Genomic DNA, 72,089 nt, shown 5'->3' on the forward strand with positions numbered 1-72,089 from the left:
AAGAGTTTTCCCGTGACTATAGAATTTTCCTATTTTAATACCTTTTATTAAAATTCTTCTTAGAAACACCACTTCCATTAAGCATGTGTAAGTAACACATCACCAAATACTATGAAAGTATTAGCTCACAAAGCAAGGAAAAAACAAATACTTCTATCTATAGGTAGGTGTACTTTAAGTGGTTTTTATTCATATTTGGCCAATATTTATTCTGTTAATATCTCTAAGTAGACCACTTCAACACTTATTGGTCTACCAATTAAAAAGAAAGTTCTTAATGTATACATTTAAAAACAATTAATAAAATTCATATTATGTGTTGGTTGGAATGCTGCATAAATTCTCGCAAATTCCTTTCTCAAAATAAAGTTTCATTTTTTTCAAATATGAAAGTCACTAATTCACCTAAAATACATTCTGTAATCAATCAGCTCTCCCATGTGTGTTAATATTGGGGATGGGGTTAACACACAATTTTAAACATAGATCCAGATGTTAAGATTACTTTTAATTTTTTTCCTATATTCCAATGGCTGTCAAAGGATGTGTATGTGAAAGGGAAAGAGATGGGGTGAAGTCAGCATTTGAGACTTATTTTAATAGACTTGCTCCAAACATTCCTTTTATGAAAGTAATAAACTTCATTTTCCATATGTAAATGTGACCGTTCCAGAATCTCAGATGGGGGTAGATCAGAATGTTTTGAGATATCCGCTCCATCTTACTGTCCTTTACCCACAGCAAATCAGTGCCCCACTTGGTAAAATGCATTTTGTACAGAGTTTTACCCAAATTGCAACCGGCCGTGTACATGCAGGGTCCTGAGTTGCTTTGTAAATAAGGCAGAGATGTGTAGTATGAAGCTATCTAGTCTGGAATGGAGGGTGAGTATTGGCCTTAATCATACATTTGGAAGGGATAATGTTTGCATAATGTTTTGCATAATTTTATTTTTATAATTTGTATTCTTCAAATAGCTATAACTTCTTGAAAATGGGGCAGTACTGTGAAATTCAGAGTGTGTCATTTAAGCTGGCCTTAGAACATTAGAACCAATAGAAACTTCGAGGTCATTCATTCTATGCCTTTATTCTGTTTAAGTGATATGGTATTTTTTGTCTTCTAAATCACTAGCAGATATTTTGTTTTTTAAAACTTGACCTAAATCCATATTTTATTAAGTCTTAAAATGGCTGAGCCACTTAGCAATTTTCTAAAAGTAACATGTTTTCTTTAAAAATAAAAGATTTGACAATAGATGTTTTATGTTTGAATTCTGGCTCTTGTCAATTACCGATCCTGGGAACAAACCAAAACAATTTAGACATCTCAATTTCATTTCCCTTGCATGTATAATGACAATAATGCAGCCTGTGTCAGTGACCCTTATTTGGCATGCCACACACCTGTGAGTGGCTGAAGCATTATCTTCTCACTGGTATTATAAAGTCATGGCTGTCTTTGGGCTCCACGCATCCACATCAGTTACTGTGTTGGTTTATATCAACTACGTCCTCAATGTTAATTGTCTAAATGTCTGGCCTATAAGGTGATGGCTCCATGCCATGAGTTGGAAAATGGGAAGATCTAAGGCAACTGCCCCCCCCCCCCCCCACCTAGCTCCCAGTTCCTACAATGTGGTTGTTACTCAGAGGGAAGCAGTCTACCCTTAGCTCCTGAGCTGTAGCTTAGAGAGTTTGCCTGGGGAGAGAAATAGGCCATAGAACAGAAGCTTAATTTTTCCCAAAGGAAGTAGCTTCATTTATAACACCTTGTGAAGCAGTTCAAACCCAAGGGTTGTCTCCAAAATAGAGGAGGTTGTGGTGAAAAGCAATTGAGAGGAACCTAATAGATGTATTGATGATATAGACTAGGCTGTAGACCAGCTAGTTTGCAGGACAAAACCAGGGAAAGAGAGGCTGGGAGGAAGACTGAGAACAAATCTCAAATGCTAACCTTAGGGACTATTTCTTCAAAGGAGCCTGAGTTTGACTGGACTTGTTTGTAAAGTAATGTTTGACCCCAAAGCACTGTGGAAAGCAATAAAGCAATCAGCTCCCATGTGCGGAGTTTAACAAATGGTTTTGGTCAGGAAAAGGATCAGTCATGGTCAAACTTGCCAAAGCCGCTGTCTTCCCAGGGTGACTGAGGGCAGATCCTAGGCTGCGACCCCCAAGGGACAGCATCTGAGGAGCAGTGCTCCAGGGGTGGTGGGAGAGATAGATGCCTCTACTGATTCTGACATGAACTAAAACGGAAGCAAGCAAATAAGAAATCAAGCCCCTGAGGGTGACAGTTCCAGCAGCTGGAACAATATATTATCTAATATGTCCAACAAAAAAATCCCGAGACATTTAACAAATAAGAAGGGATAAAAGCAGGCAACAGGGCATCAACATACAGCCAACAAAACTCACAGATCAAGGGAGAAATGCACGACTCAACAGGAGTAGCTGGAGCATTCAGTACTTCCACTTTCAAACATGGATGGGATTACTAGGCAGAAATTCGACAGGAAAATAGAAGATTTCAGCAAAATCATAATCCACTAGAACCTAATAGACTTCTACAAAACACACTACCCAACAACAGCAGAAAAGACATTCTCAACTGAACAGAGAACATTTACCAGAAAGGCGAAATGGTATGCTATAAGTGAACCTCAACGAGTTTTAAAAGATAGAAATAAAACAAAATATGTTCTCTGACTACAGGGAACAGAATTAGAAATCAACAACAGAAAGACATTTAGAAAACTCAAAACATGTTAAAATTAAACAAAACATGTCTAAGTAACAAGAGATCAAAGAAGAAATCAAGATTGAAAAAAAAAAAGCTTTAAGAGTAATGAAAATGATGAAACAATGCACCCAATATCAAGGGACACAGCTAAAGTAGAGCTCACAGTGAAATTTATAGCTCTGTGTGCTTATATTTTAAAAAAAATGACATATTAAATTGATAATCTAATCTACCTTGAGAAACTAGAAGAAAAGAGCAATCTAAACCTCAAATAAATGGAAAAGGAGGTGTTAAAATTCAGTTGGAAATTACTGAAATAGAGAATAGAATAGAATAACAATAGAGAAAATCAATTAAACTAGAAGGTAACTATTTGAAACAATAAACAAATAACAAACTTTTAGTTCAATTTACTAAGGAAAAAAATAGAGAAGGCTCAAATTACTAGCATAAGAAATAAAAGCAGACATTACTATTGACCTAACAAAACTAAATAAGGTTAAAAATATGATGAACAATTGCATTAATAAGCTATATCACCAAAATGTAATAAAAAAAAGCCAAATGATACCCATTATTAAACTGACTCAGGAGAAGATACTCCCTCCAAATAGATCTATAACAAGTAAAGGAACTGGAAACTTTAAAAACAACATAGGAACACCGAAACCCATACGGTTTCACTGCTGGACTATACATAAAACATCTTAAAAATCAATACTAATGATTTCCTGTTTGAAAAATAAGAAGAAAACTTCCCAACTTATTCTTGAGGCCAATAAGACTTGGCATTGCAAAATAATATTAGAACAAATTAAGAAAGTCATTGCTGAGAAAAATGTTTTGAGTTCCCTTTACTATTTTGGAAACTTCACCAAGCATATGAATTTTTTTCCCTGCCAGTGGTATTCAATGTCGTTTCTGTCATAAAAGCCTTGATATAAGTGTCCTTGGTCCTAGAAAAAAACTGGATAGCTCTCCTGCCTCAGAAGGTACCTGCGGTCTTTCTCTAAGAAGCACCGATCTCAGGAGTTTGTACCCGATCACACTGGGCCTCTGTGCTCACCCAGACGTAAAAGACCAGATTCAAAAAATATGTGCAAGTATAAAACACATGTATAAGACATGATGCAAAAGGAAGGGATCACTGTCTTCAAATTGTAATCTCTTCCTGCTGTATATTTTTAATAGTATATTATCTGCAGAGTAGCATATACATCATCCTAGTTTACGTAAGTTGATTGTTAAGATTTGTAATTTCTCCCTTCTGCCCTATTTGCAGCCATCATTTTATCTTATACAGTGTATATGACATTTCAATTCTAGCTATTTTATAAAATTGCCTAAAAAAAAAAAAAAGAAATGCAAACATTTAGGTTTTTTTTAAATCTAACCAGTGTTTTCATCTTATAAACATGCTTTTATTTTGTAGTTATTCTAATACCATCTGGGTTATTCTGCCACACAATATTTTTTTAATGTACTTTCTTCTTTTATAAAAATTTAGGTATACTGAAGACAAGAAAAATTTGCCAGATGGAAAATAACACTGTATTCCAGAGGAAATTGCCTGATAGGATAGCAAGTCCTGAATATATATTTAATTAATGAAATTGTAAAAACCAACCTCTCAGGAATACATAACTTTATCATTATTTTTTCTGTGATCACATTTTCACAGCTAAAATTGGATGCCACTTAGACTTTTTGCTCTTTGAGTTAAATTATTAGTAAAACCCTTATGCAGGTGGACATCAGTCTAATTTAGAAATAAACTGACATGCCAGGATCCCTAGCTCAGTGCTAGCTGAAAATGAGTCCCAGCTTTTAATTAGTTGAGTTTATTTTATCAGTCTGGAAAATTGGTGAGTCTTTTTAATCCAAGGCTCATTTTGTCGTTTTTAAATTATTTTAATTATTGCAAAGTATCCAGGTGCAATATGGTAGTCATTTATAAATAAATAAATAAAACTAAATAAAACACAAGATCATTATCATTATGGGTAATGTACTAATTACACAGAGCTCTATTCAGGCCAAATTTGATTACTGCAATTTTTCATTGCTATTTCCCTAGATTTAAAAACCAAGCATTATTATAACCAATTTCTTTTAATTTTATGATGGGTTCCTTTCATTTTACTCTTTCTCTCTGTTGCATGGGAAGAAACAAAACTGTACTGTGAATAAAACTACCTTTTTCTTCCACTTTGAAATAATTAAGAGGTGTCCTTATTTGTCTTTGACTTTAAAATGGGAATAATTCAGAGTGTATATGTGAAAGATATTGCATGCTAAAAGGCAGCTGCGTGGAGAAAGTATTATTTTGTGTATGTAGTGCTATTATCTGTAAAGTATGGACGATGAGAACATTCAACATTTTAAAGGAGAAAAAAAAGCTAGAGGTTAAAGACGGAGGTTAACTAGGTGGATGGTTGCAGACCAGAGTAAACAAGGCACATTGATTTAAAATGGTGTTGCCTTCTCTGTTTTGAAAGTCTCAACATGGATTAAGGGTGGAAACTTAGTTTAGTTCTCAGAGTGCATTGTATAAACTTTATATGATAGTGTGAATAATGTTTTCACTTATAAAGTACATTAATATCAATCGTTATTTACTGTGAGAGTTTTTGCACTATTTAATTTATATGTGCAATCATGCGAAGCTCACAACAGCCCTCTGGGTAGATAGACATCAGTATCCCAGCTAGAGATAGGAAGCAGAAATATATACAGTTGAAAGCGGTTTTCAAAGGTACCATGGAATATACCAGAGCTTGGATTTGAACCACAGGTACCAGACTACAAAGCCAAATGGCTTTCTAGGGAGCACATAGATAAGGGAAAAGAAATATCGTGGGTGGAAAGGTAGAAGACAGGGTGAGTTCTGTTTAAGGATGTCTGTCTGGACTCAGTGAGAAAAGAAACAAAGGATGGGTCGTAGATTTTAGGGTGTAAGGTCACTGAGCCACTCTCCTTCTTAAAGCACATCTCTACTTAGTCCTGTAACATAAAAACTATAATACGATATCAAAGACAAAATATGCCTCACCCTTCAATAAGAAGAAAAGATTAACACAATGGCCCATATATATTCAGAACATTCAAGGACACACAGTAATAGGTTAGACAATGAGAGAGTTTTCATTCACAGTACAAAATTACTTAATTCAGTGCCATTATTGTAAAGCACAGAAATTTTTAAAAGGCAAATATTCTAATATTTTTATTGTTTTCAATAATTTCATTCAGGTGTTTAGCCAACAGCTCAATTATCCCTACTATGTGCTGTATGTATGATACAGTGTTAACGTGCTTTAAGAGATAATGTCCTTTTATTTATTTTTTAAATTTCTTTAATTTTTAGTTTTGTACATAGGTCTGATTTGCATTTAAAATAATGAACTCTTGAAAAATCTTTCCTTCTAAGCACCTTAGCATTGATCTTACCCTGGTAAATGAAAATGTGAGCAGCAAATTAACCACTATTCTTAAGTGAAGATGTTACTCTTTAGTAAAAGACAAGGAAAAGCAGTGTTTGCAAATGTACTGAACCTTATGTGGCTGTAGATTCTTCAGGGAAAGGGGGTCAAAAATAGATGCATCAAGGAGAAATAAACTTCAGCTCGACATCAGACATTAAACTCGTTATATGAACTAGTTCTGAGACATCTCACTCCAAAAATTTCTACTGGATTAAGCCTGCACCAGGAACCCAGGGAAGTCAGGCTACAGTCCACAGTAAGACCTTCCAGACCACCCACGGCCGCCAATTGTAGGTGTTTAGAATGATTATTGAATGTGCTTTCTTGGGAATTGGCTTCAAGAGGGGTGAGAATGAAATAGGAAACTCTTTAATATCACCTTGACCTTGCTGGAACTATTGACTAATGGGTTTCAATAAGTGGATTTACTTTATTTACCCAAAGCTTTAGAGAACTTTCGTTGTGCTAAAACTGTGCTGGTCAAAGAAATTAAGAATATATTACCCAGTGAGTTCATTTGCTGGTATTTATGAGCACCTGTAGGTTTCTGGGAATATATCATCAAAAAAAAAAAAAAAAAAGCCTCTGCCCTCGCCCCGCTTACAGTGTAGTTGTGGGGACCTATCAGCAACTTGAGCGCACATTCTGAAGTGGATTTGCAGGAAATGTGTGAAGGAGACGGACGGCGTTCTTTGAGGAAGGCCAGCAGGAGCTAGTTTTAAACAGACATCTAATAAGATCAGAGGTTCATTTCTGAGCGACCGTTCTGGCTGCTGCAGGAAGAGGACTGCCGAAGGGCAGGAGTGACAGTGGGAGACCGATACTAAAGCTGATGGGGAAGCCTAGGCAGCAGGTGAGCAGCACACGAATTAGCACCCTAACGGGGAAGTGAAAATAGAAGTGGATGGATAGATTACGGCCAACATGGGACCGACGAGGCCAGCCTATGCGTTTAAGCACAGGACTGATTTTAATCTATGGGAAGAAGTAAAATCTAACACAGGAGACAGTTTAGGACGGACAACGAGTGGTCATTAATGATCTTGTGCACCTAGAGTTACTGCCAGTCGTATGAATGGTCTGTATCATCACAAGCTCTATTCCATCTTGACTCCTTATTGGAATATTTTGTTTGATTTAAAGCTGGGTCTCCAGAGTTCGATACGAACTCTTAATAATGTATTGCTGATTTATAACTCAGAAGTCTCCAAAACAGTTATCTTTCAAAATTTCTACTTTCCATCTAACAACACTCAGCGAATATTTATTAAACACCCACGATTTATCAGGCACAGTGTTAAATGCTGGAGATCAATGATGATAAACTGAAAGAACACATTATCTTCATATATCTCTCAAGGCCATGGTGAAACCAGACAAAGAAGCAATCCCAATACAATGTGATGTGCATTGTTATTACTTAATCTGTAATGATACCTCGTGGAGTAAAATTTGTTGAGATGATACAGGAGAGATGAAAAGAGAGTAGCCTTGCAGAAGGCATGGTAATTATGTTAAGTTGAGGCAAAGCTTGAAAACCAAAAGGAGTGATAATCTTCCAGGGAAAGAGAACACAACTTGAAAAGATGCTAAGTGGACAGTTAATATGAAGTGTAGTTGGAGGAAATGAAAGAAGAGATTCGGTAATGTCTGCAGCAAAGTAGGCTTTGGATGGTTTGTGGTTGGGAGTGAGATGAAGATTTTAAGAAGCAAAAGGCATTATTTAGGGGGAATTCAGTTCATTAATGCCACATAAGCTATGCTACAACAATTGGGCTTGATCTGAAGTGGAAAAGATTGCTACTGAAGTATTTTTGGAGAAATAACCATACTTGTATTTAAGAAATATAAGTGAGGTTTTCATGATGATAATGGACATTAGAAGATCGAAGCTGGAATTAGTGAAACCAATTAAGAGGCTGTTAAAAATACACACACACACACACACACACACACACACGCACATACACACACAAAAGGCAACGAGTATTATCCATTAGGATGTAAAAAGTTGGAAGATGTTTAGAAACATTTAGAGTAAAATTAAAATGCTTTGGTGACAATTCGACTGCCTGGTTGGTTGAGCTGCTGGGAGAGAAGACAGTAACTTCCAGCACGTGTACTCCACAATTTCCACCATCTACCTTACAAGAAAGATGTGGGTATGATAGTGGGTTGACGTAGTAGGAGAAATACCAGGACGCAAATCAATGTACATGCAGATTGAACAGCTGCCATGTAACTGCTTTATACCCACCATATGAAGGGCCATGGTTCAGGCAGAATCAGACCTAATGGAGTACAAAGCAGTACCCTTTTCAGCATTCCAAACCCAGGCTCTACCAAATACTACCCGGCTGTTTTTCAATGTACATGTCAGCAAAGGGTTTTCTTCCATATGGAAGGAATTCATTAGCATAAAATACATTTATAGAAAGTTAACACAAAGAAGGAAAAATATCAAGGCCTTAAAAGAAAAAATGATGACTGATAAATATAGAAGAGGAATGCTAAAATGTAGTTTTGAGTACTAGGACATTATGCAAATCATAAGCAGTTCACAAAAGCCGATTATATTTAACTGCAAAATAAATTAAAGAATGCTAAATAGGTCAGCATTATTAATCTATCATCCTTTCAAGTTCACGAAGTGACAAAGGTGAAAAGTCCAGGCTAAATTATCAAATGTAAACCTTAAAAGAGGAATTAATTATCAATATTAAGATTACTGTTGCTTTACTGAATATAATTAAAGAACTGAGAGGCAAGTTTTTTCTCCATGTACCCATTAATTCATTGAAACATACTTTAAAATTGAGCACATAAAATCTTTAAAATACAGAATAAGAACCAAGACTAAGAAAATTTAGTTTATAAATTCTCCTGGGCATTTGTGTGCTTTGGCCTCTGACTTAAGCCCAAGGGATGTGGACATTGGAGCTTGGAAAGCAAGTGTTGGCAGAAAAAAAAATCAATGTAAGGAAACAATCTAGAAAGCATAGAGAAGTTGCCAATGATCTTCAGAGAAACCAGAAGAAATGGCCTAAAATTTATACTGTATGGTGGAGTCAAAAAATCAAATCATCCTGGAGGGAACTCCAGAGACATGACTTACTTAAACTTCAAGACACAGCAGACTTATGCTTTGCCTAAAACTTTCCTGTTCTCATTGTAAAGAAGACCACTGGATTCAGTCAGCAGCTGGCCCAGGGTTCTGCTTCTTACACATTGCTGAGACATTTGCTAAGTGATAGCGACCGAGCTGAAGTCAAGGTTAGGATCTAAAGTGACATTCTGTTTTATCTACTAGTGATACTAATGTATGGATTCAGATACTATTTTGTGAGTTTTTAGAATCATCATGCATTTGAAAACAATTAGAATGTAACAACATAACTGTAACATATGCAACCATGGGGCAAGATTTAGTTAATATTTTTCGCCTCTAGATTCATATTCATATGTGTTGAAGTGAATTATCTACCATGTCCTCAATTAGTTTAGCAAGGTCAATTACTTCAGACTTTCCTCATCAGAACTTACCCTTGATCAATTTATTCACTTCCTTTTTTCAGTGTATCTGAGACCTCTGTGTATGACCACAGTAAATTCTGTGCAAATAGTTTGCCAAATTCCAAATTTTTCATATAATTTATGACATGGAGTAAGCTGAAAACAGGCTATCAAAACTCCCATTTTTCCTTCTTTGGGGAGAAAAGAAAATATATAACTAATGAAACTGAATATACAGCTTTGCCTACATTGTGAATTATCAGTAACTAATTTTATTATAATACATGACCTAATTTCCTCCCTGACTAATTAGTTACATACAAAATTTAGAGTTATTGCCTTGTGACACTTTACTGTACTCTTAACAATGAACATTTAATTTGAATAGAAAATTCTCACAATTCATAGTATATTATTATTTTATTGAGTTGCAAACTACAAAGATAATATTTTTCACTTAAAAATTATTAAATGTCAGAACTTCATATATTTTTGAAAATTAATGTGATGATTTGGAATGGGAGTTTTAATCTGTTTGAGAAAACTAATCAATTATATAGTTAATTATAAAATAACAATAAAGTTTGATCAACTGCTATTTAAAACTTTTTGTCATTTTAGACTCTTAATCCAATTATCTATTAATATGGTGTCCTGTGTATCAAATTATAACCTATTTCATCTGCCAACCCCAAATGCAATGTGTAAAAATAATAATATAATAACAAATAATAATAAAATGGCTTAAAATAAGAAAAATCATTATTATGTTTCTGTGTGTTCATTGCTCTCAGGTTAAACATCTACATCCATTAAATGGTCAAGTTGACATAGCTAAATATGCAGTTAGGTATTCCAGAATTTAGGGAAATAGTTCAGGCCGGAGATACAATTTTGCAATTCAACAATATAGATTTTTTTAAACCATGAGATTGGATGAAATTATGTGAGGCGTACATACACATAGGAAATGAAAGAGGTCAGAGAGCAGCGTGCCCTGCTGTTTGGTCTTGCCTTGCCATGTGAAGCTGAAAGCGAAAATAAAAATTAGTAATAGTGATTCTGTTTTTATTTATGGTTAGATATTTAGTTTATCAAGGATTTTTGGATAATTTTTTTGAACACTGAAATAAGTTTATGTTTGTTAGTAAGATTTTTGGGAGCCCCTTAAATTTTGTCCCCAAGATGAGTTGGCCATTTGTATCACAATGGTTTCCACCTTGCCAGGGGAACCCCAGCAACTAAAGTTGGGGGCGGATTTTAATGACCCAGCAAAAGAAACTGAGAGAGAGTGGCCAGAGAAGTGGGAAAACCAGATGACAGCGGTGTCTAGAAACCAAGAAAAGAAAGTGTTTCAAAGTGGAAAGAGGTATTAACTGGGTTAAATGCCACCATAAAGTTAAATGAAGAAGAGAAATGGCCAGGGGATTTAGGAACAGTTATTAGAGACTTCGGGAATTGAAGTGTTAGTGGAGTGGTGGGTATGAAAATTTAATTAGAACAGATTCAAATGAGACAGGGAGAAAAGTGAAGAGAGTGATTATAGATAATTTTTTCTCTAAGATAATTTCTACAGAGAAGAGGAAAATCAAATGACTTATGAATAACTGAGGTTTATACATTTTAAGATGGGAGAAAACGAAGACCATTTATTTATTAGAGAAATGATATTTATATTCTAAAAGAAATGACACAGCAAAAGGGACAGATGATGATGCGAGGGAGGAGGAATGCGACTTTGTGAACGACTGTTGGGATTGGCCTTAGCTAGAAACAGGGACTGCTGATCCATTTTGGTAACAGGACTGGAGGTGGATGATATGGGAGCTGAAGTGGGCGGGCATTAGACAGCAGTCCAAGTTAATCTGTTACGCCCTGATTGCTTCTATTTTCCCTGTGAGGTTGAAAGTGAACTTGGGGGTTGGGAGCGTGTTGAGGAGGAAGGGTCAAAGGGAGAGGAGAAGTGATAGAGGACAAAACTATGAAATAATTATCTGAGCCTCTAGGGAAACAGAAGAGATCATGGGTCAAGGGAGTCTAATGTGGCAGGTTAAGCTGCATGGGTGTATCCACAGACAAAGCGTCCAGGGAATGTCCCATAAAACTCTTTTTTTTTAACACCAAACTTCTGTATTTCAGAGATGTGTTCCTCCATGACATCACTGTCAAATAGATTATGTCTTTATTTCTACTTTGAAAGGTCCTCTTTTTCCATATAGGTGCCAACATCTGCCCAGATGCAGCTACAATGTTTGTGAAACTTACTGCAGTTTGCAGGTAGAACTAAGTCCCCTTCCGAAGCAGTCTCAATTCACTGTGTGGAGATCCCCAAGTTGGCATTTATCACATTAAATAGAAAAACACTGAAAACATGACTAATCAACTCTACCATGCTCTCTGACTTATTGGACAAAAGGAATTTAGAGGAGAAATGAGTTTTACCCACTGATGCTGTTGAATAAACTAATGAAGTATAGGACGTGTTCATTCTTGTTCCAAAAATGTGAAAGCTGGAATGTTAGGCGACCTTTGGCAGTTCCTGGCAGTCAAACGGCACTGCATTTACATTTGGTAGAAAAGCTTGCAGAGTATATTTCCCACTGTTTCTGAAATGGATTGATGGCTCATTTTGCGGATTGTTTTGAACACTGCCCCAGAGGGCAAAATACATTAGCATCCATCCCCGAAAGGATGTGGCAGCATTACTGTTTCTGTTATTTCAGCTCAGGTAGTCGGGTCATTGGGGAGCACAACACGCGGAGGCTTGAAACAGCCTTGACTGGAACTGCCTACCTACCTCATGCGAAGTCGAAAAATTCCCTAACAACGGTTTGTCGGTTCCTGCTTAGAGGTTTGGCTCTGAAAAATAAATGTTTTGCTAATTCTCGAGGTGAGTGCTGTTGAGGAGCCCATCACAAGGCCAAATTCAGAGATGGATCTACTTAATAAAGAAAGAAAAGGGAAGCATCTTATCTCCTTTTTACGACTCCTGTCCTCTCCATTTGTGAGGAAAGTTACCTGCGACCGTCAGTCATTTGTTGGTTATACATTTTGGGTGATCCATCCCTAGCGGGATCCACGCTTTTTTACCCACATTCGTTTTATTCGTTTTTTTCAGAAGCCACTATAACTTTATTCTCCAGAGACCTGGACCACAGTCGGTTCCTGTAAAAGCCTATTTGCATTGCTCCCTTCCTCATATACAGGCATAAAACAACCTAATGTATCCTTTTAACCCAAGGGCAAACATTTCAGCGCGGGCCCTTTGATTAACATCAGATTCTGCCAGAGGAGTCTATTGACGAGAATACCACATATTCAGATCTCTCTTGCTCTAATACTGAATAACAAAAAATATTTATATTATTTTCAGTATGATTCTGAAGATATTTATCTTTTTCTACCTGCTCAAAGGGCCATGCTACCAAGGAGGAAATGTGTAAACCTCTATTCTGATTGTTGATAACTCCACTGCAGATAGCATAAAAGGGCAGTCTTACAAAAAACAATCTGGTGGTAATTATTTTATTAAAAAATTAAATTATTTCAATATCCCTTTCAAAATAAAAGTAATTTAAATGTATTGTTTTCAATATTTAATTACTTTTATAAAAGAATGCAACACAAGAAAAAATAAATGTATGCTTATTTAGAGATATAGTTATCCATTCTCTTAGATAATCATAATAAATATAGGAAATGAATCTCTATTCAATCCTTTTTCCTCACAATTCTGATGAATTTAAGCAGTTGATATTAACAGTTGTTGATAGCTAATAGCCTTTTTTAAGATGATTATTATTAGTCCCTTCTAATTTTCCAATAAAATATAAATATATGGAATTTTAATTTATTGGTAATAACAAACAGAACCTTACTACAGTAACAATAGGAATATCTTTGTTTTTAGGGAGAACAAATAATTGATGGAAGATGTACCTGGGGAGCATATGCTACGGAACTCTTAAAGTTCTTATTTTGAAAAAAACTGAATATCTTGTTTAAAAATAATACCAGAGTGCAGTGGGCATGCATTTTCATAAGGAAATAATAGATCTGGCTTTTTAGATATATAAAAACAAGATGATAGTCATAATTCATTCTCACCAGATATTGAGTAATCCTGAATAAGTGGTCCACTTTATTGAAATTCACCAATATTCCTGGCATACCTATTTCAATGTGAACAGCCCCACACTGTGATGAAGTTAAGGGCATCCCTAAATTGAGAAAAACAAACAGACAAATGAGAAAAGCCCAGGCAGAAAGAGGATAAAGGGACTGAAAAATCTGCAGCCAGGGCAATGAGTACCCGAGTGATAAGGACTTTGCTGTACTCTGCTTGTCAACTGTATGTATCTGTCTTTCTATCTATCTCTGTCTTCACAGAATATTTATTCTTAATAGAATACTAGACAATGTATCACAATGGGAGGATACATAGTTGAATAAATTACGTTTGTAATTGCTATGTTCCTCAAACCGAACAAGGTGTATTTGTAATTGGTATGTTCCTCAGACCGAACAAGGTGTACCTTAGTAATAACAGACTTTGCTCTCCTCAGCCTCTTCTATAAAGTTACTTCATTAAACTACATCCTACTCAGTGAAAGCTGGCGTGAGGTAAGGGCAACAAAATGTGATTGAAGAGACAGTTTTTAAGTTCTGGAAAAAAGGACTAATCTATATGGTATTATTCATGGTTCCCTTACAATTTGCTCTCACCACAATAGGTAGTATATTTGCTTCTAACTTATATTGAGCCATAAAGTACAAATATAATGAAACATTGAAATATATCGGTCAGCCCTTTGTTGCATAATTTACCTAAGTCCCTGCTCTTTATTGCCACAGCAGCGCAAAATAAAGAACTATCATGGCAGCAAGTTACCTTATATCTCAGTGTTAATTTAAGATGCACACAGAGCTCGCCTCAGGATCTCCTGATTTTTAGTGCAACCAACTGTTCTTGAAGGAATGAGGGTGTTTACTCCGTTCTCGGTGTACCCACGGTTATCAGTCATGGCCTAGGCTTTACCACATACTCTGTTTTTATAGTTTTATTTATATTAGCTCCTTCTGTGCTTTGTGACTCTCCCCACCCCCCCTACCCCCGCCCCCCATCTATTTCACTCTTTGTTTTCTGTCTTAGAACACCCGATAGCTGTTCCGCATAAGCGGAGAAGGGAATATTTGTAAACCTCCTTTGATTACCAGAAAAAGCAGAAAGGAAGCAATTTTAAAGAAACAAAATTGGTATTTACCTGCAGTTTTAAGTTCACATAAAGGAGCGTTTAAAGACTGCATACTCAACAAAGGGTAGGTAATTTCTTTTTTTAGTATCATTCATCAGGAACACCAAGTGGTCAATTCTGAGTCTAGTCCTTGAGAACCGGTAGGTGCTTACAAAAGTAGCTAAAATGGTCTGCCATACTTCTAAGGGACAACTTTAAATCAGGACTTAAAGAAAGATTTCAAATGACCGGAAGTGAAAAAGTCAACACAGTTACCAGTATATTGTAAAGAGTAAAAATTAACAATTATTAAGCATAAAGTACCCTGAACTATATTTTGTGAGCCTTGTGTTAACTATAATTCTTTAAGGCCTCAACTAAGACTAAAATATTAGAAAGTTTGGTCTTCCATAACTTCATTTGTTTGACTATACCCAAGATATTGCTTATACATCATGTCTTGGGAGCTAGTGTTAAATGTTGACTATCTATAACAAGGTAGCACTGTGTGTGAACTGCACAAAGGTAGACCTCCACAATATATTTTTGTAAAATACTGATATCAGGACCTTGCTTGGGTAGCTAAGTTGGTTAGAATATCATCCTGATACACCAAGGCTATGGGGGGTTCTATTCTGGGTCAAGGTACGTACAAGAATCAACTAATGAATATAGAAATAAATAGAACAACAAACTGAGTCTCTCTCTCTCTCTCTCTCTCTCTCTCTCTCTCTGCCTCTCTTTCCCTCTCTTTCTAAAATCAATTGAATACATACATACATAGTGATATTAAGATGATATTAAGATTATCTCTTACACGGGACTCATCTTTTCCAAAAAAATCACTTTTACATACTTCTCCTACCATTAATATTTACTTTGTACTATGATAATAGTATATCTTCATGGTATAATGGTCTGCATTATTTTTATTTAAGACTTTAACTTCTTCTACCTGAGTACTGCCTAATCACACCAAAACTAATCTCACATTTTCCCTAAAGCAGAGACACCATATAATCTGATTTTCCTCTTAGGTCCATGCAACATTAATTAAAAAGATTTATTTAACACTTCCTCTGTTGAACAATGAGTGGATATAAAAGTAATTAAATAGACAGCTTTTGAACCATTAAGAATATATACCTATGCATGAGCTCTTCAAATGAAAGAAAATTAACTCCAGATTGATGTGGTTAATGTCTTTAATTCTCTCCAATTTGGATATGTTTCTGATTCTTAGGTGAGGTTACTTTTTCTGGTCCTTACTCAACTGAATCACCAGTTTGTGGTACAATCTTAACATTCTTTAATCTTGTTAAATAACTTGTGTGTTCTAATATGAGGTTGAATGTTATAGAAATAAATATAGATGTTAGTATACACACACCATTAATAAATGGAAAATGCATTAAATTACTTTAAATAACTTGCATTATAACTTAATTTTATATTCATCTGGCAGGCTTTTTTATTTTCCTTTATGGATGATATGCTTCCTTAAAGATGAATCATTCTTAGAATAAGCCATCCATTTACCAGACAGTTACATGTGATGCTTTTCAAATATTCTTAAGCAAAATAAATCTCTCAGAAATCTAAGGTAGAAAAATTAGTAAATGTTTTGTTTCTGGTTTATATTGAAAAAAAGAAAATAAATCTTTAATATACTCATTGTGAAGCAACAAGAAGCAGCTGCATTTACAGGAAATACATTCAAGTGCCTAGCTTAGTACTTTTATTTCTTCTTTATCAAAGATGCTGGTCAATACTTTATAGCTTTTCTGTGGTTATGCATTCTGATCAAACTTTGGAATATAAAAGATTAAACTTCTCAGCTAATTACATGCCTGAAGGCACATTAACAATGCAAGTGTCAATGCTCTGTTAAAAATTCATTTTGCATTTTTAACACAGTCCTGATAGCAAAACTTTGAAGGCAACAAAGTGGAAAGAGTTATATTCTTATTTTAAAAGGTAGCCTAAGAACCTTGAGAAATTGGAACTTCATTATTTCATATTACGGAAAATATCAGAGGTAGTATGAAATCAAAATGAATTTTTACATACTTAAAAATTTCATGGATCATTGACCTTAAGCAAGAAGGACCTTAAGAATCCTTTGGTCCCACCCTTTCATTTCACTGCTGAGATTATTAAAATATAGAAAATTTTTGATTTGCACAAGAGTAGACAGAGAGAGAGAGAGAAAGAGAGAGAGAGATCTAATACTCAGAACTATTATCTCTTCACCAGCGAGCTTTCCATGGTACCGTTTAATATTGCAGAACTATTTTTAATATATTTGAAGTAAAAGCTGACTATTATGGGATGACTTGTGTCCCCTGAAAAATTCCAAAGTTAAAGCTTTAATCCACAGTACCCCTGAATGTGACTGGATTTAGACACAGGTCATTGAAAGAAGTGGTTATTTAAATTGAGGCCTTTAGGGTGGGGCATAATCCAGTCCACCTGCTGTCCTTCTAAGAACATATTTAGACACACACAGACCTGGCAAGGGCATTCACACACAGAGGGGAGACCGTGTGAGGGTGCAAGGAAGGCAGGAAGGTGGCCGTCAGCGAGCCACAGAGAGCAGCCTGGAAAGGAACCAAACTGCGGAACACTTGATCTTGGACATGTAATCTTTACAACTGGGAAAATAAATATCTGCTGTTTCAGCCGTCTGGTCTGCAGTACTTCGGTATGGCGGCCACAGAAAATGAATTCACTGCCTCAACTAGATAAAAAACAGGGCACACTTTACCACAGAATTTGAGATACTCATTTTTAAGTAGTAGATACCACAGAACTCTAAATTTGAATGGAAACATTCAATCTGATATGAAAAGATTCTACTCTCTTAGAGAAGGGAAAGTAATTTCCATTTTACATGAAAGAAAGCTTACCTAAAACAATCAACAAAATAAAACTTAATTTGGTATGTGGAGCCCATCAGATAAAGCTTAAAAATTACAAATAGAGCTGCACCTGCATCATAATTAACTAAATGACAAAAATAGAAACCATCATGGGTATAAAAATGGTAGCTGAGTCCCTGGCCGAGTATCTCAGTTGGTTAGAGTATTGTCCTGATATGTCAAGGTTGTGGGTTCAATCTTGGTCAAGGTACGTACAAGAAGCAACCAGTGAGGTCAAGGTACGTACAAGAATCAACCAGTGAATGCATAAATACGTGGAACAACAAACCACTGTTTATCTTTCTCTCTTCCTCTCTCTCCCCCTTCCTTTCTCTCTCTAATAATCAATCAATAAAAATGTTTTAAAAATGATAAACTGGATTCCACATATTTTGCTTTTGACAGATTTAAATAATATCAAAAATGTGTTGTTATCCATCTTTAAGTTAGAACCACTAATGCATATTCCTAATTTTCATAATAACATAAATATATATTGCCTTTTTTATATTTTTTCAAATAAAAATTATTAAAGGGTATAACAATTTTATTTTTATGAAATTACAAAAAGAGGTAATATAGTAAAAAGAAACTTAGGCTTAAAGGCAGGAACCTTCATTATATTAGCCCTTAATTAGCAATATGGTCATGAGTACATGGATTAATTTCTCTGAACCTCAGTTGCTATATATTTAAAGGCAGAATAATTCTACATTTCTCGATATTTATTTTTTATTCTAAAAGTTATTCTGTGTTGAAGATAACTGTTTTATAAGAAAAGTTAATATTTCTGACTGGTTGAAATAATACACATTATTTCACCTTGGGTCACAAAGGAGTCTTAGGAAAAAAAATAACATCTGATGATTGGACCACACGAAACTAAGATGATTCAAAATGGGGAAAAAAAATTAAGCCCTCTGCTTTTCCACTTCCTGTAATGAGGAAACATCCTGATATCTGTTCAGCAGCAAAATGGACCATTACTTACAGAAAAGGATCTTTCAGAAGGCAGAGCCGGCAACCCAGATGACATACCCAAGCACCATGGGGAACAACTGGGCAGGGAATGTGATCAAAGGACTAGCACTGGGCCCTAATCAAAGAAAACTTTCTGTCCCTAGAATAGGGGTCCTGACATGTCTGGCTGCATTTTAGAATTGCCGTGAACAGGTGTTCTCATGTGCTATTCATACTTCCAGTTTTTGAATAGAAATGTAAAAATCTATTTCGTTGTCCCTGTCTTACCTTTGCATGTGAAATATCTGGGACAGACATCTTTTCATTTTAATTCTAAAGTTTACGTATGAAGAGGATGAAGAGGAGAAATACTCAAGGAGATTTATTCAAAGAGCTTCATCTGCATCCTGGTGTAATTCAAATCTTAAGATCATGGGATTTAGACTTCATGCATGACTGAGATTTGGAGTATCTTGGGAAGAAAGAAGTATATTTTCTGTGAAGTAGAGTTGTGCATTATTATGGCTACATTCTATGTTAGGTTGTTAGGTTAATACATACCAATGAGTTATACCTCTCAGTTTTCATGACCCTTGCATAGTTTCTTCCCATACTGCATCTTAGCTTGGTCATTTAGCTTGTTTTGACCAATGAGACATTGGAAAAATGTAACACAAGTAGCGAGAGACTTATTAAGCCTTCATGCAATGGGACTTGTCCTTTTAGAACTCCAGAAACCATATGAGAGAAGTCCTAATATAGCTCCTGAAGAGGCCATGCAGGGAATACAGAGATATTTATTCGGTGGACAGCCTTAGCCAAATGACACAGACATGAGTAAGAAAATCTGGGACCAGGCAATCCTCAGCTAACCTGCCATCTGACAGTAAACACATGAGTCAGCTTTGCCCACAATTCCTGGAGCCGAGATGAGCCATATCTGCTGACTTCTGCCCAAATTTCCAATCCACAGAACTGTGATTTTTAAAATAGTTTGTTTTTTATGCTGCTAAGTTTAGGAGTTGTTTTTAGGCAATAATATATAAATTGTGTAACTACTTAAGAAGTCTTGTTAATGAACAATGTAAAATTTGCATACTATCATGATCAAATAAAAGGAAACTATATTATTGCTCATTTTGTGAGTATTTTAACATATTTACCTCAAAGGAGAAAGAACACAAATAATTAAATACAAGGAGGGGGCCCAAAAGACCCCAAAATTATCTTCTGGAGGGTGGGTTTCCCCTGCTAGGTGAGTGTTTTAGGAACCCATCTGTATCAATGTACCAGCCTGTGTTGTTATGAGAGGCTGCATTCAGCTTCAGTGAATTTTTTTGAAGACTCTTGCAATGTGTTTGCCCATTTCATGATGGGTGATTTACAAGCATCCCTGCCCACACTGCACTGAGTGTTCAGCAGTTTTTAACCAAAAATGGCATGACCCCACGTCCCACCCTCCCTATGCACCCAATTTTGCCTTGCCTGAGCGACTTTCTTTCATTTCCCCAGATGAAAAAAAAAGTCCTCAGAGGGAAATGTTTTGCCATTGTGTAAGGGTAAAACAAAAACCAGCAGAAGCAATAAAAGGCATCAAAAATTGCTTTGGGTAGTGGAGAAAGCATCTAATAGGTGTACAGTATTGTATCAGATAAAGAGTGCGTTGGTGGTGACGGAAGTTTAAACATGCAAGAATAAATACATAATTTTATAAATAAATTCTGGCTTTTTAGGGGTCCCCCTTCATATGTCTAAAATCCATATATTAGCAAAAAGATACTCCACTTACATGTATATGGACTCACACAAGAGAGTATCATGAATTCTCAGAAAATAATTCATTTCCATAATGCATGTCTATATATTGGTGCATACTATTGATCAATACATTAGAAGACCATAAGTGTATATTTTTCATCCTACATTTTTAAAATATTTTTATAAGGCAACATGAATATTTCTCTCTCTCTCTTATCTATCATCTCCAAATGAACAGCACTGATATGCAATATTAATGGAAAAATACACAAAAGGTTTTTATTTAATACCTTATAAAACACTAAGAAAATTCAGGTCTATTTCACCTTATCAAAAGGCCTATAACATTCAGTAACCTTTCAATAAATATTAGTTATTATTATCTCTGGTGAATTAGAAAAATTTCCACACATACCATAAACAATTTAAATAAATTTTGTCCATACCAAATTCCAGTTCTATTTTAAATAAAATTAGCTCTTCTATTTGTCTTACTCATTATTTGGCAATCAGAGTAAGTATCTGATGGCAAGTCTTAAAAACATAACTATTTTTGTAAAACCACCTTGCAAAGTATATAAAATGTATTGACAATAACAACTTTATAGTGGTGCTTTAATTATAATTAATTTGAAAATCAGAAATGCTTTAAGACAGCTTATTAGTGATAAATCTTGAAACACAGCAAGATTACAATACAGTTTCTATGTTCCTCAAATATGAATGCAGTAAATTATTATGATAGTAGTTTTGAAATTTAGTATATCTTCATGAAGCATTATTATAATGGTCTATGTCCAATTTGCACAGTGTCAATCACTTAGCAGTCAAAGGAATGTCTTTATTTTAAATTAAAATCACATTTTTGTAACTTTAAAGTAAGATTTGTTAAACTTGTATTTCCTGATCTCTAGACCCCTTTATATTCTTTTCAAAAGTCACTTATGCACATAATTACTTCACACATTTAATGTTAGAGATGTGATCATAATAGGAGACTTGTAATGGAAACGTAGATAGGATGTTATGTTTCATACAAAGAGGTTAAATCATGACAAGATAAAAATGAAAATAATAAGCTTCTTCTCCCAACTTAATATTCACAATTTAACAACGGGAGGCTTATGGTATTATTTAATCATTGTCTCCCCATAGGGATCCCACACCCCTGCCGACTTACTTTTGTTTCTATTCAAATCCTGCTAAACTTTTGCCATGCAAGTCATAGGTCATTGTGGACACCGGGTAACAAGAGAAGCTCAATAGCCACTGAGGATAAAAGGAGCAAAATGCAGCTTATTTCATAAAAACACTATTGCAAAATTAAAAGAAAAGCTTGGATATTAACATAATATGTGTCTTAAAAGAAGATACCAATCTTTAAGCAAATTCATGAGGTCAGTCTAATTTTGAAAAAAGGCAATCTAACCCAAACTACTAAGAAGCATTAGAATTATTAGCAAAATGTGGAAAAGACAAAGGAAAAAGAACATAGGGCCATTGTTGTAAAGAAGCTATTACTTGGTTATGCCCAACAAACTTTCTACTGGATTGTCCCTCTGGTTCTCAAATCTGTTTCCATGTAAGTGATAGTTGCTTCATATTGAGACTGGATGAGTAAACTGAGGACCCATCTTCAAAGCTGAGGCAGTCAACACATTATGATGATGGTCCAAAATAATGAGGGTTTGTGACAGATACATGAATGAGTGCTATGGGAATACAGGGAAAAGGGCTTCTCTCTCTGACTCTTAGATTAGGCTGGATTTTCCAGAGAAGGGATGGGAAAGTAGCATATGTAAATATTATATAACTTAATCAACTTACCCTGGTGAGGACTCCCTCTATGTGAATAATGAAAAACGAAGCTAAAGTTGTTGAAAGAGGTGAAAGACAGTATTTTCATTAGTAATGTTATTCTTACAAATCTTTTACTAATTTCAGTATATATGATTAAATGTATTCAAAGACACTATTTATAGTATCTTGTTATTTGATCACATAAATAAATAATGATGGCAAATGAAATATATTATGAAAGTTAATATGAGGTGAAAAAGGGCCAAGGGTTTTATAGGGTGTTTAGAAATGAGTCTAAAAATTAAGGAGAAAAAAGAAGCACATCATGGGGAGTCCCATTGTTTAAATGTATGATTCTACCCTTGTTCAGGTGCGTTACTGAGGAGATTTATTTCTTATAGCCAATGGAATCTTTCTGTAAAGTATGCTGCCATATTTAAGGAATTACATTTGTTCTCCTTGGTAAGATAAATATCCTGAATCTGACTTCTCTTCCTGACTGCTTCAGACACTTACTGATACTCATGAAATAACAAAACTGGTTAAGAGGCTTCAATTACAGACAGCCCTTAATACATGTTTTTAATATATATCTTCTATGTTCTGTATAATAAGGGTAACATACCTGGCCTTATGAAACTATATAGATTAATAATAGTCAGTAGTTTGATGCAATTGTATACATTTCAAAACCAAATAAAACTAAACAAGTAGATAAATACATTTGTGATAAATATATATTTTTAAAAATAATATATTAGTAAAATTCAGAATAAAGATAATGTCTATCAGGGAGGGAGAAAATAATTTCAGTGTTATTAAAATATTTAATGTTGGCATGTCACATGTATTTATTTTATTTTATTATGATAATTCCGAAACCACATATATATTACATACTTTCTCTTGATTTCCCCTGTATCATATGATTGTAAAGCACTGAATTAGGAGTCAAGAGACCCAACTTCTAGTCTCAGTTTTGTCGTTAACCAGCTCCCTGATGTTTGATGTGGAACTGAATGTTTTCTAGCGATGGTGTCATCATATGTAAAGTAAGAAGTTAAGTTCTCTATACCTTCTACTGTATTTTTTGCATAAAAACTCTGACTACTTATTATATATAGTATGTAATAGAAAAATAATTTCATTACTAATGAAGTCCTAGAAAATAGTACAGTGCTTAAGATTAAGAATTCTGAAATCATGCTGGATTTAAGTCACACCATGTTGTCTTTTATCCTTGCGACAATAAGCAAGTAATATCATTATGCAAAACCTCAACTAAGTTTCTGATAGTAATGAATAGCTAACATATACTGAAACCTAATCATATACCAGATCCGGTAAATGTATGCACAAAATATGTGCTGCTATAATGTCCATATGAAAATAAAAACATAAAATGTTAAGCTCCCAGCAAAAGCATTTAAGCCCCAGTCTCTTTTTCTAGAAATCTTAATGAATATAAATTTATTTTGCAATAAGAATAAAATAGATCAAAAGTGTGTGGCACAAGGAACTCGAAAAAAATTGGGTACTTTGCTAACTATTCTCATCGTCGTATCAGAGAAGGATTATCGGCAATGCAGTAACAGTAATGGCCACCATAGTAGTAGGAGTCAGAGCAATATGACACCATCCTGTGCTTCTCACTTACTTGTGTAATTACAGTGATTTTGGCCAAATAAACATTTCCGTGCTGAGATATATTTAAGAAGTTAAAAACAAGATTTGCAGAAAAGAGGGCAACAGATTAGAGTTGCAGTGGCCATTGGTTTGCCTTCCCATGAGAGCTCCCCATTGTGAAGGTTAAGATTGTTCCAATGTTTTGCAGTTTGCTTCGCCTGACCCCTTGGTTTCAGCTGTGTACACTTGACCGAGGTGGGACACTCCTTGTACGTACTCCACTACTCGGGCAGGACAGCGTATGAGCCATGCTCGTCTAGGCCTGCTTCCAGAGATACCTGAACCAATCTGAGTCCTTAACATAGCATTCAGGAATTTCTCGGCAGACGATAGATAGGTATAGATGGATTGGCTAGATGATAGAATTTAGGAGTTGCTCGGTCTTTCAATTTATGTTAGTGTCTCTAAACCTTTCCATACAATCAAAAGACTGAGTCAACAAATTGGGCTTTAATAATAATTACATTGAACTACAAGTAGAGATGATAAGGATAAATTGCCATCAAACAGACGACAGCACTCGCAGATGTTACAGAACTAAACTCCCCCCACTATGACCCATCCAGTTTATTTTACCAATCAGCATTCAAGGCACACATTCCCAGCCTGGAAATGTGAACTTACACAGTTTTTCATGTTTCCAAAGGAAGTTGTACTGAGAGATAACATTTATGATACCATATATGAAACACAAAGAATCTTTTGCTTTTCCAATCTAAAATGACCTTATGAGAGTCACTTAGGTACAGAAAGACTTTTATAAAGTCACTTCCTTTCTCGTTAGCCATCTGCATGTAAAAATAAAAGGAGTTTTAAAACAAAACAATAATAAATAAATTCAAGATCAAATAATTTTTTCCATGTCATCGAGTAGTGGTATCTAGAAATTGTATAAATTCAGTATCAGTTTTCCACTACGAGATTCAATCAGTAGAGATTTCTTAAAGGGACATGAGATCTCACATGTTGTCACTTGAAATACATTGATGTCAATATGTTCAATAAGAATAAACAGTAACTTTCACCCTTTGCCTGCCAAGTAGGAATGGCACGGCGAGGAGGTGGGCACATGTTAGTACTCAGTTATTAATTGTGTGAGCCTTGGCTCTAACTGTCCACAGTAAAGAGCACCCTTGACTCCGGCAAACTTTCTTTCAGCCATGGTTGGCTCATTATACTTCTTTCATACATGGTTGTTGGCAGGAGTAAACATAACATTTTAACATGCTTTGAGCCTGCTTCAAGCATTTTAATTGGTTTAAAATTGTTGGTAGCATCTTTTACTGTATTAATTTATTGCTTCGGTTTCAGTCAACTGAAACTTTTGCCAGATGGTAGAGCAACCTCTGCATACAAAACAGCAGCTTGAATGTATTTATATGATGCAAATACCTCTTTTCCATTAAGCATTCATGAACTTTCTCTTAATGATTATTTTGAGACAGTACAACAAAGGTTGAGATTCATGCCTTGTGAAAATTCATAATCTAATTTTCCAAAATGACAGCTTTGTTTAAAAGTGATAGAAGACATAGCTTTTGAGCAGGTAATAACAATTGTAAAGAAAGACTATCCTTTCAAAGGTTGTCTTTTGTTCGGATTCAGTGAAATTCAAAAGAGGTAGCCTTAAAATTAAACACCTCTCATAGCAAGGAATAAGGGAGCATAATGTTTGTTTATGCCATAACTTTAAAGCATTACATGTTTATTCATTTAGTTCTAGAAAACACACTGTGAAGTATTTATATAATAGTCAGTGTGTTTTGCAATAACATTAGCTTCACATTGTTCACATAAAAAAATACTGTTATTCTCAGATAAAACCTGACACTCCAAAATATCTCTGCCTCTCTGTCTCTCTGTCTCTCTCACACACATACACACACACACACACACACACACATACACACGAGAATAGCATCAGAATAGCATTAAAGCTATTTTTAATTTCAATCAATCAAAATTTGTGTTTTTCAGACTCTTTTGCTCAGTACTGCACATAAGCAACTTAAATGCAAATTACATTGGCAGCGCTTAAGGGAAGCAGGCTGTGTACTATTGAATACCTTTCCTGTTGAAAACATATCTACCTATCATCACACAGGCAAAATATGTATTCATAAATGATCTATATACATATTTATAAGTTGTGCCCAGATGGCCAGGGTCAGAAGACTCCTGGCTGAAACTCTACCTGAGGGCTGCAAACATGTGTGTATGCATCAGTTTTCACTGTCCAGCAATGTGTCTTTATGATACGGTCTGTTAACTGTACATGGGGCATCATTGCTGGGATCTCTGCCCAGAGGTAGACACTTATCTCAAGATCTTGGCTCCCAGGAAGTTGCCCCTAGAAGCCTTATCCTGTTAGGGGAAAAATAGGACAAATCCTAGTAATAGAATTAATTCCCAGGGTCCCAGAGAAACACACACACTCACAAAAGTTATAATTTATAGGAATCAGTTTTTTTTCCATTTAAAAAATAATAGTGTGTTATTACATATAAATTGCATTAAAACAAGAACACAGATTTATTCATAAGAATTTATATTATTGATAGATAAAGGGAAGAGGTGAGTGAAAGGGAGCTCTTGTATATCTGAGAGTTGTTTCACAAGTTTATAATTGTCATGGGGTCATAATTTCAAACTAAACTTGGTCTTTTTGCTGGAGAGTTCACTTATTCTTGGTCAAGCATAACATGTATTGAAGTAAAATGCTTATCCAACTTTGTCTTAATACTCAAAAGACAAACAAAAAAACTAAAAAAACTAAAAAACAAAAACAAACAAAAGAAACCCACTGTCTATTTCTCTGCCCCTCAACCCCAAGAAACCACTAATCTGATATTTTTCTTTAAATTTTAGTTCTGCCTTCTCAAAACTTAATATTAATTAGAGACATGCAGTGCACATTTTTGTGTGTGTGTCCAGTTTATTTTAGTCAACCAAATTCTATCCTTTATGCTTTTAGAAAACCAGTAGTTTGCTCCTTTATTGCTAGGTGATATCACACTGTATAAATTTATCCACTTACCTAAAGAGGGACAGTCAGATTTGCCAATTTTTGGTTAAATGATTAAAGCTCATGTGAACATTTCTGTACATATATTTTCATCCATTAAGAAAGATACTTAGAAATGGAATTAACTGGGTCATTTTTAGGTGTGTATTTGCCTTGATGGGTAAATGTTAAGCTGTTTTTCAAATGTTTGTTATGTTATACTCTTAGATCCTCTGATACAGTTGGTATGAACCACGTCTTTAATTTCAGACATTCTAGGGAGGGCGGGTGTCTGAAGTTGTATCTCATTATAGTTTTAATTTTAATTTCCCTAGAGTTAAATCATGACAAGCACCTTTCCATTGGTCATTTGTTCCTTTTTGCTTTTTGAACTCTTTAAGTATTTTGGTGTGTTTATTGGCTGATTTGTAATTTTATTGATGCTTTCAAAGATACATGTATATTTATCTATATATCTACATATATCTTGCTATATTATTCTGGATACAAATTTTTATCAGCTGTTTATAGAAAACATATTGCACTCTGTGTCCTAGTATACAGCTTTCTTTTCTTTCTTTCTTTATTTTTTGCAGTGTTTTTGAAAGACAATTTTTAATTTTGATGAGGTCTGATGCATTATTTCTGTCTCTTTTATTGTTAGTGCTTTTGTGTTCTAGTTAACACATTCTCCTTATATATATATATATATATTTTTTTTCTTTCTTTCAGGAACTCCCATAATTTACATTTGATCTGTCTGGACTTGATTTTTTGAATGATATGAGATTCTGGGTCTCATTCATTCATTCATTCATTCATTTATTTATTTATTTTACATAGGATGAATATCCAGTATGCTTCTCAGCACTTGATAAAATGTCTAGTCTTTGCACATTAAATTAGCTTTGCACATGTGTTTTGGAAAAACAAAGATCATACATGTGTGAATTTATCCCATGTAGATATGTACTACATGTTTTTTATCCACTCATCTGTGAAGACATATGCATCACTAATTATCAGAGAAATACAAATTAAAATCCCCATGAGCTGTCACCTCATACCTGTCGGAATGTCTGTCATCAGTAAATGAACAAACAACAAATGTCACCAAGGATGTGGAGAAAAGGGAACCCCAGGACACTGTTGGCGAAAATGCAAATTGCTACAACCAATAGGGAAAACAGTGTGGAGGTTGCTCAAGAAATAATTAAAAATGGACCTTATGACCCAGTGATGTTACTTCTGGGAATATATCCAAGAAATCCTGAAACACTAATTTGAGAGAACACACGCACTCCTATATTCATCGCAGCATCATTTACAATCACCAGTATATGAAAGCCACCCAAGTGCCCATTGAAAGATGACTTTATTAGTTTTCTCAAAATAAATTAATAGCCAATTAATATCCATTAATTTATGGTATATGCTATAATACCCATAAGGTAATAGCATAAGCAATGTTTCAAATAATATTTTAAGATGAATAGCATTTCTCTGGAGCCTTTGCACAAGTTCCTTCCTTTTATGCTCACCGAGCCGAAACTACATTACATGCAAGTCCATGGTTGGCCTTATGAGTTCATGAACATTTTTCTGTTCTCACATGTCATCACATGACACTTTGCCAACTCTACTAGACGTATTGATGTACAAGGCATAGCAGCTTTTAAAGATGCTCTCATTTTTACCAGCTGCTAATACAATGGTCATCAAGAGAATAACATTATTTCTAGGCTTCTGGTCAGTTGTGTTACATTCTTTGGTCTTAACAATGTCCTAAATATACTGTATTTCCTCCCTCACATCGGGTCATTCTTAGGCACCTGGACACCAGTCAGGCACACTATATCATTTCAATAAGAATGATACTTCCTTACATCTCTACCTGTAGCCGCATCTGTTTAAAAGAAAATAAATAAATAAAACAGTACAGTTTGGGGCCACATAAATACATCCTGGAGCAGGTTCCCCAAACACCTCTGTCTCTTTTCTGTTTCATTTCTTATAAACAATGTCTTCTGTCCTTGTATCCTATTTGGCATAAAGGCTGTTTATCCCAAGAAACTGGGTTGTGATTAGAAAAATAATGTGATACTGCTGTGTTTTATTTTAGAATATTTGTCAGAGTTGGGTTAGGAGCATCAGAGATATTCACATTTTAGTATCAAGATGATTTGAAAGGTTGATTGAAGCTCGGTCATTAGTAAATATCACAGGCTTTCTTGCTTATGTTCTCTATTGTGACTCTAGCACCATTGCTTAAAATGGGATTACATGAATAAGACCAAGAGTGGCCCCATAATTTATCCTTTTATTGTTACATCTAATAATCATCCTCATTTTCTTTTTATGACAAAAAGCTTTTCTAGGTTGAGGAATAATGCAGGTGTTTTATAATGTTCATAATGTGGTATTTTTTTTTTTTTTTGTTTTTTAAAGCAGGACTTCAGTGAAAAGTTGAACATTCTCGGTGGTTTTAATGAGAATAAAATGGTAATAAAAACAGGCATTTCAAACCTGTTTTTAAAGCTACTGCAATTGTGTGAAAGTAAGAAGCCTCTCCTACAGACACACCCTCTATTCGCTGTGAATTGTATAAAATACAAGAAGAGTGGGAATTAAAATCATATTTTCCTAAACTCTATGGAAGCAATGTGTGTGGGGGGGTGGGGGGGCAGTCCATAGGTCACCTACAGAAATCGCTATATGTCTGTTTGTTTTGGCTCATTCATGATATTTTAACTTAGGCAATTAATGCCTCAAGGTATAAAATATGTTTTTGTTTGTTTTTGAGGTGGTTTAGTTTCACCCGAATTTAAGTTTTCCCAGTGTGGTAACACCATGAGCACCATGGGTTATTTTTGTGTGTGGTTTTTTTTTTTTCTTTCTGTCTTTTTTCTCTTGCAAATAACCCTTTTTATTTTGGAGAAGATAAAAACCAGAGGTTTATCTTCTGGGGACACTCATAACTGATAACTGGCTCAGGGGAAACAGTTTAGTTATATTTCCATTTTTGTTGAAGGATAGTCAAAGAAAACAGCTTAATAGAGCTAAAGGTATATTTTGGCTTAATTGACATCAGAGAAAAAAGAACAAAGTAATTCCTAATTTTGTTTCCTGAACATATCTGTTATTCTCATCACTTTTTGCTAACAAGCATAATTAAGTTGGCATATGAAAAGTTCTCAGATAAAATAATTATTTACTGATATATGAGGTCTGTCTGGAAAAGTCTAGCCATTGTTAATATAACAAGAATGGTTTGCATGACATCGATGTAAACTGGCAGCCAAGGAGAGTGAGCTGGAATGCACATATGTGAACAATGACAACTTCACTGTACTAGTCAGTGGGGGCAGCAGACACCGTTAAGTGAGCATGTGTACTGTGTGACCATCACATTCAAAATGACTGGGAAGGTAGAGCAACAAATCTGCATCAAATTTTGCATAAAGCTTGAACATTCCTCGACAGAAACTATTCAGGAGATTCAGGAGACTTTTGGGGACAAATGTAGTCAGTGCAGTGCAAATAAAAGCAGTGCAGATTCTTCAAAGATGGTCAAGAATCTGTTGAAAGTGATCCACATTCTGAAAGGCCTGCAGCAAGCAGAACACCTGAGGATGTTGAACACGTACGAGCTGCAGTCAACAAAGATCGATGACCCAGGTGACTCAGCCCCTACGACAACCCAGATTTGGTGCCCTGAGACTTCTGGATTTTCCCAAAACTAAAATCACCCTTCAAAGGGAAGAGATTTTAAACAGTCAATGTGATCCAAGAAACTACAACAGGGCAGCTGATGGTGATTCCAACAAAGGGTTTTGCAGTGTTCTGACCAGTGGAAGAGACATTCAGAGGACTGCGTGAGGTCCCAAGGTGCCTACTTTGAAGGAGACAGAGGTGCCACTGTCTTATGTACAATGTTTTTTGTATATTGTTGCTGCGATAAAATGTCTTCCATAGCACGTGGCTGGATACTTTCTGGACAGACCTCATATCTATCAAAAGGGTATTATATCTTATATAACATATAAAATAAACTAATCCTACATGTAAATTATAGTTAGTATCTTTTTTACAACATTGCAATTATGTAGATCACGCTGACTCTCTAAACGGTTCAGAATGATTAAATTACAATTTCTGTATTTGTGCACATTTAAATTTCAACTGCATGTGTCTGTTCTGAATTTTAAGTAAGTGGGTTTTCTGATCACCCTATGCGCTTGTTAAAGAAGTCACTTGCTTATGCTTCCTGAGCTTGTATAATAGGAAGAGGTAGAGGCAGTTTTAAATGTCTTTAAGTGCTTAAAAAGTAATAAAAAAGCATACTTTCTGATTCTTTCAGGAATAAATACTGAAAATTAGTAAGTATTATGTTAGGCATCAAGCAAATTATATCGATTACCCCACAATAACATTTATAGTAATTATAGAAAACATATTGTCTTATGTAGGACATCAGATCATTGAATACTATAAAATTAATAAAATATAAAATGTATAATAAAAACAATATGACTATAATTAAAACTCAGTGGAAGAGTGTAGTAGCAAACACAGCAAAATTGAGATTAAGCAATTAGGATGATAGGTCAAAAGAGATTTTACAGAAGGTTTCACAAAGAAATAAACATTTAGAAAATTTCCAAGAGATGGAAAAGATACAAAGCATAGTAAAATATCAAGCACATTTTTATTTCTAGAGATGATGAGGGTAAATAGATTGAAGTCAATATTTTAAAAGATAATACCAAAGAATTGTCCATCCTGAAAAGATAATGAATGAGTCATAGATACAAATGTAAAGAAAAACAAAACAATTATCCTCCGAAACAAACCCACAATGAACCCCAAGTAGAAGTCCTGTCCCTATGGAAAGTGCAACTCTAGGATAAAATCACTATACCTAATGCACTCTTACATATTTTATGGATTTTTTATGTTTGAAATAAGTACTTGGTAGATTAACTTCCAGAACCATCTAGATAATTTACTATGTTATTTCTATAAGTAATGCATTTTAGTGGTAATTGTAACCCTCAATATCATATGTTATCTTCTGTTTCTAGATTTACTCTCTTATGTGAAACACCATAAACCTTCACAAAATATGTAAAACAACAGTTTCATGGTCATTAAGCAATGAAAATTTGTGAACTTGGAGAGGCAGGAAACAAACGAAAGGAGCTCTGCATGAGCCTAAATTTACACCAGGCCATGCATTTTTAGGCCCAGTTTCAACAACAGGAAACCCAGGCAGGGCCAGGCGGATTTTCCAAGGCGAGGAGAGGGAGATGAGGATTGGAGGAGACTAGGGTGGCTAGAGATCCCAGGGCAGAATGCTGGACAAGTACTAGAGAAAGCAGACACACGGAGAACTGGGTATGTACAGATCTAGAAGAAGGAGGAAAGCGTACCTTGAGCTCACACAGGACGGGAATAGTGCCTACTACCACCAGCCAGACTGGAAAATTCACTCACATATACAGCAGTTTGACACACCTTATCTCCCTAGTGGGGGACAATTACACCTAGAATAAACACGACCCAGTCTGTCTACAAGCCTTAAAACAAAATTCTAAGGATCAAACTGTTTTCAAGGTTATTTAACTTGACAGAATGTAACAATATAGGAATATCTAAACTACTCAGAACTTAAAAAAGTAACATTAACAATTAGAGAATCCAATAAAAAATTTCCAGAAAGGCAAAGAAGCAGGCAAATATGCCCCTCGTGAGGATAAAACATCAAACATTTAAAACCAATCAAGTACTGACACCAGAGCTATTATTAGCAGACGGGTGCAGTAGAATTATTACAACTGAATCCCACACGCTGAAAATGTAGAGCAAGGAGTGAATATGTTAAGGACAGACAAAGAAGACAGAAAAAGTATCTCCCATCAAACTTTTAGAAATAAAAAGTACAATGTCTGAAACTAACAATCAGACATTGATGAAAAAAATACTTATGGAGTTGGAGACATAGCAATAGAAATTATCCAAAAATAATCAAAAAGAGGTGGGGGTACACACCCCAGAAGAAATTTAACAGAGTTTCAATGAAGCAACTCCAAGCATTATATCTATGTGTGTGTGTGTGTGTGTGTGTGTGTGTACACATTTTATATTTTTTTAGTTAAATTTATCTTATATCATTATATATCTAGAAGGAGGTTAGTTACTTCAAAAAATACACCTCTGTTTAACTGACAAACACTTGTCCCAAGGGATTATGTCTAATTACATTGTCGCCAACAGTGTAAAGAGTCTCGATTGTTCCAGATTCTTGACGCAACCATTCATAGGGTTATTTTAAACTTTTCCAGAGAGTGAGACACACACGGAGAAACAGAGGGAAAACAGAATAAGAGAGAAAAATAAATAACTCTAAATTATAACCGATGAAAGACACAGAGTTCTGTAAAGCTCAGACTGATACGAGAGAACATGTGTTAGAACTGACACACACTCTTTCCGGCGTGGGGAAGAATACAGATTTTTCTACAAAGTAAGGCCTGAATCCCACAAGCAGATCTCAGGGGTACTTCCCGGCACTCCTCCCTTGCCTGCCATTTTGACTGTCAGTTGGCATTCTTGAACCCAGCTTCAGAAACCTGCTGTTTTCTCATGTTTTAGTTTGCCTCAAGAACAATCAGATGGGACATTATCTCTCATATGTGTCCATTCTTATTCCTTATCATATTTTCCTTATAGCTGATAAGAAGTTATTTTTCATAATGAAAAAAATTTTATACTATCAAAAACAGTGTCTTCCTTTAGCAGCATAACATTCTGTATACTGTGGAAAGCACATCTCAGTGTGGCAAAGGACATACACATAAGAATAAAACACTACGAAAAGTAATTTTTAAAATAACTCTTTGAGAAAAATGGGAGTGGAAAGGTGCATAGATTGATCCAGATTATAGTTGAGCGTTGAAGAATTTTCTTACAAATCAAAGGCTGAATAAATCAAATTCTTGTCCCAAATCCATTTAATGAAATGTTTAAGGTAGTGTTGTTTAATTTCACTTAACCTCCCACACTTTTCTCACATTATATAACAAAAATAAATAAGCAATTACCAACTACTGCAGGCAAAAAAATTGAAAGTGAAGTAAGCATAACCTCATCAATTCTCATCTTTGCTTAGCAAAATAATAACCATATACTGTCTATTTTTGTATCTCTATTTGTACTTTGAAAAGATTAAAAAGAGATCCATTATTTATCATTTCTAAGCAATATTCTTTTAAAATTACTGGGGATAACTAAGATGCAATTCTCTATGCTTCTAATAATTTTGAGGTTTGTAGATAGTAAATTGGAAAGAAGATAAGAAAATTCAATTTTAAATAAATCTTTTTAGTATGTAGGGATATGATCTAGCAAGTCATTTTCCTAAGCATGTGGCTTAACAGCAAGAGATAGTTAAGACAGAAAAAATCACAGCTACATTGTACCTCATCTAGTGTTTCACTTTTGAAAAACAAATATTGCCCTATTTATCATCTTCATTTTATTGCTTCTATGATTTGAAACATCATGTATTTATTCATCATCTTTCCATGAAAATATTTACAATTATTTTCTATTAAGAAATTCTAAATTGAAGTCCATATTGCCATAAATATGTGTACACTATCAAGCTATTGTTTAAAAAAATAAAAAGACACTCTTACTCGCCAAAGAAAAAGTATCTCTTCCTAGCTGAAACTAGAATAATTGGCAAGGAATACGGATATTAGTTTGAAATAGATTGAGATTTATTATCTGTGAAATGCAATGAGTTAAACAAATGTTATCTATTGGTGCCATACAATGCCTATAACTTTTGTATTATAAATAACTGTACTGATGGGCAACAAAACAATAATTTATTTTTTTAAGAAGCACACTCTCTTAATGTTTAAACTGTTATTTTTTTCCATCTTTGAAACTATATGATTTGCTGTTATTTACTTTCTATCTAGTAAATATTAAGATATTAACCATCTGTTCAGAAACCTCATATTGGAATATTACTCCTAAGCACATAAGTCAGATATAAATGTTTAATCTGTATAATTTATACTTGATTCTTATTATCATGGAGAACTGTAATAAATATGAGAATTATTACTGAAAATAGTAAATCTATAAATAAAAAATAAAATTATATAGAATTTGTGGTAGATAAGAAACTTATTAATTTCAATACTAAGAACAATTGAAATGTTCTAAGATAGTACTTCACAGTATTTATTTATATAGTCATCTTCCCACAATTGTGTATGTGTTCTTGAAGGCAGTGGTTAAACCAGTACAATACTTTTTAACTCGAAGGAAATTAAATAAATTATTTTTTTTTTTATTTATTTTATTTTTTTTTTTATTTTGGTTTTTCAATTACAGTTGTCCCCTTTTCCCCCAATTTCTCTCCCCCACCCAGCCCACCCCCTCTCCCGCAATCATATCCCTCCCCGCTGTCCATGTCCATGAGTCCTTCATACAGGCTCTTTAATTAAACCCTTCCCTTACTTATCCCCCTTCTCTCCCTCTCCCCTCCCCCCTATTGACTGCTACTCTGCTTTTTGTTCTATTTAGTTCCTTTGTCTGTGTTGTTCTTTAGTTTCCTGTATTAGGTGATATCATATGGTATTTTTCTTTCTTTGCCTGGCTTATTTCACTAAGCATAATTCTCTCTAGTTCCATCCATGTTGTTGCAAATGGTAGGAGTTCCTTCTTTCTTTCTGCTACATAGTATTCCATTGTGTAAATGTACCACAGTTTTTTGATCCACTCATCTACAGATGGGCACTTAGGTTGTTTCCAGCACTTAGCTATTGTAAACAGTGCTGCTATGAACATAGGGGTGCATAAGTTCTTTTGAATTGGTGTTTCAAGATTCTTCGGGTATAATCCTAGTAGTGGAGTCGCTGGTTCAAAAGGCAGTTCCATTTTTAATCTTTTGAGGTAATTCCATACTGTTCTCCACAGTGGCTGCACCAGTCTGCATTCCCACCAACAGTGCAGTAGGGTTCCCGTTTCTCCACATCCTCGCCAGCACTTGTTGCTTGTTGATTTGTTGATGATGGCCATTCTGACTGGTGTAAAATGGTATCTCATTGTGGTTTTTATTTGCATCTCCCTGATGGCTAATGATGTTGAGCATTTTTTCATGTGTCTATGGACCTTCTGTATGTCCTCTTCGGAGAAGTGTTTGTTCAGGTCCCTTGCCCATTTTTTAATTGGGTTGAAATAAATTATTTTAATGTATGAATGTATTAGTGAACAGGTCACCAATGATTGCACTTTGAAATTATACAATTTCTCACTCTCACTTTATCTTGGTTTGCCTTTCCAACAGCATCTGGTAATGTTGATGACTCTCTCCTCTCACTGGGCTTCAGGATTCCATGCTTTGTGAATGCCTGGCTAGGTTCCGTCCGCGTCCCTCTGCTGACATTTCTTTATCGTAAGTCCCTTGGAGAGTCTGCTCTCTGACTGCACACCTATCGAGAGAGACTGTTCCAAAACGGGCCTCCGGCCCGCACACCTCCCTGTCACAATGCTGTGTTCAGTTCCACCTGGGACTTCTCCAAAAAGCAAATGTGTCATTTTCACTCCAAAATATGTTTTTTTTCCCTCCCTTCTTGCCTACCACTTTAATACCTTCAGTGTGCCAAGTACTTTTGTCCTTCACAATTTCTTTTCAATTTCTAGTTTCCACTTTTTTAGCCATTATTCTTGGCAGACAATAGTTCTCTTATGCCTAGACAAGCACATTAGAGTCCTCTGCAGCGTTTCTGCGGCCCTTGTTTCTACTATAGTCTATACCAACTGGAATTTTTCAAATACAAGTTATACAAATATTAATAAATGTTATGCTTTGAAATATAGAAAACATATAATTTAGATTTCATACACGTAAGCTCTTCTGAAGTTCTCAGTCATCACTGAACGCCCTCAGATATCTTTTCACATTCATATTTTGGTTTTGTTTAGTAGACCAGTCATTTCATGCAATCCATTATATTTGCTATTCTCTCAAAACAATTTGTTCATTCAATTGTTCCACAGACATATCTATCCGAATTTTTGCACTTTTGCCAAATATTCTCTTTACAATCTCTGCTGGTTATTTTGCCTGCTGGATTCATTCTGTGACCAGCTCTGCAATACTGTGTGTCCTTTGACCTCCACAGTGGCTTCAAGTATACCATTTTGACCCCAAAAGAAAAGGAGCCCCAGCAAGAAATCAGCTATCAACATGAGGGAGGATAGGGTTATTGTTGCCCCCATTTTCTCTTGGCCAAGCAGCAGAGGGGACATTGACTGGTCTTCTGCTCAGAGGCACGACCTATCAGAAGTTCCTTCTCACACGAATATAGATTTTGCCAGTTTTTATTAATAACACCCACTCTAGTAGCACGTGGAGTACAGGAAATTATTCTATTACTAGTCCCTGGGTCCTTCCTTATTACTTGTTGTCTCCTGAGATTCATGATCCAAATCAAAACTTACTTCTCATTGTACCTCTTTATTCCTTTTCATAACAGTCATTTCTTTTTCCCAGTGTGTGTTTACGTATTTTGTAACAACTTAGAGATCTGTGATCAATGTCAGGTGAGCAATACAGTTAAATGAAGATAACATAGGAGAATATCTTTCATCACTGTTGGGTAGAGGAGACTTATTACACAGACACAGCACCAAATGTAAAGAAAAATAATTGTAATAAAATAATGCATATTGTACATTTCATTTTTCAAAATTCAAGGGCAGGCAAAACTACAACACAGTGATAGAATTCAGGAGAGCGGTAGTCTTCGGGGAAGAAGTGAGCAGTGATTGGGATGGGGTCTAGCCCATCACCTAATGGTTTTACAGCTGTTACCTGTGTGAGATCCGCAGTGGTTTATCGGTACCTGTTATAAAACTGTCTGTTTTTTATGCCTCAGTTGACCAATTGACAGGGCTGAGGAGATAATGAAATTAGGGCCCTGAGAATGTAAAAGGGGATGCAGTCAGAACAAGGGCGGAGAAGGAAAGGAAAAAAGAAAAACTGGCTGTGAATGCAGGTGGGTGCATTTTTGGAGGCAGAAAGAGCAAAATCTTTAAAAAGTTCCTGCATGATAAGTTCAATTTTCTGTCTATTTGGAGTAAGTTGAAAGTTCAGGTAAGAGACATTCGTGAAGAGGGGAAATGTTCTGTCCATCGTGGGCCATAGAATGGCAAGCACAGGGAGTAATGTACAGCAATGGTAGGTGTGATAAAGAATCTGATCCATTAGCAATGCTAACCTACTGCTTCTTCTGTTCCTTCTACCCCACATCTGCCAAGCTAGTAAAGAATCTTGGGTACCCCTTCGTTTGATTTTGTGGCGAAGTTAAACCATGGAAGGGCTGCCCTACGTACGTGCTGAATAATGATGCTGGACCTACCCTCTGCCACCATGGGAAACTCAAACTCATTGCCTTTCTCTGCCCTCTTGACACATTTTTTTTGGATTGACCTTGGAGACCTGCTGTGATCTCTCCCAGAATGCATCATTTTGTGAGTAGACATTTCATACCCTCTTGGTGCCCGTGGCATTATGAGCTTCCACATCCAAACATTAGCAGCCTCAAAATGTGGCTGGGGGTTTGGGGGAACACTGATCCCATCTCTGTGGGGTGATGGGTAAGTGGGGCTGGGGGGTGGCACTGAGGGCTTCCGTGCCAGGAAAAGTCAACCAATGAATAAGTAGCAATACCCTGCTCCCTGTTTGATGTTACAAGGTATGAGATTCAGACAAACAAGCAAGAACACTTACTTCTCTCACACCCTGTACTAAGCGCCAGGATTATTAATTTGTACTTGGTATCATTATTTCTTTTTCCTCCCCAATTATTTCAATTTAAACACAAAGAGTCTAGTGGATTTTACTGATACCGACCTTCAGCAGAAAAATCTTGCTAATGCATTCCCATCTGTAGGTACATACGCTTTCAGACTCCTTTGTTTTAGGCAACAGAAGGTTAATATATGCTGCTGGGGGAAGAAAATGCCTTAATTTTCTTTCATTTTTACTGAAAACTGGCAGATAAACATCTATATGGAGATCTCTACCTGCAGGCGTAAATATGCTTTTAAGAGAAAATCTCTTAAGTTATGCAAGATGCTTTTAAAAGCAATTCTTTAGAGTGTTAGCTAATTACAACTGTGCTCTGAAAAAAGAATATTTACTTCGCATATTCTTGGAGTTTTTCCAATTCCTTTACTCTACTGCAGTCTGTTTGTTCACATCTTCAGGACATAAAATAAATAAATACAACATATTTTCTAAAAAACCTTATTCTAAGATGTTATTAAAAGCAGTATCTTTACTGTTGGTTTTTAATCTCAATTGATGGTTGGAATTACAAATATGAGGTTTTTTCATCTGAATGCAATCTGTTCAAAATCATGATTGAATAAAATTTAACTACATGGTATTTATTTCAGAAATTGAAAAGAAAAACTTGTTATTGAAGAAGTAAATATTTACACTAAAAATACAATAGCTTATTTTGATTCTTTCATGGAAAAATCACAGAAATTACAAGAAAATACTGTGAATTGTATCCTTAGTTCAAATTATTATTATCAAGACACTCAACTGTTATTAAATAATCCAAACTAACAAAGACTGTAGAAAAATTGGAGATAGGCCAAACATGTATTTACCTCTAAATATCATATTTATATTTTGCTTCTCCAATTATCTGATGATATAAATTTAGAGAAAAATCTCATGATTTTATATTATAAACAATTTCTTTCCAAGTAACTATTATGATCCATCCAGTATTAGAACAGGACTCTGATCCATGTCCTCTGAATTTGAATTAGATGGATTTACAATCAATTAAAATATACAGATAATTGACTCCTTTTTTTTACTTGAACATGACTCTTATTTTTGATCACTTAAATCGTCTTGATTTCTTATTTGTAATGCAACATTCCTACAACACCTATTTGTGCCAAGGGTCAAGACATTCTAAGTTCATTACATTTTGACTTGAAATGTTATTGAAATCTTCAAAGGTAATGCTTTGAAGTATTTTATAACTCATTTAAATATTTAGGGGCGTTGTCAGTCTCAGAGTTAGGGAACTTAACTGCCTCAGAAAGAATATCCTATCACTGGGATATGCCTTCAGGAAAATTATTTTCTCTTATTATTGAAGCCAACCATTTATATATTTTTGAACTTTCCTTAATTTATCATACCCCAGTGATGTTTCGAGTATTTTAACTGGCATGGGCACATCAAGTGTGATATGTCTTAGTTGATACAGGCTGCTCCAACAAAATACCACAGCGAGGTAGTTTATTAACAACAGAAAGTCATTACTCTCAGTTCTGGGGGCTGCAAGTTCAAGCTCAGGATTTTGTCATGATTGAGTAAGGCCCTCCTCCAGGGTCACAAACTTCTCACTGCATCCTCACATGGCAGAAAGCACCAGGGATCTCTAAGCGAGTCACCTCTTCCAAGCCATTATTTATGTGTCAATTTGGTTTTTCACATATGAATCCTGGTGAAGTCACAACTGAAGAACAACAGAAACAAAAATACACTTTGGGAACACGGTGAAATGTTGGCCAAGATCTTAGAAATACTTCAAGTGAATGACAGTAAATAAATAAAAATTTTAACAGCAGGTTCATAAGCTCTTTAGAAACAGAGTTAAGGTACCTCCCTGGAGTCCCAGTAGGAAGAAGCAATTGTCATTCACAGAAATGTCAGCGTACAGAAAAGGAGACAGCAGTATGAACTAGTATCCAGTGCTTTGCAGAAACATAGTGTAATGGAAGAATTCTTAAGACCAGGATTTAATTGTTTTCACATCAGATTATACTTCCAGGTTCTGAGCGAATTCATTCGCTAATAACATGAATGTCAAGCACATTGCATGTGAAATAGGAAGCATTTATTTTATTTTTAAAAATTGAGAATTCATTTTATGACAGGTATGATCCAAAGGCAAAGAGACAAATAAACCAGCAGATTAATATTCTGCTGTATACAGTTCACATTCTAGTGGAAGACACACACACAAATATTAAACACATACCTAAGTCTAAGTAACAACTTCAGGCTAATGATAAATGTCATGCACAAAATTAAAGTGAGATTAGGTAGCTGGGGGCAGCGGGATGTCACCTTTCTGAGATGATGACATAGTAGAGGAGACAAGAATAATAGAAAGAAACCAGCCAAAAAGATATTTGTGGTAGAAAAAAATAGTAACTGTAAAGGCTTGTAGACAGAAATGACCTTAGTGGGTTCAAGGGCAGCAAACCCAGAAGGAGTGACTCAGAGGCAGGGGATGGGATCAGAGATGCAGGCAGGGGTCATACAAAGTAGGGCCTTGTAAACTAGAGAGTTTGGGTTTTACTCCATGATAGGAAACCACTGTAAGGTTTTCAGCAAGACAGAGTTATGATTTTATTTATTTAAGTTTCTGATTTCTGTGTAGAACATAGGTAATTAACCAGATGGAGTCAGGGAGACCAGTTTGCTAACTAAGTAAGATAATTTGGAAAAGAGGTGATGATGGCTTAGACAAGTAGCAGTGGAAATCAATGGAAGTGTTTGGGAATGTATGGTTACGCTTAAGGACAGTAATGAACCAGCTTACAGGCGGCTGAGCAGCCAGTCTGTTGGCTGATAGACTGAATGTAAGATTTCAGAGAATGAGAGGGAACGAGGTTAAATCCTGGAGTTCTGGCACTACACCCTGATGGAGGGAGTATTGGAGGAACAGGTTTTGAACCAGGAAATCAATTTGTAACTATGCTAAGTTTTACATGCCGAGTTCATGTCCCAACAAAGATATTTAGAAGTGGAAATATCATGTTGTGAACTCAGGACATATACATGAGGGTCATCAGTGGACAACATGAATTCAAATCCATAGGAATATGTGTAGTCAAAGGAGAGAACAGATCTGAGAAATGAGTACTTAGATTGGGAACTGGAGGAGCTGGTAACACAGACGGGATGGAACGAGTTAAAAAGGCGAAGAAAATCAAACAGTAGAAGTTTCTAAGTTTCTGTTTGTGATGCCACAAAGAGGGGTTTCCTGAAAGGAGTGGAGTTTTGTAGGAAATGGTTCTCAATGACAGGTACGACATTGATTTAAAAGGACCTTGGGTTGGCCAGTGATTTTGTTAATATTAACAATATTAATTTCTTATTAGTATTAAACTACTCAGTCAAAATGAGTATTTGTATTAAGAAAGAAGAGGCAACTACGGAGGTGGTTAACAAGCAGTTGTGTGAGGGCACCAGGAAGGAAAGAGATTTTTGTGGGTTTATTGGTTTGTTTTTAAATTGGAAACATTTCTGAAGATGTGTTTGTAACACATGGGAAAGCAGAATATTTGAGTGCAGATAGATTGACAGATTTGCTAATGGCAAGATGAGCAGATCTATCATCATTTCTTCTATACTCTCAGTGAAAGAAGAATTAAAATCACCAGCACTGAGAAGGGAGAGGTGTGAGGAGAAAGAAAAAGGTATAAAATACTCTTGCAGAACGATGAGCAATGTGACTACAGAAATGTGAATGTCTATAGAAGCTAGCCTGGGTAACTAGGGAGCAAAATCTGTAAAGGATACTAACAGGCAGTGAACATTATACTGGATTTGATGGTGTCTCCAAACAAACATGATAACTATTAAAAAAAAAAAAAAAAAACCAAAAACTCAATTAAAAATAAATAAATAAATCTGGTATAAATAGTCTAGTTCACCATTCCTCAAATGCTCAAAAATATTTTTGTTCAATTAAAATAAAAATAAGTTTTCCATAAAAGAGGGGTCAGTGGTCATATAAGCTTGAGGTCCACTGATTTAACCAAACTGAAAGAGAGTTTGTTTGATAATGTAGTTTATTTTACATTTTAAAATCACAGGACTTATCAGAGCCTTTAATAAGCCTCTGGGCACTCTGAATGTCCAAGAGGGCGCTTTTGAATTTTATAGTTGAGAATATCCCCTTTTTGTAGATGGAGGCAAATCCCAAAGAATCTGTTTATTTTCCTTTCTTCAGGGCATAGTCCCCTTGGTAAATGTCTCCAGGTCCCTTTTGAGAAGGCAACAAGAAAGATTAAAGTATAAATTCTAGTATAATATAGAGAATACAGTTAGGGAGGATCTACCACGGTTACAGAGTGTGGGTCTCCAAAAATCCCCAGAGCCTTTCGGTTGGGGGATTGGGGAAAATGGAACAGCTTTTAAGATGCCTTTGCATGACCATGGCTAGTAGCTTAGTGTCTTAGTTATGCAAATGGTTTGGTTCTTCCAAGGCCCCAAGGAGATGGGAGAGGTTTTGAACATAGAATGGTGAGGAAAGAGCATACAGGGCCTGCGCAAGGTTCTGTGAATGGTCAGAACTGGTTACCATGCCCAGTGCTTCACAGGATGCAGTCAGGGATTTAAAAATAGGTGGCAGACATTTTAGAGAAGGAAAGAGGACAGCCACGCGGTTTGCAAGGAGGGCAGAGGAGAATTTCATGCGGCTTTGAAGGGGCAGAGAGAGAACCATGCGTGATCCAGTGCAACACAGCACATGTTTTCCTGGACTGTTATACGGAGGCTGATGACATCATACCCCAGATCCTGAAGGAGTGACCTGAAAGATAAGGGATGGGGAACTTCTGGGCATGTTTTTGGTTTCTAGCCTTTTCGGGAGCAAGGGAAGTGCTGGGTCCTGTGGGAGAACGGGCTCTGAGCTGAAGTGCTCACTGCCCTCCCCAGGTTGGAATATTGTAAATAAAGGCCTGTTTTCCTCAACACTAGTTGTTGGGTTTTACACCAAGGCGCCACGGGAAAGAACCCCCTTTTGTTCTGCAAGAGTACTTCTGGTTTTTAAATATTTTAACACACTCCCTTTTCATTTTATTTTCACTCTATGACTGCTTTGCAGAAAGCCTTCCATCATCTTTCGCTCTGCCTTAGATTAATAAGTGTTAGGAGATTTATTTCACGAGATACACAAAGCTAGCATAATCGCTTTTTCTATGATAATCAGGCACTAACCACCTGTTGTTCTATTGACTGTAATATTATACTCAACTATGGAAGGAGTAGAAACAGCTTGTCTATTTGAATATGATCTTAGATTTCAAAGAATGCGTTCTTCTGAAGAGTGTTACGTTTTAAGTAAACACAAAACAAACACCCAAAACTTCCAGTAGCTTCAAGGTGTTGCTCCAGACAAGAAACTTGAGGAAAATGCACCGCATTGCTCACGGTAACTGAAGAGATGTTGCGTGAAATCAAGAAAGCTCTGTTCATAATTCAGAGGCAGGCGGAGACCAAAAAAATTTTAATCTCATCACTTTCAGGAAGAGCCAAGGCAGAACCTTCTGGGGCTTTCATAAAATGTCTCTCCTATTTAAGTTCACGCAACTGCGGATTCTTCCAGTTCCATGGGCTAATAATTAGCAATTCGGGGTACCTGGGTCGGCGGCCGAATGGCATTGCTGGAACTGGCTTTGAGAACGAGGGCAGCCCCGCCTTGCTGCGTGGTTCCCATCACTACCCACCGGCCCGTGGAATCCCGAGCACCGGCCGGGCTTCTTGTTAACGCAGCGCGCATCACGGGGTCACATGGATGTCTCGGCCCCCCGGCGCTCCGACGGCTGCCCGCACAGCGGCTGGAAGCGCCTTCTGAGCGCAGGGACTTGGGTTTGATCCGAGTGCTCCACATCCGCTCTCAAAGGGAGACGCTGCGAGACAGAAGTGTCTGACTGAAATGAGCCGAAAGCATTTCCATCACGAGAAAAGCCGTGCTTTTCCTAGAGTGCTCAGAAATGACTAATTGTCTCTGGCGCCAGGTGCACAGAGCAAATCACTCGGTTTTGCTTTCACAGTTTTTAAAGGAAAAAAAAAAAGTACAATAAATACAAAGAATCAGCATATCGCCTTTCAAGATGTATTTATTGTTTCTGGTGATACCTGCTTTCCTTCTATTTATTATTCTAGTTCGATGTCCTTATATTCTTTTCGTTTCCTCCTTTTTCTCCATATTGACTTGTGATCAGAGAACAAATAGAATTGCATTGTGCAGCGTTCCCTGTTGGGTCATATATAAATTTCAAAAAATGCAGAGACTGACGGTCAGGAGCTGAGCGTTTCTTCCCTGAGATGTTCTGGGTTTGATATCCTTCGGACTGAGTGAGATTAACGCGCATCAGTAGACCAGAGCCCATGAGCCTGCATATTTTAGCACATCAGTTCTTGAGGTAAGGCAAGTACCATAGATATTTGTGTTATTCTTTTTTTCAGTTTTAATTTTATTCTCCTGCTATGTCTTTTTTCACCTCAGAGATGGACTTATACAATTATCATGCTTAGTGTTGTGTGTGCCACATCTAAGTTGTTCATTTTTTATAATCTTTAAAGATTAAGACATTGTCACAGGTGCATGGATCTTTTCCAAATATTCCTCAGTTGCCATCATTTGGGTCAACGAGATACTACTCTGGAAAGATTTTTAAGGCAAATTGACTATGTCAGGTTTATTTTATTTTGTTTTGATCTATAAATTAGTGTTTTTTCCTGATATAAAATTATGATAAAATGAGCTTAAATAAGCAAATCCACAGAATATCTGTATCACTCAATATAGTATACAGTATATAAAACACTATTTTGGTTAATGTATTGATATTCCTGCATTATTACTTTAGTCAGGGATATGCCATCAAATATTTAAGAAACATTTTTCAGTCGGGGTTCAACCATGGAAACAGAACCAGTATTCGATATAGGCTAAGAGATTTATTGTAAGGAATAAGTCTACATGGTTGCAAGGGCTGCCTCTGCGGGTCCTCAACCTGTAGGACAGGCCATTGAAAAGAGACGAGAGGAGCTCTCAGGCATGAGTTAAAGACACCATACACAGAATTTCTTCCGCTTCCAGGAGACCTTAGTTACAATTGAAGGCCTTGAAACTGACTGCGTCTGGCCCACACAGATTATCTAGGGTATTTTCCTTTTCTTAAAGTCAAGTGATTATGAATATTGATCACATCTGAAAATACCTCTACCATACCTAGATTCGTGTTTTATTGATTAAGTGTGTACTATAGCTCAGCGAAATTGATGCATCAGTGTTGACCTTCCAAGGTCAACATCTCCTTAAATGATGTTTACTTTCCAAATAAAAACAATAGCATCATCATATTTCCCACCTAATGTAAGACTACCCTGTGCAGAGCTGAAAATGCACTGACCATTTCCCTGGAGGAAGGTGAACAGCTGTTAACTGAGGTTTACTCTCCTTTTTGATACCCTGTTACTTAAAGGCTGTCAAGTTCAATATGATGAATACATCTTACATCAGACGATACAAGGATCAGTGGGCAAAATGTGCTTAATGTCTATCTATCTATCCATCTACAAACAGATCTATAACAAACTAAGGAGTGAAGGGTCCAAGATATTACAATCTTCATTTCCATAACCAGTCATAGCTGATATGTATAGACTCAGTTCCACTATCATTTCTAACCTCAACTAGCCATGATTCTTTGCCTGGTGAAGTGATCTAAATCTTTAATGAGATTTACAAAATCTCATCACCACAACACTTAGAGTAGTGTTTGATTGAATAACCGGGGACTCTAGACTCTCCAAGTTGACACACATGATTGGTATTCACCGTAACCTTTGTACAATAACTTGTATATCTCTGGAGATTTTTTCCTAATTTTTAAAACAAAGTGACGTATGTATGGTCTCTAAACTTTCCCAGATCTGTATCACTTCAGAACTTCCACATGACATTCAACTGACTTTCATTAGGTACGAAATCATGATCAAGGGCAAGTGTCATCATGAACTATTTGGGGAAACATTTATAAACCAAATTTATCCTAACTTTTCATTATTATTATTTCAGGATGAATTGAACTCCTATCTTAGTTTCACCATATTTACAGCTTATTATCTATAAAATGCTCTTTCTAATATACCAGTGAGTATGTATTGCAAGATACTACTAGATAAGGAGGAAAAGGAATTTAAGATGGTCAAGCATAATGTCAATAGAATTCTAGACAATTTAGGGGTAGAAAACTGGGTTCCTGGAAGAAGGATAAAAAAATTCTAGTCAAAATTATAGTCAAAAATAAAAGAACATTTAAAAAGGAAAACACATATTTTACCTTGTTCACAATTTTGATTGTGAGAGGAACTTCTTTGTAAGCTTACAGGTCTCTCACAGGGATGGGGAATATTATAATCACTGGATCATTGGCACCTAATTAGACTTCAGTTCCAGAGTGAAGGGCATTGCTGTTAACCCTCAGGTAAGCTATGTGTGATGCTAGAAGCGAGAGCTTCAGTGTGTTGAATTAATGTGGAATCTTAAAACAGACATTTCTCCAGATTGTTCCTTAGTTGCCTGTAGTATGAATACAAAAGATTCTTCTTAGCATTTTTTTTTTCGTTTGCCACAAGAAAAACTGAGGGTCTCAGTTGAAGTCAATGTACCTTAATCTAACCCAAATTACCCCCAAAGGGCTAAACCTCCCTACTAACCAATAGTAAATCTTTTTGATGTTTCTTGAAATAGCTATTTAGACTTGGAAAATAAGAATAAAAAGTTTCTTCTGGGTTTAGTGTCAAAGGCAGCTTTTTCTCTGATAAGCCCAGATAATGCGGAAGTTATCCCTAAGTTTTGTAATAACCTTCACTCCCCATGAGATGAAGTGCAATATAATTCTCTACATTCATTTTGTTACAGGAAATGGTTCTCAGAATATAAATTTAGTTTATAGTCCAAACCAGAGGAGGATTTATGTACAACAGAGCAATGAAAGAGTTAAAATAGGTCATTGATACATATATCAAAGCAAGAGTAAGACTTAAAAAAATTGAATAGAAGAAGTTTTTCCAATCTCTATAGTGGATTTAAAATAGGATATAAAATTGCAATTTAATTTTTGATAGTTTAAATGTAGTTATCCTTCTTTTGAAGTGATGAGAAATACTAAATTTCTTATACCACTTTTATTACCACAGTAGTTGTTACCTAGGCAAACAAAGACAAGTAATTTTAGAAAGAAATCTTCCCCATGCACCTTACTCATAAAGAACCTATAAAGCAATGGTTTGCAAACAGGGCCAGGTTTGGCCCCATGGGGTGTTTGGTTGTTGTCTGGTGGGAGCAGGGAAGAATGCTCTGGCACCTAGTGACTGGGGCCCTGGAGGGTACACACCACTCCATAGGGCACAGGAATATCCCCTACAAACAGAGAACTATCCACCCAAAATGTCAATATTGCCGAGATAATTTCTAAAGGAATAAAATGAAGGTGCTTGATGTACATTTGGATACCACCTGAGAATTATCATCATACAATTCACTGAATGCTATATTCAACTCTACCTTATATAATCTAAGTGGCAAACAGTCGCATGCTTTATCAAAGTTTCTTCCAAGCAGATCCTGCTGTTATTTTTAATAATTCTGTCCTCATTTTATTTTGTTTTCCCCTCTTTGATCTTCAGTAAAGTATTTCATAGGCCATTGCTTCCTTGGTATATATTATTGCATGACAACCAAAACCTCCCTACTCTTTCCTTTTGCTTGTGACTTCTTTCCCTTTACTTCAGTTATTTTATAGATGGAGCTAATTTTGCATCTTCAAAATTGCGTATGTAAGCATTCAACAACTACTTATTAGACATATGTCATGATCCAGAAATTATCAATTCTGCAGATTAATTGTAAACGAAGTAAGAAGAGAACATCTTAAAGAAGTTGGTAACTTGCAAAGGCTTCAGACGGAATCAACTATGAAGCAGGCCCTGAAATTGAAGTTATAAAATGGAAATGCAAAGGAGGACAGGTGTCAAGTGAGAAGGAAAGGAAAGCAAAGGAGGAGAGGGGCAAATGAATGGGATACATTCGAGGAAGGGGAATAAATCAGCATGAATGAATAGATATATTTTGCCAAAGAAAGTGGAAAGATAGTGTGTATATGCTGATGACTGCTACATTTTAAAAGATCCTGAGTGCCAGGCTAGGAACTCTGGGTTTTTGCCTTTGTTTTCTTCACAAAAGGGACATGCAGAAATCTTTTAACATGGAGAGGTGTAATGGGAAAAGAAATTATGTAAAATGGCCCATCTGTTTGCAGTATGTGGAATGGATTTTGCATGAGGGAAAGAGCCAGAAACAAATTAGATATTGGAGAATGAATTTTAAGGAAAAACAACTCTGGAGACAAATATGGGAAGTCAAGACATTAGATTTTAACTCCCTGGGGAAAATATAGATCAACCAAGGAAAAAACTCTATTGACTGAATATTGGTATATACTACATTTAGGAAGAGGGAGGAAGAATAATATATTGAAGAACTGTTCTAAGTGGTTAAAAAAATAAAGAAGTAAGTACAGTGTATAATCAGTTAAGTAAATCTAAGATCAATCATACTGTTTTAATTATTGCAATGCCATAGCGGTTATAATAAATAATTATTTATTTAGAAATTTATTTCCATGCTGATAAACAAGATTAATACAAGATTTTCCATTGTATATAAACTATCTTTCTACATAATACTAAAATATAATAAATGGAAAATTTTGTAACTTAACTTCTGCATTACAAATTATTAATGTCAAAGAAATAAGTTCATCCCTAATTTTACTTTAGTTTTTACAGAAAATCTTCACGCAGATGTTTTTGTGAATTAAAAGAATGGGAGGGGTTAGACATGTTAGTATGTTTTATTTCTTTAGGTTTGTTTGTTTGTTTTGCTATTATACATATGTTGGTCAATTTATCCTCAAACAATTTTATACATATTTGCATAGTTCACTTATTCCTTCAAAACTCCATTTCATCTAGATTTCAAAATTAGGAAGTATGTAATTGAACATAATACCCTTCAGACTGAGTGAGATTAATGGGCATTAATATATTGGCATCCACAAGCATGCACATAACAGCCTGTCAGCTTTTTTGTTAATGGAAGCACTATAGATAGAGAACAAAATAGTTTCATTAAAAGAGCTATCGCCTTTGTAATTCCTGTTATGGTCATTTTCCCAATAGAACATATTCAAGTGGCTTTATGTATCTAGGATCCCCTTTGGTGTCTCCTTTAATATTCTGACTTGATACTCAGTGGAACATTTTGATCCAAATAAATACTTAAAATTTTCTTCGGCTCAGAGACATTGCCCTTGTTTCTATGATGGCCCCATTTCTTTTATTTCTATGTTGTGTTGTTCTAAAACGTCTGCTAATTTCTTCTCAATTTGGTATTATGACTTATGTGTTTACATGTCTGCTCAGTGAAACTAAGGGAATGTTGTGTTGTTCTAAAACGTCTGCTAATTTCTTCTCAATTTGGTATTATGACTTATGTGTTTACATGTCTGCTCAGTGAAACTAAGGGAAGGGAACGAGAACCTGGCCGAGAGGACGAGCACGGCTCTGGGAAGCTCCCTTCTCTCGCTGTGATTTGCCTGAATGTGGTCTTTTCCTCAAACTGACTGTGTAAGGCGTAGACTGGGAGAGAGAGAGAGCAGCCTTTAGCTGAGGAAATAAAACAATCATGTTAGCCTGGTAAAAGACTAGGAATTTTTGACTCTATCCCATACCTAGTACCTACCTTTCCTTCTCTGGCTACTGTGGTGAGATGGAACTGGCTGAGGTCTTATCTGGCTTTCTGTCCCTGCGTGGTGACACCGATGCACCGAGGGATGGTCTGCAGTAAAAACAACAGTCATGTCCTCTGAGCACACCAATCAAGCCCTGGCTATTTCTTTGCTGGGACCATGCTAGTAAGCGCTCTGTAACTGTACTGTGGTTGACGACGCTGGAGGTGGGTGTTTTCTTTTGTAGCTGATCTTCTTCAGGGAAAATCAGTCACAACCACCTCCAACACCTTACCTCTCTCCTCCCTTTGTATCCTTGCTCCACGTTGTTGGTCTTGTCCCAACTGCTTTAACACTTGCAAATTTGCTTATGACTTTTATCATCTTGACGCAATTACTTCTTTTTAGTGATGCTATGGATTAATTTACATTTCTTCAGTTATCTCATAGATTGTATTTGTGGGGACTATAACAAGTTCAAAACTCCCCTCTTGACATGGAATTCTTAATCTTTTGTCTTCGATAACATTTTACTGTACTTTAAAATGCCATCTATTCATAGACAGTTCACTTTCTTAAACTATCTAGGTTGGGTCTTAATTAGCACCCCAGAATATCTGGATGTTTTCACCATTATCTGAGGTAGATATAAGTACCTCATATTTCAATGCCTAGAGAGCCTGGATTTTGCTGAAACAGTACAGGTTTCTAATGTCTGGCATTGGATCCACTGGTACATAACTCTATCCTTCTAACCAGAGGATTGGTTGGGAAAATAAGTTCACCACTTAAGTCAGATCATCAACATCATTCTCTCAAGAGTTGGGACACAAGTCACAGGAAAGAAATAAACTCCCAGAAAAGCAGCATGTCCATGGGGACACGCTCCGCAAACCTTTATAGGATATAAAAAGTTGGTTTCCGACGTTAACACGTTGCTTTCGAACACGTGGGATGTAATTTTTTGCTCTTGTAAAGTATCTGCTAGAAATTAAAACAAAAACATCATACACCTTTGTTTTTAATCAAGCAGCTGACCATATAGTGGGAGGAGGGCTTATCAAAATAAGCAAAAATTCTTTTTATCCTGAGTTCTAGTCACAGCCTTGCTAGTTAATAAATGGTGTCCTTTGATAAGTAAGTAGCTCAATCTCTCAAAGGCTCAGCTTCTTATAAATGCAGTGACAGCCTATACTTCTTGTACAGAATAACCAGAAAGGTCAAAGGAAACCATTATATACATCAGTTTTAAATATGTTGAGATATTGTGTAGATCACGTAAACAATTCCTGATTCTGACCTAGCCTTCCAATGGAGAGTGACCACGGAGAGGGTAAGCGGCACCTAAAGGGATGCAAACTGCTGTCTGGTGACAGAGAAGGGGAGATCAGACATCCATTTCCATCAGGACAATGGATGAGGAAGCAGGGTTCGGTTTCCCTGATATGTGCGGGTCCGCGACAGGGAGTGTGCTACTCACAACCCCACGCTCACATGTCGTCTGATTGAGGAAAGCGAAGAGAATAACATCGATGCAGCGATCTCTTGGATGTTACCTTTGCATCGAAAGTAGCAGGTGCAAGATGGGAGAGTGGGGCAAAAAATTGAAAAGTGCTAGTCTGCTTACTTCTAACATGACAAGTTCTTCTCCCAAAACCATCTGCCATGTAATCAGATTCTCCGGTCATCACAGACAGACTCAGTCAAATCAAAGGACAGATGGTCGTTTAGTATAAAACAACACAGGAGGCTTAGAATAGATGATACATTTGGTCATTTTTGCACATAAAGTCTCTGATTAAGTATGAAAAATGTGAACATTTGTTTATCTTGGAAAAACTGCTATTACTTGTCAGGCATAACCAATTAGTTATTTCTAAAGTCTTATCCACATAATTAAGAAAAACAGCCATCTGTAAAGTCAGGAGTTTGAGTCTCTTTTCTGATCCACATGTAAATGTAATTCCTATAATCTGATTTACTTAAAAGGGCACGATGAGGAAGAATACAAGACAAATGAGAGAAACGGGTGTATTTTAGAATTTCTTTCTCTCTTCATTTCTCCATTTATGTGGCAGTATGTAGCTATTATGGCTAGAATAAGGAAAACAAATAAGTAACACAGGAAATCTTAAAGGGTATTTACTTTCCAAATATAAGACATGATTACTTTTGAGAAATATTAAAATGTCACATAGGAAGTTTATGTTATTTTTATCATACTTAAGCATTTTAAATACTTAAAACAGGAAAAATAGAATATAATAGTCTTTAAAAATAACTTCATTAGAATTCAGTTTTAATGTGGAATTCAATTTTAACATCTATATGTTATTAGGTACATGCATGTGCTTGATTTTAATAAATACTGCTTTATGATATGTTAAATGCAACTTTAACATTAAGATAATTAATAAAGGCTAATTTTTATGCTATTTTTGTCAATCAGCATTCATCTCAAGAATAGTTCCATATTATAGGATTCAAAATAAAATATGTGAGCAAATGAATGAGTCATATCATATGTAATTTTTATGTTCTTCATCACATGCCATGCTTTCCTGAATTCCCAGATTGGCAGTGGAAGATGTCATCAAAAAAAAAAAAAAAAAAAAAAGAAAAAAAAGAATCCATGCATTCACGCATCACTTACAGATATCCTGTACACCTACTGTTTTTCCTATATAATCACATATCCAGTTGTCATTTCCTTTCACTTATGATTTTTTATTGTTAAATGTTTGAAAAGACTATAAACTCTATTTTAATTGAAATTATTAATGTATACAGAAAAAGTATTTAGATTACACCTCTCATAGCCAATAACTGTTAAGTTACTTGCTATTCTGATTTAAAAGGGCCAGTAAAAATATGAAAGTCCATAAGAAGGCTGTCTGGAGAATAAATTGGTTGTTTAATGACTTTCAATTACATTTAAAGTCCCAAGTTAAGGAAATTCAAGAGCTTGGTAACTTGCCACTTATAGTATATTTGTGAGTAGCAAGTACTTCTGCTATATATAAAGAATCAGTAGTAAATATTTCACATTAAAATTTTTTAACTTGTAGCAATCAGAAGATTTAGTTGGGTTATTTTTTGCATTTAAAGTCATATAATATATTTGAAGTTTGCTTATTAAATAGTAGCGGCTTTTAGAAATTAAAGCCATTTCTTACTCTTTAAAGATATTTAATACTGGAAATGTTTATATGACAGAAAAAACTGAATTATCATATTCATGACAAAGGCAGGTGCTGTGAGAACAGATTGGAAGACATTTGCCACGAACTAGATTTTGTTTTTGCAACTTGTCAAATGATTTCCCCGGCTGACCCAGGCCCACAAGGCAGCACCCTCTGTCTTCCTGGCTAAGTCAGATCCCGGGATACTCAGGAGAGCTGTTTGTGAACCGTAATGCCAGAGTTGTAAAATAGGTACTTCTCAGTACAAAAGCGACAATCAAAAGAAAAATTCAGTGAAATTAAATAAATCATCATTTGAACAAAACAAATGAAGAGCAGGTGGTTGTTATTGTTAATATTAGATGTAGTATAGTAGATATCAAAAGAAATTCCCCATGGTTAACTTCTAGATCAGCTTTCCTAAAACATTTTGGTCTCAAGAGTTATTTTTTTCTCTTAAAAACTATTGAGATGCCAAGGAGCTTTTTTCATGTGGCTAATACTATAGTAGAAATTAAGTGAGAAATTTAAAACCACTTCTTTATTAATCCATTAAAAATAACAACAAACTTATTGCAAGTTGATGAAAATAATTATAATGTCCTAGACAACAACAACACAAAAAATGGAAAGAGTGATATGGTTTTATCTTTTTGTAAATGTTCCTTAATGTCTGTCTTAATGTCAGCTGAATTGTCATCTCTGCTTTTGCATTTAAACCATTGTGATACCACATATGATGTAACCTCTGGACATAGTTCTAAGAGAGAGTGAAAAGGGCAAACAGATTATGGCATTATTATGAAAATAATAGTTTTGGCCCCATTGAGCCCCAAAACACTATGAGAACCATAGTTTCAGACATATATCTCACATAAATGCCTTCAGGCCAATGAAAAGGATTGAGATTTGATAATCCATTTAGTTTCTATAATATATGCTGTACTATTCACACCGAATTTTCACATATGAGATGAAGTCTTTATTCATGCCTGTATCTGTATCTGTCATATCAACCAGCCATGAAACCATTTACAATTGTTTAGACAAGAATATAACACCAAGTTAACACTGACAGGAAAATACAGAGAATGTTTTAACTGTATGAATTTTACTGAAAACTAAGAAGATATTAAGTTGAGCAGTGTAATAATTATCTAAATGAGAAAACAGGGCAGTACGTTTTGGGTTTGGCCCATTGATACAGCAGTTTAAGGGATATTATCTGCATAACAAAGTGAACCCTCTAGTTAACTACCTTAGCTTAAATTCTTGCTTTGATTTGCAACCTTATACAGTATTGGCACAGTTCATACTCCCTCCTTGGTATAACATGGGAGACTGGTGTGCAAAACCCTCAGATGTAATGATCTGTGGAAAAAAGAGCAACACAGAACACTTAGAGCCGTCCTGCTCACAACGCTGAATTCTAACGAGTCGTAGGCATCAAGTCCTGGGTTGACTCACATTTCCTGACTGCTGGCCTATCGAAAAGCAAAGGATTCTTGCATCAGGATTCAAAAGGGGATGAATGAATTCTTCAGGGAGGAGTGTAAATAGAAAATAGCATAATCAAATGATTTAAGTAGAAATCCCACAGGATGATCCTTACATTAAAACTGTGCAATAATACCATGCTCATTAGATCAGAGCAACCATGTTTCACTGAAAATAATTAGTGAGTGAGTGGTGAGCAAAGACAAATATGAACTTGCTGACCAGATCAGAAACAAGTTGTTGAGTAAGTGAGAACAAAACCAGGGTTGGAAAAAAATGAAGCATGTTTTGTGCGTGTCATGGCAGCTGGAAGGGAGAAAAATGTGCTAAACTAGGAAGACCGAGCCGGTGAGAGCTACTCTGGCCAGCCAAGGGAAGAGCAAGCCTCCCAAAAGGAAGGTCCCTGTAACAGATGAAATCTTGCTGTCTAATCTAAAGCAAACCCACGGGCAGCACCAGATAATTTTTAAATGTGTTATTTATTTTCTGTGTTGTCCAATCTTTAACTAAAGGATATTTGCCCACGGGATGAACATCGTAGGTCAGTATAAAATACTCAAATACCAAAATAATAAGTGAATTTTTCCCTGATATAAACTAGATAGACTAATCAATGCACTCATTCCATTTTTAATTTTTAAAAGTTAAGTTTTTGAAGAGACAATTAAAGTGACTGGATTGATGATCTTTAACAGTAAGGAGGCAGAGCTATTAAATCTATGTATAATGGTACAGTTCATTCCTTGTAGTCTGATTATTATACTTCATATTCATCATTGTTATTAAAATGTAATCCAAAAGGGAGATTATACTTTAAATTTAAATTCTAATATGATAATATATAATCGGTTATGACTTAATATTATAAGCCATAATTTTTATTGTTAAAACATACATATACACACTTATATATATGGTAAGTCAAGAAGCTGAAAATTAAAATGTTGCCCAAATAGTATCTCATTAACAGATAAAAGAGACAGATAAAAGACCAGATGCGTAAGTATCAGGCTGCAGTAACTTCCAGATACAATCACAGCTGAGAGTCAGGCTGAAACGTGCCGGAAAATGTATGATTTTACGGGGACTACATTCCAGATGAGCTTCTGGACAACGGCCTTTCCTTAACTTTCAGTCGATGCGTTTGCTACATAGGCATTAAGCAAAGCAAAAATGAGGCAGTCTGCCCCCCTCCGTCTGGAAGGAGTACGAACTGCGGAACTCGGGCACACCCAGTGCATCCAGACCCCAGAACTCAGAGGCTTGACCTAACCCGAGCGTGGTTTCTAACAGTGCAAGGTTGTGTCCCTAGGATGACACCGCACCCCTCCCTCCATTAGCATCTCTGCCTGAGAACAATCCAACATGGCCAGGAAACTTGACTGTTTGCTCTAGCTACACCTATGACAGGCCCCGGAGGGTCCCCTTTCTAGAACACTCAGTGAAAATGGCTTGCAATTGTGAATATGTGTCTCTTGTCACTCATAAGCCTCTCTCTCAAGCACCTGAGAACCATCCCTTTGAAAGGAGATGTTCAGAAGGACAAGAGCTCTGTGTCCCTCGCTCTACGGGAAGATAGAGTCCTGCCTTGGATGACAGCCAGCTAGCAGGCACAGCTTGTCTAATCACCTTGACACTGACCACCTCCGGCTTTTTTCACTTCTCTGACTCCGCAGAGCCCTCCGTGTCTTTCCCTCATTCTCTCTACAAGACGCTGGGCTGCTGTGCACAAATCCAACTTGAGCTCAGTTCTTTCCCCTGTCGTCAATAGTTACTGAGTGAAATCTGTTGTCACCATCTTAATGAATGTCTAGGTGTGTTTATTATTGACAGTATCATAGGGAATGTCAGCATAGGGAGCTATAAACAGATAAAAAGGATAGAGAGTAGAAAGGAAGGGGAGGAAGCGCTCCAGTGATTGAAGTAGGAGACGAAGCTTAGTTTCTCTTCCCTCTCCAAGTTTGCCTTTCTAGGCAGTGAAACATCCAGAAAGTGCCACTGCCCAAGACATCAGATTTTCTCAGCATATAACTAGCCCTTGACGCAGGTTTCATAACCCCCATTTCTCCCATATCAACCATCTTTCTTTTAATTTCAAAGTCACAGTTAAAGGTGATGTTCTTGCCTTCCGTTCTCTGGACAAAGCCTCTCGACTGCCCACGGTGGTAATTTTTGCTGACTTCCTATTGTGAGGCAGAACTCTCAGTGTTCAAACATGAGGGACTCTTTGTGATGTGGATTTGATTGTTGAAAACACTGGATTTATAATAATACCTGAGATGTAAATATTCATATTACATCAGAGAAACAGGGCAGGACCGATGGTTCTAAAATTAAATGCTTTAAAGGCTTTATGCCTTTTGGTGAAATACTACCTAGGCAATTAAATCATCGAATTTCCCAGAATAATAGTGGAATAACAGAAGTAATCGGGTCAGAATATCTTCAAAATTCAATTTTAGATTACACATAGGTTAAAAACTAGAAAGTTGTTAGATAAAATGGTTTTCATTTTAACAAGTATTCCTATTAACTGAAGAGTTGAAGGAATTGAAAAAGATATCAAATAGGAGTATTTTATCAATTTCCATAAAATACACTAATTCACCCCTTATGATAATGGTCAATATTAAAGGTGGGATAAATTTTGCTTGATTTTTTATGCACTGCTAAACTAGTTAGGCAATCAGATGCTACAAATATCAAAATCTATAGGCAGCATAAAAGCTATTAACATTTAAGGGTTCATTTCACCTTTGACTATTACACATTTCAAAGAAGTATCATAAGAAAATGTACTTGCAGGAAAGGAAAAGAAAAATTCCAAATGTACTTACCTGGAAAATATTATATGCAGACATAAAAAAACTAATAATAATATTGAACATATTTCTCTATGACAATTTAACTAGATACTATCAATATCATGAACAAATAATTGTATGTGTAACAACATTTCAAAGACCCTCTAAAGACTTCTATTTACAGTGCATAAAAAGAACTATATATCTATATATCCTATTTATCAGTGCCTCATGTTTTATGAACTACTTTGGACAGAGTCTTAGGCTCATTTAAATGTAGTTACCATAGGTAATAGCAAAATTTAGACTGATTGGTCATTTATACCTTAAGGTAAGTAAACTCACAAACTCTGCCAGGAGAAGTTTTACATTTGGATGGTGTGAAGATTAAAAGTAATAATAATCTTTACTCATTTCAGGGTTCTTTTCCTCCAGTATACAAGCTTCCCTTGGGTGAAACCTCCAGAAAATATAAATGCTAATAACCTCACCTAAATCTGAGGAATGATAAAGAAAAGGGAGAGCAGATATCACCTTCAAAAGGACATTTAATTTTGTCTACATAAAGGTTCCCCTTGTGTGACACATTCATAGTATGCCATTAAAATGTTTAAACTATGTTGAGTCACAAAATAGGCATATCTACAAAGAAGAAAAGCGTGTATTTGAGAGGGAAATAAAAGTGAATGGTATATTTGTTAGTTTTCCCCATATAAAAACCCATACAGCAATAATAAGAAAGGGAGCAGGGATAAAGGGGAAAGGGAACACTTCATATCATGGCAAAAGAGGGAATGAAGACATTCATTTGATGTAGTGCATTGTTTACCATGAATCTGACAGGGAAGTACCATGAACTATTGCTTTTCATGCCTGTCTTATGTCCTCAAATCAACCTTCATCAAATGGCATGTCATGAATGCAGTGTGTTGCTTGGAGGCAGATTGTAGGGCATGTCATTATGATACTGAAGTCTTCTGCCTGGAGAAGATTGATAATAATAACGGTCTCTTGTTGCTTCAATTTAAAATGCTGAAATCCTTCCAGAGTAAAGCATCATAGTTTCAGTACTTCATGGAAAAAAATAAATTAATATTAGTTTATTATTTTGGCATTTAATGCTAAAAATAGCATTCTTTCCCTTATGCATAGTTTGGGCATTTGCAAACTATAAAAATTTTAATATGATTTTGAAAAATGTGGTCACTGGCACATAATGATTTAGTGCTTTAATTAGAAACAGACAGATGTATAGTTATCTTCAAATTATATTTTTTGCACCCATCAAAATGATTGATGTTTAAGTATTTCTGAATAATAAATTCAATAATTTAAAATAAAAAAAATATTCATTCTTTCAAAGTGTGTATTCCTTCTTAGGAGACTATACTATTATACTATATCTGCTACTAATAAAGTATCCTGAATGATATTTCAAAATTAATTCATTTGTAACTATTTTGGCTTGACTCTGGCAAGCATCATTTACATATGCTATGTGTTTAATGTGTTCTTCATCTTCCTGTGCTTTCCACAGTATCTGACATTTAATAATTTATTTCCTTATATGTCGATTGTTTATATTCTGCCTTAAGGATGTAGGTATATGAGAGCAATATATGTGTATGTTTTATTGTTATATTTCCATCACTTAAGACAGTGACTACCTGTAACATGACAGAGATTTGCTAATATAGTGGTTATCATAGACTTTTAGGAATAAACACACTTGAAAGGAGTAAAATGACAGGATTAGTAAGATAATAGTACCTAATCTAGCTTTTATAAATATTAAATGATATTCACATATAATATGTGTACATTAGTTTATCTAAGCCAAATGTCTCTAATAATTTCAAAAGCATATTATACAACTAGTAGGACAAATCAATAAAGTTATTGGTGAAAATGAAAAACGCATTTTTACTCTACAGAAAAAAATAAATGGACTTTTTGGCCAACCTAATATCTCATTGTGCGGGTCGATTGTCTGAACATGGCATAGCTGGGTGCTCTGTTCCAGGGTCTCATAAAGCTGCCTTCAAGTTGTGGGCCAGGACTGCGGTCTCATCTGAAGCCTAACCAGGGGACGATCTGCTTTCCAGTTGACAGGGTGGCTGGAGGAATATGTACCTCTCGGGCTGTCAGACTGAGGGCCTCCGTTCCCCTACTGGCTAGAGCCCCTCATTTCCTTCACAAGCAGGACTTTCCGCATGAGCACTTTGGGGGCATTTTTGAAAGTTAAATGTTCTTTATATAAATTGTATCAGGGATCCCAGAGCACTGCGGGAGAGACGGAACATTATCTAATATTGGAAAGATTCTAGAGGATGCAGATCTTAAAGGCAAGGATTTCTTAGTTAGGCCACCAAAAGAAATTAGCATACAATTAAAGCATGAAAAGACTACACTTAATTAAAATAAAAAAATAACTTTTGTTCATTAAAATACATCATTAAGTTACTAAGCAAATTGCAGTCTGGGGATGAAATCTGCAAAATATATATTTGGCAATATTTATAATACATTTAATACTTCAATAACTCAATAATAAGGAAAAATATGTCAATAACTTTAGAAAGTGGAAAAAGACTTGAACAAACATGTCTCTAAAGAGGATATGTGAATGGCCATCAGGGAAACGTAAATTGAAGCCACACTGAGATACCACTATAGACCCACTAGAATCACTGATTTTTAAAAATATTTGACAATATCAAATGTTGGTAATAATATAAGACACCTGGAACATTCATACATTGTTAGTAGAGTACAAAATAGCACAATCATTTTGAAAAAAAAAAAGATTTTTTAAAATAAAGTTAAAGACTACCCTTTGACCCAGAAATTTTCCTTCTAGGTATTTTTCCAAGGGAAATAAAAATATATGTCTAAAAAAGATTTGTACAAGAATATCCATAGCAGCTTCATTGACAGTTTCAAAGGAAAGACAAATGCCAATCATCAGGGAAATGGATGCAAAAAGAAAAATACTACTTGGAAATAAAAGGAACAAGCTGCAAAGATGTGTGAAACATGGATGAATACAAAATAACAAAGTCCTAAGCAAACTCTAAATTTCAAAAAAAAAAAAACAAAAAAACGAGTTCATGCAGTTTCCAGGATGTGAAATGTCCAGTTGCCCATGAAAACTGAGATTATATTTACAGTTTTCTCTCTTTGTCTATCATTTTTACCAACTGAGAATATTGTGTGGGTGACAATAAATACAGTAGGCTGCTAGTGTCCTTTATGACTAAAAGGTCCTTTATAGATAGCTTTAAAAATCCTAAACAGAATAGCAGAAAATGCCTGGACACATAAAAGATCAGAAACACGAATGTCAGTCACAGATGTACTCAGTAAGCATGTATTTAAATACACTGGTATATAAATCTCTTTTCAAAGACTGGCTCCACCCTCCTGCCGTAAATGCTGGAAAGCCACTGTGATGTCAATTCAAGTTCGAATAACTGAACCCCAGCCCACCACTTCTCAAAAAACAGGGTTATGGTATACCACATATTAAAAGCAGTTCATTAAACAATTTAGAGTAATGGCTTCGAGTTTTGTTGGTAGCTATTAGTACTACTGACTGTGAAGCAGCTGCCTGATTTAATTGGCAAACACTGTTCTTTCCATTTACAAGCAAAATTGGCACCTACACTCTTGCCAATAAATTAGACATTGTACCTCTTCTGATACGAGAACCGCTAACTACTGAGAGTAATTAGAGCAGATCACCTCTCACACTTGCCTAAGGCCTCTCGGGGGCTTGGCCTCACCTGATAAAATACAAGGAACTGATGCATCTTTGATATAGCAGGTTTCTTTGTAATTGGCACACTCATTTTAGTAAACATCTGATAGAGTTCTGCACCAAATAATCTCTTAGCTGCTGTGTCTTTTGAATGGAGTCTCACTGTGTGTAAGATGTTAGATACACAATAAAATATAATGTAGTGGCCATCTGTTATAGAATTGGTTTTGCAAATGTATAAGGCATACTTTCATTCATCTTGCGGCCTCAAACCCATTAAAACACAACTTTGATTTGTTAATGAGGCCAGGCACTGTCTAACAATGGACATATCTTCTAAAAAATGAATCTTTAGGTGATTCTGTCATTGTGTGACCGCCATTGGGGGTACTCACACAACCTAGATGGCTTGGCCTACTACACACGTAGGCTACATGGTATCGCCTTTTGCCTCTTGGCTACAAACCTGTGCAGCATGTTATTATACTGAATACTCTAGGCAAGTGTAACAGGTATTTGTGGATCTAAACATATCTAAACATAGAAAAGGTAGAGTAAAAATGTGGCATAAAAGATTTAAAAAATGTATATCTGTAGAGGGTGTTGACCACGAAGGAGCTTGCAGGACTGAACGTTGCTCTGAGTGAGTCAGGGAGTGAGGGTGAGCGACTGTGGAGTCCTGAGACGTGACGTAACATGACAGAAGACTTCATAAACACTACATGTAAGCCACACTGAAGTTATACCACATGAGGTTAAATCAAGCACAGGAGAAAACGATGCAATCGAGACATGTGATAAGCAAGAGATCTCTGAAGCTGCTGTCGGCGTACCACGCCATGGTTTTAAAACACACTTTATCTACATATTATACCACAAAAGTAGATTCTAATAAAAGTTTCTGTAGAAGTGGTCAAGGTTTTTAAGCTATGAATTTGTCTTTATGTAAATATAGTCCTTGCACTAACATATACAAAATGGAGACTGTGGCAAATAACTAAATAGTGATAAACTTAATACACATTTAATAATGATAGTTAAATACATCTATCCAAAAATGTCCGTATCATATCAGCAATTATATGTTTGGGGGGTATCCTTGCCTTTTCATTGTTCTTCAAGTTTTAAGTTGCTGCCTTAGCACATATTTTATGAAGTTCAATTGCAATTGAATTATAATAACCTTTATCGTGGAGAAGCTTACTTGACTTGAGTAGGGGTGGGAGACGGGGTGAAAGAGAAATATTGTGACAATGGGGAATTCTACCCCAGCCCACCACTCTTTTGAAAATGTTTCTGGAAGTGCTGACTCTAACTAATATGTAGCTTGTAGATGAACAGCATGTTTATAGAAGAATTCTAGGAACTAACTTCCAAAGATACAGACTCCAATTTGCAGGCTTCCCAGCTCTGGGAGATTTGCTGACCTTCAAACATGGAGCCAGAATGACTAAACCAGAGCGACACAAACCAGACCGTCACTTGCCTCGTCACACTGGAGTCTGCTCACCGGCAAGTAGAAAGCTTTTCGACCCCTCTGTAGATCTCTGTTCTGCTTCCCCATTCCCTCCTAATAAAAACATCTGCCTCCACGGAGATGTTAAGATGGGCTTTGAGAGATGATTCCTCTATCTCCTCAGCTGACTGGGACTTGAACAAACTTCTTTCCTTTACAATGGCACCTGGCTCTTGAATATTGGCTTTGGAAGGTGTGAGCAGCTCAACCTGTGTTGTTACAATATGAACGAAGAGTCAAAGAGACACAAAGACACAACATGGTTGACTTTGAAGGTGGAAGAAGAGGGTCATAGGCCAAGGAACTCAGGATAACTCTAGAAGTCGGAATATCCAAGCAGTTGCTTCCCTTTAGCTTCTAGAAAAAAATACACAGTTCTGACAACACTAACTTTAACTCACTGAGATGCACGTTAGACTCTCAACTTGTAAACCATAAGACAATAAACTATGTTGTTTTAAGCTTCTAAGTGTGTGGTAATTGGTTACAGAAGCATCAGGAAACCATTATACTCCTTCATTTAATAGATTACTTCTGACCACCCAAAATGGAAGTAGACGAGAGAGTGAAACAAAGCTCAAGAAAAGATCCTATTGGATTGCTATCGTCAGCCTGAGGTGGCATTGGATTGCAGGTGGCATTCATTTCAGGGATTTCCAAGAAAAGAACCTACCCAGCAAGGAGAGTTCACTCACTGTTCCATTCACATGCGTGAATGCTTTGGACTTGCTCGGCCAAAATGAGTTTGATGTGTGCAGAACCGCCCTTCCATCTTTATCTCCTGAATTTCCTCAGAGCTTCAGGCCGCCATGCCCCTGATGTGAGGTAACTCTAGGTCAGCTCTTAATCATGTAGCACACAGCTAATTAGTAGGAGCAATCCCTATGCCTTAGCTTACGAGAAAGTAGGCAGGTCACAGTAACTTGACAGTTTGCTCAGAAAGCATTATTTGATCTCCTATTCAAGCATTCTGTACCCACCATGTATCCTTCTTGACCGATCCTACAGAATGGTCAGTTTGGATTACAAAGAAAATGCTTCTCTATTGTTTTGAGATTGAAATATATCAGTTAGGAATGATTTGGTTTACATATGAACAGACTGATTACCATTGTAGCATTAAAGGCACTTAATTGTGTTACATAACAATAGGTAGAAAATGTCATACTTAACACAATACCACAATGCTCTTAAAAATCTAGTTCTCTTAATCACTTCACTCTAATGTATATGTTGCCTTTATTTTAACTTTTGAGATGTCCATCTCAGGGATAAGCAATGTATCTTCAGAAAACAAGCAGGAAGAATAGGTGAATTTACCTGGAGCCTGGAAGATTTTTGTGCGTCTGCCTCAATTACTGAGAAACTGAATATACACACTGGGAACTACTTTTTGTCTCATGAGATGTCTTGGGAATCATTGACAACTCTCCCGTAGGACCGATCAATATATCAAAAAATGAGTGAGTGTTTTAAACTTTTAATTGAGAGTAAGCTAAAGTTTATGCCTGCATATTGGTTAATTTTATAGTGACTACTAAATAATAAAAACATACAGAAAATAATTTTGGTGAATGATTAATGCTCATCATAAATTATTTAAAAGGCATAATATTTCAAAACATATTGATATATAAATTAGACAGACTGCGCATTCCATAAAGAAGAGTACCCAAATAGGATCAGGAAAAATAAGTGACATGTTCCTAGCTATGAGATACTATAAAAAGCTAAGATCAACATGTATTATTCATGGATTTTTAGATATTCAAAACACTGCCATTATTATTTTGTGATGACTAGGCTAACAGTTATATCATCAAGGACCCACAGAAAATGCCTTTTCTCCAAATTGGCTTTTATCAAGTTGACTGTAGCTCCAAGACGTACATTCACTTATGAGGAGGTGAGTTATATAGATTCCAATAACAGTCTCACTGTCCTGGATATCAATCAATAGACTTTTTGTTATATTATTCACCCAACTTTGCCATTTATGCTGACATACAAAGATCACTGTACAAGTTTATAAAGAGGTAGGCTTTTGGCAGGTTACAATAATGCTTTTATTTATTTGTTATTGAATTTATTGGGGTGACATTGTTCATAAAACTACTCTGTTTGTTTTTTGTTTGTTTGTTTGTTTTTTTGGCTTAAACCCTTTACATTTTACCCAGCCACCAAATCCCTGTCCTCTCTGAGAGACGTCAGTCTCCATACCTCTGAGCCTGTTTCTATATTGTTAGTTTATTGTGCCCGTTAAATTACACATATAAGTGAAACCATACGTTACTTATCTTCCTCTGACTGGCTTATTTCACTTAGCACAATACTCTCTAGGCTCATCTATCCTGTCACAAAAGATAGCATGGATTAAAGATTTCCTTCCTTCCTTACAGCTGAGTAGTGTTCCATTGTGTAAATGCGCCACAGCTATTTTTTATCCACTCACCTACTGATGGGCACTTGAACTGCTTCCAAATCTTGGCTGTTGTAAATATGCTGCAATGACCATAGGGGTGAATATATTCCTTTGAATTAGTGGTTGGGATTCTTCAGATAAATTTTTCAGAAGTGGAATTGCTGGGTCATAAGCAGTCTCATTTTTAATTTACTGAGGAATGTCATCTTGTTTTCCACAGTGACTGCACCAGTCTGCATTCCCACCAACAGTGCAGAAGGGTTCCCTTTTCTCCACATCCTTTCAAACACTTGTCATTTGTTGATAGTCATTCTGACAGGTGTGAAGTGATATCTCATATTGGTTTTAACTTACTGTTCTCTGATGATTAGTGATGTTGAGCATTTCTTCATATGTCTGTTGGCTGTCTATATGTCCCTTTTGGAAAAGTGTATATTCATATTTTTTACCTATTTTAAATTGATTCTTTATGGGTCTTTTTTTGGTGCTGAGTTGCCTCAGTACTTTATAAGTTTTGGATATTAACCCCTTATCAGCTTACAAGGCCAGCATTATCCTAAATCCAAAACCAGATAAGTGATTATCAGGTATACCATTGGCAAAAACGTTCTCCCATTCGGTGGGTGTTAATTTTGTTGATGGGGTCCTTTGCTGTGTGAAAACTTTTCAATTTGATGTAGACCTATTTGTTTATTGTTTCTCTTGTCTCCCCTGCCAAAGGAGATACATCAGAAAAATATTGCTGTGATGTTGGCTGTCATACGGCCTTTATTATAAAGTATATTTCTTCTCTTCCCACTTTGCCGAGAGTTTCTATCATAAATAAGTGTTGGGTTTTATCAAATGCTTTTTCTACTTCTGTTGATATGATCATGTGATGTGTTATCTTCCATTCTGTTTATGTGGCATATCAAGTTAATTGATTTGCAGATTTTATATCAACCTTTTATCCCATGAATAAATTATATTGATAATGGTGTATAATTTTTTTAATGAATTGCTGGATTTGTTTTGCTAATATTCTATTGATAATTTGCATCTATGTTCATCAGGGATATTGGCCTATAATTTTCTTTCTTTGTAATGTATTTATCTGGTTTTGGAATTAGGATAATGCTGGTCTTGTAAAAAGAACTTGGAGTCTTCCTTTCTCTTGAAATTTTTGGAATAGTTTGAGAAGGACAGGTGTTTGTACTCACATTTTTGGTGAAGCCTATGTTTTGCAAATAAGTCTCCTTTTACTCAATCCACAAAGAAACACAAATGGCACTTTGTATTTACTTTTTATCTGCAACATTGCTAAATTTATCTCTTTGTTATAATAGGGTTTTTGTAGATTCCTTAGGATTTTTCTGTTCTCACAATCATGTATTTTACCAATAACTTCAGCTTTTTTTTTCCCCCCAATATGTAAGCCTCTAATTTCTTTATCTGGTCTTATTGCACTGGTTATATTTACCTAGGACTAGAGGGAGCAGTCCTCCTGCTTGGTTTCTATTCTGAGGCAAAGTGTTTAGGCTTCATTAGGAAGTCTGATGTTTGCTATAGATTTTTTGCAGATCTTCCTCATCACATTAAAAAATTCTTTTTTACTTCAAATTAGACATTGATTTCAAATCACATATAACCTCAGTGCCCAAATATAGTAGGATTTTAAACAAATTATGATAAACTAATATAATGCTATACATAAATACTTATTGCCAGAATTGTAATATATGTGCACCCACATGAAAGAAAAGTACACATTTGTTTTGTAGATATTAGTGTGTGTGTTAATCTTATTACAGTTGGTCTTGCTACAGCCACCTCACTTCAGCGAGTAATCTAAGGTATATTTTGACAGGGACCATGGAAAAGCAAGAGAAATATAAGTTAAATTAATACTGTACAAATTCCCAGGTCTTTGACTTCAAATGTTAGGATAATAAATTGGCACATCTTATCAGGATAATTTATCAATAGTAGCTCATCACATGATAATTTTAATAATATAAAATATTAAATCAGCTTAGGAATATGTGTAGGTAGACAACAGATAGTAAGTTTTATGTGCCCTGTGCCAATACACAATGAACTCCAAAGTAACAGTGGAAATGATTGAGTTACATACAGTTTCTCACCTACAGAAATGTTCATGATACATTGTTAAGTGACAAAGGAAAAATTTTAGTATTATCTAGTAAAAATGATTTCTTTGTTGAAACTGTGGAATAAATTCTATTCTTAAGACTCTAAGGCTGTTCTGTGTTCTATTCTTCTCGGATGCCTTCCAGTCATATTAACAAAAATTAGCATAAATATAACCCTTGTGCCTTAGATTCCCCTGATACACAGAACCTCTCATTAATTCTAATTTGGGGCATGGGTGCCTGGCAATACAGATGATTCTTAATTTGACTTAAAACTTTGCTCAATGCTTAAGATAATAAAATAAACCAATGCGATTATGTATGTACCTTGGCAAATGGACTCATCAGCAACTATAAGGGAATGCTTATAACACAATTAAGACAGAAAAACAACATTGCTAAACACTATACCTATAATGGAGCATTGTGATAGTTTTAAATAATCAGATATATGGACAATATTAGTGAAGAAATGAGAGAAAAAAGTGAATGAAGGGAGAAAGGAGGTAAGGAGTGCGGGAGGGAGTAGGGGTTAATTTTATTTTTCAGACTCTTCAATATCTTTCTTATATACTTTTTCTAAGGTATGCCCCACCTACACTCTTTGAAAGCATATCATAAGGCACTGAACTGAATTGCTTGATTTTTCTCCTGTATATTTGCTGGCTTCTGTTTCCATGGCTTTGATCATACTAGACTCTCTCCAGATCTGTCCTTTTCCAAGTCTGTGCATGTCTAAAGCTTGCCTGAAGTTGCAAGGTGGCTCAATAGCCATGCTTTTCCCAAAGCCATCAACGGCATCATATCTGAATGTAAACAATCATATTTTATCTGAAACTTTTAATAACATGTAACCTGTCTACAAGTGCTGTAAGTATTTTAATGTTTTATTTTGCCTCTAAGTAAATATACTTTTAGGGAGATGTTAGTGTTCTTTTTCTTAGATTGAATCATTTGCTTCTAAAAGTTTATTATTTCTGAAGTATGCTCCCTTTTCTTTAGAGTTTTAATGAATCATCAGAAACTTCATAGGTTTTCCTCTGGAGTCCTTAAAGAGCTATAACCAATTTTGTTAGTTATTGAAACTGTAGCTTTATAGTATTATATACATAATAGATTAAAATAAATTCTGTTTTGTTATCAGTGCTGTCACCACTGCTTAAAATATGCTTCCATACATTATTTTAACTTGATCTCATTTATTCAATAAATGTTATGAATCTATGACTTCTCTCTGAAATTCTGTCTTTAGAAATCCTAAAGGCTTAATATAGGCACAATCAATGTTATCCCATATATTATTACAGGAAATAGGTTGTGAAGTTGCCTTTGGACATGAAACAGCTTAACCTAATTCATATGTATTATACAGTATTAAGTATTATGTTTTAAGATATATAGTTATAAATTAATGTGTATAATTTCTTGAAAATTAACAAAATGAGTATACCGACATTTTCTCTTTATCAGAGATGTGATGACACAAAAGAGAAAATTAATTCAAATCATGTCTTTCTTTTTTGTCATAATACAAAGAGCAGAGGAGGGAAAAATGCCTCGTCCATAAAAATTAAGTGTCATTACTGCCAAGTGTCTCAGATAGCTTTGCCATTTTGAGTAATTAAAAGTTATAAACCACAATACTTTACCTCTTTATTCATATTGGACTTGATGTTGGAACACAGATTTTGGCATGGAAGAAACTCACTAGTTTACCTCATTAAGCTCCTCAGAGATGTTAAGGTATTAAAAATAATTATTTTGACATTAATCATATTATTAAAAATTAGTATGAAAAATATATTGGATATATGTACTTGAGTGAAATATATTTGAATGAAAATATATTTCACTCAAAAAAATTCTGATACAGAGACCACTCATGAGCACATACACCTGTAATATGGATACCATTAGATAAAATGGTCATCTAATGTATTTATTTAAAATGATAACAAAGATACATACAGATGAGCCATTTTGTTAATTAGAGAATTCATTGGCTAAAAAAATCTATTGGGGTTACATAATATCAATTTAAATAAGTATTATTTTGTGATACTTCTTATAAATATATGTTTTGATCTCCTTTCAGAATACTATATGCATAGTTTTGCTCACATACTAGTCTAATAAGCCTTGTCATCAGTTGCAAATATACCTGATTCTAATGAATGAAATAATCAAATGGAAATAATTAACCAAAACATCTTATGAATACAGTATTCTTGTTTGTTTAGAAAATGAGTAAGTATTTTATTATATTGTGAGCCAGAGAACTCACTTAAAATAAGAATTTTAAGTACTGAAAGGAATAAAGAAAGAAAATTGTTGGCCTGATTGAAGTTAGAGGTATTGATATAAATTGATGATTTCTAAAATACATATGTGTGTCGATATGCAAATACATGAGTTAGATTCCCTGGGAAATAAGTAACTCGGGGGTTGGCTCAGGAAAGAACAAGATGAGCCTGTAAAATCTCACTATGCCAGAAATAAGAAAGCACTAAAAAATGGATACATGTCACAGGGACATCAGTACCATCTTGAACGGGCTTTCAGTGGCCAAATCTGGGACAATTTAATCAATATAAAAAGAGTGATGAATTATAAGCTTTGAAATAAAATTTAAATTAATGAGACCATACCTATAACAAATGGTAGATATATGGTTGAATTGATGGATGGACAGATCGGTGGATAGGAAGAAAACGTAACAGGATTAAGAAGTACAAATAGGGAATTACAGAGTAGCCACAGGGATGTAAAGTACAATATAGGAAATGAGGTAGCCAAAGAACTTGCACACATGGCCCACAGACATGAACAATGGTGGGGGGATTGCCTGAGGGAGTGGGGAATGCTGGGTGGAAGGGAGCAAAGGGCGAAAAATCAGAATAACTGCAATAGCATAATCAATAAAATATAATAAAAAAGGCCAAGAGTGCACTGTTGAATTGACAAGAAATAATGAAAATAGAAATAATCATTTTGTAATCATCATATTAAAGATTGAACCAGGCAATAACTTCCACTTAATGGTTATTTTGGCAGTGATGGGGATTGGTGAGAATCTTCAAGGGTCCCACAATAGATTCAACACTGAAGATTAAAGTAACTGAAAGTGTATCAGCATAGATTGTCTATTAATTACAACAGAAATCATATAGTGAAAACATTACCAAACTCACTATAGTATCTGCGTAATATTTTTAATAGTTATAATGGGCCAAAAGAAATAGCACCCTGTTCTATTAAATAAAGAATTAACTTCAAACGACTTAGTAATCATTATAAGCAAAAGACTTCCTAACCATTTGAAAACAATATATATGTTGAAAGAAACAAGCAATTATTGGGCACTGAATAAATTCTCAAATGTGTAGCCTTGTTGAACACTGTGACCCTCTGCACTGCTTTTGTGTAGACTTGTTCTCATCACGGTGAACCATAAACGCCTATGTTTGTGAAGGTGTGAGATCTTTGGGAAAACAGCATGCTCTAATGTACCTGCGAAGTCTCCTCCAGCTAATAATATGTACAGTATCTGGCTGATGTCGAGCATCATTTGTGTTTCCCCAGAAAATTAGAAGTTTCTCAAGGTCCCCTGTGTTTCAGTTTTGAGCTTCGAGAATACTTTGGCACATACTTTCAAAACCATGTTTATAATGAACATATCAGGTAACACCCTAATAGTGTGATAAAAATTAACATCATTAACGAGGGCCAGATGGACATAATATGATAGATACCCTGGAAAGGACACAATTTTACTTACAAAATATTCAGGTTAGAAACACAAACCCTAAATCTAAAAATGAAGCAGCATCAGACAAACTGACAAACTTGAAGGAGTTTTGTTTTAAAATGAAACTTAAAACGAAACAACAAAAACATTGGAGGTCATTTCCAATAATATCAATTCATAAAGTGCAAAGAGAATCCAACATTTTTTTTTTTCATTTAGGGGGACTAACGAGAAATGACAACGCAATACAATACTCGATCCTAGACA

Source organism: Furipterus horrens, unplaced genomic scaffold, assembly GCF_987537825.1.
Source record: "Furipterus horrens unplaced genomic scaffold, mFurHor1.1.pri manual_scaffold_10, whole genome shotgun sequence".
In the NCBI taxonomy this organism is placed as follows: domain Eukaryota; kingdom Metazoa; phylum Chordata; class Mammalia; order Chiroptera; family Furipteridae; genus Furipterus; species Furipterus horrens.